Raw genomic sequence first — 72,089 nt, 5'->3', positions numbered from 1 at the left:
CTTTTCTCTTTTCCAGTCCATTCAATTAAATTCTGCCTGCTACCTGAGCAACATGTCTAAAACATCCTGGCATTACCACAGAAATAGGATGAGAAAGGACTTCTATGGCTACCTCAGCTCAGTGGCATAGCTCATGCCCTGTCACAGAATAAAAAGGAATGAATTCTTAACACATGCCACAACGTGGATGAATCTTTAAGACATAATTACAAGTATTGACATCAATCACCAAAACACATAACAATTATTTAAATGTGTTGAAATAAATCATAAAAACCAATATATTATATAACAACTAATTTAAATGTCCCCAGCATAATCCTATCTTTAGAGAGAGGAAATTGATTAGAGATTAACTAGGAACGAGGGCTGTGGAATGGTTACAGGTATAGAGAGAATTTGAATTGCTAAAATGCTTCAGCATGGAATATTAACTGAAGATTACAATTCTGAGATTCTCCTCTGAGATTATACAATTGAAAGGTATACTTAAAATGGTGAGTACTTTCCTATGTGAATTATATGAAAACAAAAATTTTACTGAAAAAAAAATCTGTTAAACCATGATACCTAAGAAATGTAGATTCAACAATAATTTTACTTTAGTTCCAGTCAAGGACTCTATAGGCACAAATCACCTCACTTGCCATTGTTCCACACTCTAAAACGCTTAACATGATTACACGTGCAGAACTATCAATTCCTAACTTCAGGAAAGCATTTATGATTATGAAAGAATCATTACACATAGGCAAAAATAAAGTCACCTAATCTTTGATTTTTCTACTTGTCATCCAGATATCTGAACTGTTGACTTATGTGTTTAATTTAATGTGTATAATTTACATTTTAGCTAAGTAATGATTTCTTCTTGGACATCAGCAGAAACAGAGAGAATTCAATGTGAAAGGAAGACTTGCATTTTGCTAGGATGTCCTCAAAAATGACTGTAGTTCTTCTGCTGCTACAGCTGAGTACTCACTTTGGTTCTTGAAGTTGTGCTGGTGTGGGAAATGGAATACAACCATTGAATCAACTTAAAGAGAATACTGGAGGAGTTCACACAGAGGAGGTATGTGATAACTGTTTTGAAATCTTCAAAGTTCGTTTTTGTGGATGGTATAACTCATTTACCATTAAATCTGAGAGCTATTCATTATTGTCAAGAAAAGATGTAGAGAATCTTTACACTCAATTGTTTGATGTAGTGGTTTATAAATTGCCCCCCACACAAACTTTGAAAATATTACTCAATACTACAAGAATCTGCAAGTCAACTTTCTGATTTTGTAGAGAATACATACAGAGATGTAGTTTTAACAAGAAACTTATGAGAAAACTAAAAGAATCAAGGTTTGGTATTGTTCTTACAGATGACATTTGTCCCTGTGGTGAGCTGCTGGCTGCAATTCTTCAGAAACTATTTGTGTACACTCTCCACTTCTCTCCTGGTTACACATTAAAAAGTATAGTTGGAGACTTCTCTTTTCTCTTTCCTATGTGCCTGTCTTATTTTCAGAATTAAGTGATCAAATGTAATTCATTGAGAGGGTAAAAAATATATTTTATGGGTTTTGTTTTGATTTTTGGCTTGAATTGTTTAATACAAAAAATAGAATCAGTTTTACAGTGAGATCCTGGGTGAGTTATTTGTAGTATATAATCCTAACTTTCCTGAGCCTTTTTGAAGGTGATCTTACAAGAATATAAAGTCAGAGGAATTTCTTTTAATTATGTCATGTAATAAAAAAAATCATCGCTCAAACTCAGAGTACTATAGAAAAATGTACATTGAATTGTCAGAAACCTATGGCCATCACTTGTATAAGACATACCAGGAACGCATATACTGTACACATAGAGCTCTAAGGACTTCTCTAGACAACTGCATACAGATTTTACCATTGCACTATTCATTTTATTTATATTTGAAAAATAAATTTAAACTTCACTAAATGTCTTGATGAACATAGAGAGACTGAGGACTTACATGTGTATTTCTAATACATGTATACATGTAACACTAAGAAAATTGTTTCCCTTTAGTTCAATTAGATTTCTCACTTAGAAATCATCATGTCATTTTGCCTAATGAATTCCTTCTCAGTTGTGTGACAGTGTTTCCTTTACATATCAGGAGGCTCTTAATTGTGATTTCTAGCACGTCCACAGTCCTTTTGTTACAGGTTTGCAATTCATTCCCTGGAATGCAAATTATTAGTCTCGTGTTTAAAACTATCCATCAATTTATAAAAATGATTGAAAAATAATTCAATTTCATATTTCAAACTACTTCCAGTTTTTCTTTGAAATTATTTATTTTTTTTACTTATTGATTTTTTAAAAAAATAAATGACAGTGGAATGCATTACAATTCTTATTACACTTATACAGCACAATTTTTCTTATCTCTAGTTGTATATAAAGTAAACACTAATTTGTGTCTTCATACATGTACTTTGGATAATGATCTCTATCAAATTCCACCATCCTTACTAATCCCCTGCCCCCTCCCTTTCTCTCCCACCCCTCTACCCTATTTAGAACTCATCTATTCCTTCCATGCTCCCCTTCCTTATCCCACTATGAGTCAGCCTCCTTATATCAGAGAAAACATTTGGCATTAGTCTTTTGGGGATTGACTAACTTCACTTAGGATTACTTTCTCCAACACCATGCATTTACCTGCAAATGCCATGATTTCATTCTCTTTTATTGCTGAGTAAATTTCCATTGTGTATATATGCCACACTATTTTTATCCATTCATCCATTGAAGGGCATCTAGGTTGGATCCACAATTTAGCTATTGTGAATTGTGCTGCTATAAAAATTGATGTGCCTGTGTCCCTGTAGTATGTAGTATAAAAAAATTTAATGTTTTTAAATTCTTTGGGTATAGTCCGAGGAGAGGGATAGTTGGGTCAAATAGTGGTTCCCTTCCCAGATTTCCAAGGAATCTCCATACTGCTTTCCATACTGGCTGTACCATTTTATAGTCCCACCAGCAATGTATGAGTGTACCATTTTCCCCACATCCATGCCAATACTTATTGTTGGTTGTCTTCATAATAGCTGCCATTCTGACTGGAGTGAGATGATATCTTAGAGTAGTTCTGATTTCTCTGATTGCTAGAGATGATGAGCATTTTTTCATATATTTGTTGATTGATTGTAAATCCTCTTCTGAGAAGTGACTTTTCATGTTCTTGGCCCATTTGTTGATTGAGTTGTTCATTTTTTAGGTGGTTAACGTTTTGAATTCTTTATATATCCTAGAGATTAGTGCTTTATCTGATATGTGAGGTGTAAAGATTTTCTCCCAAAATGTCTATTCACCTTACAGATTATTTCTTTTGATGAGAAGAAATTCTTAGTTTGATTCCATCCCATTTATTGATTCTTGGTTTTAATTCTTGTGCTATAGGGGTCTCATTAAGGAAGATGGGGCCTAATTCTACATGATAAACATTAGGGCCTGCTTTTTCTTCTATTAGATGCAGGGTCTGTGTTGTAATTTCTAGGTCCTTGATCCATTTTGAGTTGAGTTTGTTAATGGTGAGAGATAGGATTTTAATTTCAGTTTGTTTAATATGGATTTCTTTTTGTTGAAGAGGTTATCTTTTCTCCAATGCATGTTTTTGGCACTTTTTTTGAATATAAGATAATTGTAATTTTATGGGTTGGTCTTTGTGTCCTCTATTCTGTAACATTGGTCTACCAGTCTGTTTGGTGGAAATCCCATGCTCTTTTTGTTACCATTGCTCTGTAGGACAGTCTAAGATCTGGTATAGTGATGCCACCTGCTTCACTCTTCTTGCTAAGAATGGTTTTAGCTATTCCGAGTCTCTTATTTTTCCAGATAAACTTCATGATTGCTTTTTCTATTTCTATGAGGAATGCTATGGGTTTTTTGATCAGAATTGCATTGAATCTGTTTAATTATTTTGGCAGTATGGTCATTTTTATAATATTAGTTATGCCTATCCAAGAGCAAGGTAGATCTTTTTAACTTCTAAGGTCTTATTTGATTTTTCTCTTGAGGATTCTGTAGTTTTTCTTGTATAGAACTTTCACCTCTTTTGTTAAGTTGATTCCCCAGTATCTTTTTTTTTTAGGTTATTGTGAATGGGGTAGTTTTCCTCATTTCCTTCTCAGAGGTTTTGTCACTGATATATAGAAATGCCCTTGACTTATGGGTATTGATTTTATATCCTGTCACTTTTCTGAATTCATTTATTGTTCTAGAAAATTTCTGGTTGAGCTTTTTGGGTCTTCTATGTCTAGAATTATATCATCAGCAAATAGTTCTAATTTAAGTTCTTCTTTTCCTATACATATCCATCTAATTTCTTTTGTCTGTCCAATTACTCTGGCCAGTGTTTCAAAAACTTGAATAGAAGTGGTGAAAGAGGGCATCCCTGTCTTGTTCCAGTTTTTAGAGAGAATGCCTTTAATTTTTCTCCATTTAGAATGATGCTGGCCTGAGGCTTAGCATAGGTAGAGTTTATGATTTTGAGATATGTTCCTGTTATCATTAGTTTTTCTAGTGTTTTGAACATGAAAGGGTACTGTATATTTCAAATGCTTTTTTCTGCATCTATTGAGATGACCATATGATTCTTATCTTTGAGTCTATTGATGTGATTAATTATATATATATTGATTTCTGTATGTTGAATCAACCTTGCATCCCTGGGATGAATCCCACTTGATCCTGGTGCATAATCTTCTGATATGTTTTTGTATTTGATTTGTGAGATTTTTATTGATAATTTTTGCATCTATGTTTATTAGATATATTAGTCTGAAGGTTTCTCTCTTTGATGTGTCTTTGCCTGGTTTGGGGATTAGGGTGATATTGGCAATAATAGAATGAGTTTGGAAGGATTACAGGACCCTAAATGTATAAAATTATAACAGACCCACAACAAGGTGCATTACAATGAAAATGCCTAGCATACAGAATAAGGATTACACTTTAAAGGACACAAGAGAAAAGGATCAGATTACATAAAGGGGGAAACCAATTCAGATCTTAGATGATTTCTCAACCCACACTCTCAAAACTGGAAGGTACTCAGTCAACATATATCAAGCTCTGAAGGAAAATGGATGTCAACTAAGAATTTTATATCCAGCAAAACTAAACTTTAGATTTGAAGATAAAATAAAAACCTTCTACGATAAGCAATAATTAAAAGAATTCACAACTAGAAAGCCTGAACTACATTCTCAATAAAATGGGAAAGATATTTAAAAAGTGAAAACCAGCAAAAGTAGGAACTACACCAAAAGAAAGCCAATCAAAATTGAACCAAAGCTAGATTGAAACTAGAAATAATCCAAAATAAGTAAGAGTATACATCATATCTCAATTATAACACTGAATGTTAATGGATTAGTTGATTTTTATAAGTTTGACAAAACAAAGGGAAAGAATAGTCTTATTGTGGAATAAATGTGGGTGCAAAAACTGATTATCCACATGTAAATAAAATGCAAATGATTGGGATGTGGCTATAGCTAAGTGGTGTAGCACTTGCCTCCTACATGTGAGGTATGGGGTTCAATCCTCAGCACTATATAAAAATAAATACAAAAATATTGTTTCCAGGGCTGGGATTGAGGCTCAGTGGTAGCTTACTCATCTGGCATGTGTGAGGCACTGGGTTTGAGCCTCAGCACCAAATCAAGATAAATTTTACAAAAAGGTATTGTGTCCATCTACATTTAAAAAATGTTTTTTAAAAGATATTGTTTCCAATACAACTAAAAAATATTTTAAAATATATTTCCTTCTTCAACCTATGCCATGTAAAAATATTAAATAAGGTAGTTCAGAAATTTACATGAGAGGTTTTAGCATATAAGTGAGTAACAAAAATGTATAAATATTTATGACCTTGAGGATGGTAACAGATTCTTAGTTAGGGTACAAATGCATGGAAAAATCATAAAGGAATAATTGGACTTCATCAAACTTAAACATATCCTACATGAAAGAACACTATCAGTAAAATCAAGAGAAAAATTACTAATATTTGCAAATCACATATAAATGTTAATGGAATTATAGAAGGACTATATAAAAAAAGATAGGAACTAACTAATAAGAATAACACCAAATCAACAAAAGATTGTAAAAGACATAAAAGATCTTAATAGACATAATTCCAAGAAAAATATGCAAATGGCCAATGGACAACTGAAAAAATAATTTTACAAATACGGAAAGGAAATTCAGAACAAAACCATATTGAGGTATCTCACTATATCACCAATGATGTTGTTATAATAAAAGTAATAATACAGTGCTAGCAATGATTGAGATATTAAAATACTCAATCAATGCTTATTAGATTAGAAAATTGGTTCAGTAAATAGAGTTAAGAGTTATCCTGGTCCTCGATGTTAAATAGAGTTTTTGTAAGACCTAGAAATTTTATTTTAACTTATATGCCAAATAGAAATACAAATATCCAAATAAAACTAGTACATAAACATTAATAATTAAGATTATTCATAGTAGCCAAAGTTGGGAAAAACTAGTGTGCAAAAAACTTAGGAATGAATTAAAAAATGTGACCAATTTTATACCATGAATTGTGATCTGCCTTTGATAGGGAACACACTAATGTTAACAATGGGCACAAGAGGTTAAGGTAATAATCTTATAAAGTAGAACCACTTGTTATGGTACAGGCTATATGGACAATGACCAAGTAGACTGCATTTTACCCTGAGACTCCATATCAAGTAAGAAATGCTTCTCCCATGGTAAAGTCCTACTTCTGTACCTATTAATAGTTACCTAACATAATATACTTGGTAAAACAAAATAGCAATATATAGTAAATACACAATGTAAAATTCTTCTCTTTGGTTTTCATTTTTCTTGGCAATGTACCTTGTCAGAGGTTGATTGCCTACACATTAGTAACAATTCTCTAACTTGTACTGAACTAGGGTCATTTTGATCCACTTCCCTTCTGCTTTATTACTGCTATGTCAACCTGAAAAGTCTCATGGGAAATACTAATGTACCCATTGCACTGTCTCACTAACTGCTCAATTCAGCTTCTGTACATACTTGCTTGCAGGTATATCAACCCAGGTATGTTTTTTTGTGGTTTTTGTCTTTAAATATCCTAAAATTCTCAGGCTCGGCGCTGTTCCTTGCAGAGACAATTATGGGTCTTGTGGGAAGCAGTCACTAGCTAGATAGCTGAATAAAGACTCTTCAATTTGAACAAAACTGGGACTTGCTGTGTTTTTTGAATGACCTGTAACCTGCCAAACAACACACTGAGCTGACTTACACATGATTTATTTTTTATATAAAAAATATTACTGCAGCCCTGCCTGATTTAAATCAAAAGATTATGTTACATTTCTTAGCAAAGAAGCTGTTATCTGCCATAGAAATGCAGACCCCAAATGCCAATAAAAATACAAGTTACCCTGAGGAGAAGGAGAGGTGGAATTTTATGACCCTTACAAAGACCTCTTACAAAACAGGGAGATAAGGATAAATAACCTTTCACCTTAAAATCTGTTTACCAATTAGAACAGGTCAGCATGGTACAAAGTGACTAGAATTTCCCTGGAAGTTACAATGCACAGTGGGAATTTAAAGATTGGGTGGTAGCCTGCTGTTTTTCAAAATTCAAAGGAACACCTGTGAAGACTCTCTGGAAAACTCCCTGGGTCCCCCAAAAAAAAACTGGAGAGAAGGAAGGGCATGTCCTTCTCCTGAGAGAACCACTCATACTCTCCGGTCCCTTCAATAAACTTATGCCTGTTACTCTTAGCAATGTGTCTGAAATACCTAATCAGAGGAGAAACCAAGTCATGTTAAATACCAAAAGGGAATCCAAACCATATCTTAATAATAACCCTGAATGTTAATGACCTAAAATCACCAATCAAAAGACACGGACTAGCATATTACATCAAAAAAGAGACCTAACAATATGTTGCCTCCAAGAGACTCTCTTATAATAAAAGACATCCACAGGCTGAAGGTGAAGGGTTGGGAAAAGTCATACCACTCACATGGACTTTGGAAGCAAGCAGGGGTTTTCATCCTCTTATCAAATAAATAAGACTCCAAGGTCAAGTTAATATAACAATTATAAATATATATGCCCCAAACAGTGGAACATCTACGTTCATCAAACAAATTCCTCTCAAGTTCCAGAGTCAAATAGACCACAACACAATAATTTTGGGTAACTTTAACACACCTTTTTCACCACTGGATAGAGCTTCCCCCCCAAAAAAAAATGCTGACAAATAAACTCTATAATACAATAAATAACAGACTTAACTGACACATATAGAATATTTCATCCTTCAACAAGTGAGTACACTTTGTTTTCAGCAGCACATGGGGCCTTCTCTAAAATTGGCCATATATTATGCCACAAAGCAACTCTTAGAAAATATAAAAAAAATAGAGATACTACCCTGCATTCTATAAGATCAAAAAGCAGGATGAGAAAGGATTTCCATGGCTGCCTTAGATCACTGACATAACTAATGCCCTGTCATAGCATGAAAAGGAATGAAGGCCTGACACATACTACAACATTGATGAACCTTCAAGACATAATTGTAAGTATTGATATCAATCACAAAACCCGTAACAATTATTTAAAAGTGTTGAAATCAATCATTCAATTCCACATATTATATAACAATTACTTGAAGTGTCTCCATAATAAACATATCTATAGAGAGATGAAATTGATTAGATATTACCTAGCAATGAGGCATATAGGATGATTAGAGGTACTAGGAGGGTTTGGATTTAAAACCTTTCCACAATGAATATTAACTGAGGTTTCCAATTCTGAGATTCTTTTCTGAGATTGAACAACTGATATATACATTTAAAATGGTGGTTTGTATACTATATGAATTATATGCAAACAAGTGCTTTACTGCAAAAATATTTTAAATGATACCTAAGAAATGTTGTTTCAACTGTATATTTAGTTTACTTGCAGTCAAGAAATCTATAAGCAAAAGTCAATTCACTTGCCATTGTTCCTTCCATATTCTAAAAATCTGAACATAAGAGAGGTGATCACACATGCAGGATCATAAATTCCTAACTGTAGGAAAGCATCTATAATCATGAAAGAGTCATTAAAATACACAAGCATTAAAATACACCTAACCTTTGATTTTTCAACTTGGAATCCAGATAATTCTAAATGTTCACTTGTGTATTTACTTTGATGGGTACAAGTTACCTTTTAACCAAATAATGATTTTTTTCTCAGATAGCAACAAGAATAGAGGGAATTCAATGTGAAAAGAAGCCTGCATTTCACCAGGATGTCTATGAAAATGACTGCAGTTATGCTCCTGTTACTGCTGAGTAGTCACTTTGGTTCTGGAAGTTGTGGAAAGGTGCTGGTGTGGGCAATGGAATACAATCATTGGATCAATATAAAGACAATACTGGAGGAGCTTACACAGAGGGGGCATGAGGTGGCTGTTTTGAAACCTTCGGTTTCCATTTTTGTGGATGGTGACAAATCATCTGCAATTAAATTTGAGAGCTATCCTTCATCACTGTAAAGAGAAGATATGGAGACTTTTTTCTTCTCAATCACTAAGAGCATTGATTTATGAGATGCAATAAAAACATTTTGGAAATATTATTCAATATTTCATGAAATTTTGAATCAATTTTCTGGTTATGTGGAGAACATATGTAGAGATGCAGTTTTGAACAAGAAACTCTAGGCAAAATTACAAGAGTCAAGGTTTGATGTCATTCTTTCAAATGCCATTTGTCCCTGTGGTGAGCTGCTGGCTGAAATTCTTCAAAAACTATTTGTGTATACTCTCTGCTTCTCTCCTGGTTACATAGTGGAAAAGTGTATTGGGGGATTTCTCTTTTGTTCTTCCTATGTGCCCGTAATATTTTCAGGATTAAGTGATGAAATGACATTCAATGAAATGAAAAATACGCTATATTTTACCACACGGCCTGCGCAGTGGTTTCATTAATGAGGTTCTGGCATTAAGTTAGTTAGAAGAGATCAAAATAAAACACACAGACAGTACCTTATTTTACATTGCTAGGTCCGAGACGGCTCGCCTCCCTGGTTCCCCGCCTCAAGCCGCCCAGCAGGGCAGCGAGGATTACTCTGGGCTAGCAGGAGAGAGAGAGAGTGAACACGCCGGGGAGTAGCCTTTTATTTGGGGGGACAAGAGATTCAGGGGAGAATTCCATCCAATGAAGGTTGAGGGGGGGCTGTACTCCAAGGTCAGGGTCAGTGATTGGGTCTCCAGGGTCAGTGGTTATGCACACTCCCACACGGATGGGCTCTCTCATCAGGAAAGAGTCGGGATAACTCCGACACAGCCAAAGTGCCTCAGGCCCTTAACGGGAGTCACCCAATCACGTGTCAGAATGGCTCCCCACACTATATACATTATTTTGATTTTTGATTTGAATCATTTAATTTGAAGAGATGGAATCAGTTTTACAGTGAAATGCTAGGTAAGTGACTTGTAGTATAAGGTCCTAACTTTTCTGGACCTTTATAAAGGTGAATGTATAACAATAGAAAATCATAAAATTTTTTAGTTGTTACATGTAATAAAATAAAATCATCTATCAAACTCAGAGTTCTTCAGAAAAATATACATTGAAGTGTCAGAAACTTCTGGCCATCATTTGTATAAAACACACTAGAAAATCATATACCTACCATATAGAGCCCAGAGGACTTCTCTAGACAACTGCATACAGTATATCATTGCACTACTCATTTTATTTATCTTTGAATACTAATTTTAAACTTTACTGTCTTGATGAACCTAGACACAGAGATTGAGGACTTACACTCATATTTCTATTACAAGGATCCATGTAGCACTAAGAAAATTTTTCCCTTTAGTTCAATTAGATTCTTCATTTAGAAACTCTTTTGTCAGTTTGCCTAATAAATTCCTTCTCCATTGTGTGACATTGTTTCCATCCCATACCAGGAGGCTCTTAATTGTGTTTTTTAGCACTTCCAAGTTCCTTCACTAAGTGTTTGAAATTCATTCTCTTTAAGGCCTATAATGTTCAAGCACAAAAATGTAAATTATTAGTCTTGTGTTTTAAACTATCTGTCAAAGAAAAAAAAGATGAAAATTAAAGCTAAAGAAAAAAATTCTATTTTATACTGTTAGAATTTCCAGCACTTCTTTCAAAATAATTTTTGTATAATAAATATTTGCAAGCTCCTAACATGAACCCAAAGGAGGTAGTAGGCACAAAGAACAGAATCATATTTAAACTCCTTTCAGTTCACTTGCAGAACAAGGGTTAGAGTTTTCTCTAAATTATACAAACTAGATGAAAGAATGCTGAAATGTTCTTTTATTAGCATGGTACGAATAATGGGTTGTATAAGTCTAATGTTTGCTTTCACTTTAGTTAAAAAACTAAATATTTGCATCAATACTGGCTAGCTTATTTTGGTGCAATTAACCTTGTAAATATTAAGAGATTACAGATAATGCTGACTCCAAAAGCTCATATATATGTAATATATATGATTATATATATATATATATATATATATATATATATATATATATATATATATATTATAATTATAAGCATCATATATATAATAAATTTTCTCTTTTTTTAGGTCCTATTTTTTTCTTCTTTAGTCTTTTCATTTTTCTTATCCCCCTTTCCTTGAATTCTACCTGCCTACTCTCATTCTTTTTAGTGACTTCTTCCCTTCCCTTCTAATACCTTTCCTCCCAAGCATCAAATTAATTTATAGGAGTAAACAGTAACTCAGCAGTCAAACAGAACAAGAAGTAACATGAGCAGCTTCAAAAAACAAGGAAGAAAAGGAGTACAAACAATGCAGGACAGCCTAAATATTCAGGAGGACCTAGAGTCATCAGAAAAATGGTCATATAAAGAACTCAAGGAACACCTTAGACAGATGGAATGGAACCTTAAAGAGGATACAAGACAGCAAATTCAAGCAGTGAAAGAACACATTGAGAATAAATTTCATAAACAGATAAAAGAAGAAGTTAAGCATCTTTATCAGGAGATAGAGATTATAAAAAATAATCAAACAATAATTCTAGAAATGAAGGAAATGATAAACCAAATTAAAAACTCAATTGAGAGTATCACTAACAGGGTGGAACAAGTAGAAGCCAGAACATCAGATAATGAAGACAAAATATATCATCTTGAAAAAGTCTAGCCAACTCAGAAAGGCTGGTAAAAAATCATGAGAAAAACATCCAAGAGTTATGGGATAACATAAAAAAACCAAACTTACGAGTCATCGGGATAGAAGAAGGTACAGAGATTCAAACCAAGGGAATGAGTAACCTGCTGAATGAAATAATTACAGAAAACTTTCCAGAAATAAAAAAGGAAACAGATATACAAATTGAAGATGCATAAAGGACACCGAGCACACAAAATCACAGTAGAACAACGCCAAGACACATTGTTATGCAGATATCCAATATACAGAACAAAGAGAAAATATTAAAAGCTACAAGAGAAAGGAGACAGATTACATTCAGGGGTAAACCAATAAGGTTAACAACGGACTTTTCATCACAGACACTGAAAGCAAGAAGGTCATGGAACAATGTATTTCAAACATTGAAAGACAATGGATGCCAACCAAGAATTCTGTATCCAGCAAAATTAAGCTTCAGGTATGACAACAAAATAAAAATCTTTCATGATAGACAAAAGTTAAAAGAATTTGCAGCCAGAAAACCAGCATTGCAAAGCATTTTGAGCAAAACACTACACGAGGAAGAAATGAAAAACAATAACCAAAACCATCAGTGGGAAGTGCCTCGGTAAAGACAGAGGGCGAGGGGAAAGATAATCATGGAGAAACAAACTAAATTTTTTTAAAAAAGGATAAACAATCAAACATGGATGGATGTTCAAACCATATATCAATAGTAACTCTGAATGTTAATGGCTTAAACTCTCCAATAAAGGGACATAGGCTGGTATCATGGATTAAAAAAAACAAATCCAACAATATGCTGCCTCCAGGAGACACATCTGATTGGAAAAGACATACACAGGCTGAAGGTGAAAGGATGGGAAAAAATATACCACGCACACGGTCCACGTAAGCAAGCAGGGGTGGCCATCCTCATAGCGAATAAAATCGACTTCAAGACTAAGTTAATCAAAAGGGATAAAGAAGGTCATTATATACTGTTAAAAGGAACCATTCACCAACAAGACATAACAATTATCAATATTTACGCACCAAATAATGGTGCTGCAACATTCATAAAACAAATTCTCCTCAAGTTCAAGAATCAAATAGACCACAACACAATAATTATGGGTGACTTCAACACACCTCTCTCACCATTGGACATATCCTCCAAACAAAAGTTGAATAAAGAAACTATAGAATTCAATACCACAATCAATAACCTAGACTTAACTGACTTATATAGAATATATCAACCATCATCAAATGGATATACTTTTTTCTCAGCAGCACATGGATCCTTCTCAAAAATAGACCATATATTATGCCATAGGGCAACCCTCAGTAAATATAAAGGGGTGGAGATAATACCATGCATTTTATCTGATCATAATGGAATGAAACTGGAAATCAATGATAAAAGAAGGAAGGAAAAATCCTACATCACAAGGAAAATGAACAATATGTTACTGAATGATCAATGGGTTACAGAAGACATAAAGAAGGAAATCAAAAAAATGAAATAAATGAAAATACAGACACAACATATCGGAATCTATGGGACACAATGAAAGCAGTTTTAAGAGGAAAATTCATCACCTGGTGGTCATTCCTCAAAAAAAGGAAAAACCAACAAATAAATGAGCTCACACTTCATCTCAAAGCCCTAGAAAAGGAATAGCAAAACAACAGCAAATGTAGCAGAAGGCAAGAAATAATTAAAATCAGAGCGGAAATCAATGAAATTGAAACAAAAGAAACTATTGAAAAAAATTAACAAAACTAAAAGTTGGTTCTTCGAAAAAATAAATAAGATCGACAGACCTTTAGCCATGCTAAGGAAGAGAAGAAGAGAGAGAACTCAAATTACTAATATACGGGATGAAAAAGGCAATATCACAACAGATGCTACAGAAATACCGAAGACAATTAGAAATATTTTTGAAAACCTATATTCCAATAAAATAGAAGATTGTGAAGACATCGATAAATTTCTTAAGTCATATGATTTGCCCAGACTGAGTCAGGAGGATACACACAATCTGAACAGACCAATATCAATGGATGAAATTGAAGAAGCCATCAAAAGACTACCAACCAAGAAAATCCCAGGACCAGATGGGTATACAGCAGAGTTTTACAAAACCTTTAAAGAAGAATTAATACCAATACTTTTCAAGTTATTTCAGGAAATAGAAAAAGAGGGAGCTCTTCCAAATTCATTCTATGAGGCCAACATCACCCTGATTCCGAAACCAAAGACACCTCAAATAAAGAAAACTACAGACCAATATCTCTAATGAACCTAGACGCAAAAATCCTCAATAAAATTCTGGCGAATCGAATACAAAAACACATCAAAAAAATCGTGCACCATGATCAAGTAGGATTCATCCCTGGGATGCAAGGATGGTTCAACATACGGAAATCAATAAATGTTATTCACCACATCAATAGACTTAAAGATAAGAACCATATGATCATCTCCATAGATGCAGAGAACGCATTCGACAAAGTACAGCATCCCTTTATGTTCAAAACATTAGAAAAAGTAGGGATAACAGGAACTTACCTTGACATTGTAAAAGCTATCTATGCTAAGCCTCAGGCTAGCATCATTCTGAATGGAAAAGTTGAAGGCATTCCCTCTAAAATCCGGAACAAGACAGGGATGCCCTCTATCTCCACTTCTATTCAATATAGTTCTTGAAACACTGGCCAGAGCAATTAGACAGACAAAAGAAATTAAAGGCATAAAAATTGGAAAAGAAGAACTTAAATTATCACTATTTGCAGATGACATGATTCTATACCTAGAAGACCCAAAAGGGTCTACAAAGAAATTACTAGAACTAATAAATGAATTCAGCAAAGTGGCAGGATATAAAATCAACACGCATAAATCAAAGGCATTTCTGTATATCAGCAACAAAACTTCTGAAATGGAAATGAGGAAAAACACTCCATTCACAATATCCTCAAAAAAATAAAATACTTGGGAATCAACCTAACAAAAGAGGTGAAAGATTTATACAATGAAAACTACATAACCCTAAAGAGAGAAGTAGAAGAAGATCTTAGAAGATGGAAAAATATACCCTGTTCATGGATAGGCAGAACTAACATTATCAAAATGGAGATATTACCAAAAGTTCTCTATAGATTTAATGCAATGCCAATCAAAATCCCAATGGCATTTCTTGTAGAAATAGATAAAACAATCATGAAATTCATATGGAAAAATAAAAGACCCAGAATAGCAAAAGCAATTCTAAGCACGAAGTGTGAATCAGGCGGTATAGCGATACCAGATTTCAAACTATATTACAGAGCAATAGTGACAAAAACAGCATGGTACTGGTACCAAAACAGGCGGGTGGACCAATGCTATAGAATAGAGGACACAGAGACTAATCCACAAAGTTACAACTATCTTATATTTGATAAAGGGGCTAAAAGCATGCAATGGAGGAAGGATAGCATCTTCAACAAATGGTGTTGGGAAAACTGGAGATCCATATGCAACAAAATGAAACTGAATCCCTTTCTCTCGCCATGCACAAAAGTTAACTCAAAATGAATCAAGGATCTTGATATCAAATCAGAAACTCTGCGTCTGATAGAAGAAAAAGTTGGCTCCTATCTACAGATTGTGGGGTCGGCTCCAAATTCCTTAATAGGACACCCATAGCACAAGAGTTAATAACAAGAATCAACAAATGGGACTTAATTAAACTTAAAAGTTTTTTCTCAGCAAAAGAAACAATAAGAGAGGTAAATAGGGAGCCTACATCCTGGGAACAAATTTTTATTCCTCACACTTCAGATAGAACCCTAATATCCAGAGTATACAAAGAATTCAAAAAATTAGACAATAAGATAACAAATAACCCAATCAACAAATGGGCCAAGGACCTGAACAGACACTTCTCAGAGGAGGACATACAATCAATCAACAAGTACATGAAAAAATGCTCTCCATCTCTAACAGTCAAAGAAATGCAAATCAAAACCACCCTATGATACCATCTCACTCCAGTAAGATTGGCAGCCACTATGAAGTCAAACAACAACAAGTGCTGGCGAGGATGTGGAGAAAAGGGTACACTTGTACATTGCTGTTGGGACTGCAAATTGGTGTGGCCAATTTGGAAAGCAGTTTGGAGATTCCTGGGAAAGCTGGGAATGGAACCACCATTTAACCCTGCTATTGCCTTTCTCGGACTATTCCCTGAAGACCTTAAAAGTGCATGCTACAGGGATACTGCCACATCGATGTTCATAGCAGCACAATTCACAATAGCTAGACTGTGGAACCAACCCAGATACCCTTCAATAGATGAATGGATAAAAAAATGTGGCATCTATACACAATGGAGTACTATGCAGCAATAAAAAATGACAAATCATAGAATTTGCAGGGAAATGGATGGCACTAGAGCAGATTATGCTTAGTGAAGCTAGCCAATCCCTAAAAAACAAATACAAAATGTCTTCTTTGATATAATGAGAGCAACTATGAACAGAGCAGGGAGGAAGACCAGGAAGAAAAGATTAACATTAAACAGAGACATGAGATGGGAGGGAAAGGGAGAGAAAAGGGAAATTGCATGGAAATGAAGGGAGACCCTCATTGCTATACAAAATTACATATAAGAGGTTGTGAGGGGAATGGGAAAATAAACAAGGAGAGAAATGAATTACAGTAGATGGGGTAGAGAGAGAAGTTGGTAGGGGAGGGGAGGGGGGATAGTAGGGGATAGGAAAGGTAGCAGAATACAACAATTACTAATAGGACATTATGTAAAATTGTGGATGTGTAACTGACGTGATTCTGCAATCTGCATTTGGGGTAAAATTGGGGGTTCATAACCCACTTCAATCTAATGTACGAAATATGATATGTCAAGAGCTTTGTAATGTTTTGAACAACCAATTAAAAAAAAAAAAAGATTGGCAGCTTTGTAATGTTGTGAACAACCAATAAAAAAAATAAAAGATTGGCAGCCATGATGAAGTCAAACAACAATATGGCAGTATGTAAAAATGTGGATGAGTAACCAATGTGATTCTGCAATCTGTATTTGGAGTAAAAATGGGAGTTCATAAAAAAAAAAAAAAAAGAAAGTTCTTTCCAACAGGAGGCATGTTCCTGTCTGCACAACAACTTCCCAATGTTCTATAGGTTTAAACTTCTATTTCCTGTTCAGGACGACCCACTATATTGGCAGAGACAATGGCCAAAGCAGATATCTGGCTTATTCACACCTCCTGGGATTTGGAATTTTCTCACCCAACCCTACCAAATGTAGATATTTTTGCAGGACTCCATTGCAGACCTGCCAAACCTCTGCCTAAGGTAAACTTGTTTCCATTTAGTTGGTTCTGTCATCCTTTCATTTTCACCAGGAATTATTCTCTCTTCCTCATTCAGAATGCTTAATCACATTTACAGAATTACAGAAAATGGAGCAAAGAGACCTATATATTGAAATCTTTCACATCTATATCATCACAAATATGTGAATTTTATCTTTGTTTCACAAGATGATCTTTCAAGGATAGGGTGAGTTAAATGTAAAAATTCATTATTCAACACATAAAAAAAAAAATACCAGTCATTCTCTGAAAGAATATTGAGAAGGGACTAGCATGTACCACAGGAAAGTGCTGAATATGCTAAGAAACAAAGTAGCACAGTCTCTGTCACAAACACCTTCCATTCCGCATTGAAGTGTAGACTGTGCACAAGAAAGAGAAATTGTGTGGGGAATGTTATGATAAGGAAAGACCAGAAGCGTTTCTTGTCTACCCCAAGTCTATAGGGGGCCTCAAGAATACTCCCTGAGAGATCATGGGTCTCCATAGCATAACTGCTAAACAACAAGAATAGAAAATATATATATTGCCCATGTAACATGGAGTGCAAATTGTGGATTTTTAATGAATACTTATTAGTTTGTAAGACTTGAATTTGTAGGCTGCCCTGAGTTTATAATTATGAACAGATCTATAAGTTTATAGAATTATATATCTTAAAATGAAGCAAAAAATTAATGTATTTTAATGAATATCACACCTTAATAACACAGTTGGAAATTGAGCATTTTTTACTGCTTCATTATGTGATCATTTAAGAGACTTTTGGCTAGATCTTTAGTAGCAGTATAAAATCTGATCTTATTCAAAGTTTAAAATCCAATATGATCACCCCTCATTCCACAAGCAGTGAAACAAACAGTCTGAGCTGCCAAACACTTGGTTAAAATATTTCTCCATTTAGATAGAGGGATAATGACAGCATCAATAGAAAAGTTAAGATAACAGATAAAAGAGGACGAGAAAGAGGACGATTAGCAGACTAATCATAATATTTAAGAAAGGCTGTTGTGGTAATGAAGTTTCATAAATAAGATTCAAATCCACATCAGTGATTGTCAGACCTATATGAATTTTTATAGCTCCAATGTGCGTTCTGACCATACACCATTAGATTCTCAGAAATTTCTATATATTTGGAAGAATAATATATTTGGAAAATATAGCAAAAATCAGAAAAAAAATGCACATTTTCTAAAGTTTTGTATGGTTTAAATAGAAAGGGTTTGAAATGTTCCCTGCAGAAAAAAATGATAAATGTTTAGTGGCACAGGTGCTAATTACTTTGATTTGATCATTTAGCTTTATATACATGTGTTGAATTATCACACAAATCTCCAAAACCTGTATGACTATTATGGGAAAGTAAAAATTTTACAAAGTATCACACAAAAATAAAAATACCTAGCTCTATTTGCTTCACCACTTTGGAAATTATACAGACAAAAATGTAATGCTGTAATCATATTTATAGCATTTATTTATAAAAACATTGGAAATCATTTAGATATACAACATGGAGGAATGATGTAAAATATATACTTTTTTCATGTTATACAATTACAATCATTTTATCCAAGAATACTCACCTTCATTTTCAGCCATTATGCAAATATATTTGGAAAATGAGGGATATATATTAAATAAGATTGATATTTTCTCGGAGGATGAATAGGCATATATAATATGTGCCTAAATATCTATAAATATGTGCCATATGTATGCACTTAGTTGTAAGAATAGAAAACAAAACACAACAAAAACATGAAAATTTATATGTATTTGTTATCTAAGTATGGAACCCAGGTCCTCTTAATTACTAAGCCAATGCTGGAACACTGAATTCTATCTCTAGCCCTTAAAACACATAAAAGTTAAATAAATTTCAATTTGAAACAACAAGTAGTTTATTGGTAAGAAAATTTCTGTTCATTATATTATTCCAATTTTTATGATAAAATTTTAAAATTGAATTTTAAAGGCTGCTGTAGAATGAGAAGAACCAGTCTTCTCAGTGGTTAGTCTGTAATCTGAGGATATTTCAGTAAATCATATAAGTATGCACAGAAACATTAAGTGTGGAAATTGACAAGATTTCAAAAAACTTTTGGATCTCTATTTCATTTTTGAATGAGGGACTTTATAGAACAGGGTACAATTATTCTTGTATAGAATATATAAGGCAAAGGATCAGAAACCACCTGTTAGGATAATTCCAGGACAATTTCAGGAAGCATGTTTTTTTTTTTTCAGAAATTTCAAAACACTGAAATGAGTTATTCAATAGTGTGATCAAATCTCTACTGGAGAGAGGCCTGGTGGAATTCTCCCACTTGTGTGAATTTCCTGCCAAACCCAGGAGATGATATCAAAAATCATTCACAGTCAGGTATACACAGGCTATTCTATAGGGACCTCAAGTTTACAATATGATTTCATGTCATAATATGTACAGAAATATGTTCATCAAACATGTAGCTAAATATATAAACTATTAGGGAATAAACATGACTCTTAACAATAAAGAATGATTTAGAGGTACAATTTGCAATATTCTGATGCAATTGATCTAATAAGTGATTTGAGAGCAAAGAAAAAGATATGTAAGGATTTTCTTCAATTTATCCTAATTTTTCTTTATATGTGTAGAGAAATAAAGGAGCAATGAACACACCATACTTCACCATACAATCATCACCACTGCATTGTGGTATATCAAAAGTATTCTGTGAATCAGAATCTTGTACCAGTTTGGTAATAAATGATTTTAAGTAGCATCAGGAAAGTTTAACTAAAAAGTTTTACATAAAGTTTACACTTCACTTTTAACAAAAAATTCTCTCCCTTGGCCTGGGAAGGAATTTCTGACCCTCAGAGGTGTGGGCTGGCTGGACATAAAAAGCTAGAAAAGTAATATCAAGAAATAAATACAAAAGGTGCAGGAAAAATATTTTTCAAAGTTGAGGCATTGACAACTGAAAGAGACTTCATGGGTCTGATCCTAACAAAGGGAAAAGCCCGCAAATGTTTTATTTTTAGTGAAACATACCAAACCAGTTTATTTCTTCAGAGGCTTCTTCAAGGTAAAACAAGAAGCAAGAAGTTGTTCAAGCTGGCTAAGACATGCCCACGGTTCATTTGCAGAATATTAGGCACATGATCTGCAATGATTATGCAGTGAAATTTGTCATTCACAATTTTGAGTCCTTGGTGATGGCATAGACATCAACATCACAACCACAGAAATAGAAGCATTCAGCTTCAGAAGGTGGGGATACTTTAGAGAGCCAAGGGCCAGATAAGTATCTGGGAAGTCAGGATATTGTTCTCTATGGACCAATTCAGGAGGACGGACGGGGGCAAATATGGTAGTTTTTTCTGGTGAGTTGTAGCCACATAATGAAGGAAACCAGAATTAAAAATTCATCGAGGATGGACACATGAACCAATCCAATTTACAGGTTAGAGTAATACAAAAAGATGTACTATAACATTCTATTATAACAAAATCTACCTACAATCTCTTAATCTTATTAAGAAATTAAGTGAGTAAGGTTATTCTTGACAAAATGTGTCTCAACTGCTTTGAATTTATAGAATTGTTTTCATCAGTACAAATGGAATGGGAATTGACTGCATAGTGCTTTGTGAATTTGCCTTCTGAATCTTTTTGCTAGGAGTATCAAAGAAGAATTCTAATCTCCACTTAAGGCTGGGAAGTCACATCAGGCATCAGACTTTACCTTTAATACTCTTAGATTTTGATAAATTCCTCTTTACCTGTAGTCCCTAGGATAATTTAAGGTTCCTGGACCTGATAAGAAATACCTTGTTTTACAATGCAGATAGGAGGGAATCCTAGAATTCATGACTATTTTGTCACCAAAGTATATCTTGTGTTTATTAACAAAACCAAATACATATGTTAGAAACCCATGTCAAAATTACAAAAATGCATGGTTCCATTCTTTAATTAGTGTTTCAGTGGTTAATTTTAGTTTGAAATGGGCTAGTATGTAATTAATATATACCACATAACAGTATATATCAAATTATCAAGACAAATATTTTCAAACACTCTTTTTGGGAAGATACAATGACACCAGCAAAATCAGGTATCATCTCAAGGTATTTCCTTGTTAACCCTATGTGACTGTTTAATACATACAGAAAGAAAATATAAGCTAATAAAATACTTAATGCTGGTTGTTCAGAAACACAGTTTTTTCATTAAACCAATGTCAATGCAATCTTTTTACCAAAGATTTATTCAAGTCATGTGCACATGAAGCCTGTTTGGGTTTCTTTATTTCTCTGTATTCTAAATGTTTGGTTAGATCTAGTTTCTACACATGTTGATTTAACTCTAAGTCAATGTGAATAGAAATCTGTACAGGGATTTTATAAATTTAATAATGAATACCATCTTGTACTTAAGAAATATCATACAAACATATCACATACTTACATAAATAAACAAACTGAATAACAATTCTTTACAGACCCTATGAACTGCATTATAAAATTGTGGCCATAAATCAGGTAACATTCTAATACAAAACTCAATGATTCAACTGTTTTTGATAAAAATACAACAATTTGAAATGACCTGCACAATACAAAGTTTTTTTAACTAATGCTTATGAAGAAGGATTTTTAACATTTTCTTTTCTTCTCACATACAGAGTCTCTCTTATGGAGGCTGAATAGGCTGAGGAGACAGATATCTTGTGGTGCTCAGAATGTCTTCTAAGCATATCTGAGTGTACAATATAGTAATTTTAATTCTTTCTTCTATTTTAAGTTTTTCTCATTAGTTAAATAAAAATAAAATTATTAAATGCATTTTGACACATCATACATAAAAGGATTGTAGCTGCTTATTATCACCTATCACGTAATTATACATGTACACAGGGTAATAATATTTGATTCATTCTATTATTCTTCCTACCCACCTACTGCCTCCTTTCCCTTTAATTCTCTATTCCTAATCCAAAGAAACTCTATTTTTCTCTACAATCCACCCTGTAATGTGAATTAGCATCCACATATCAGAGAAAACTGCTAAGACCCACAGCCAAGTAATATGATGCATGGCATTTTTGGTTGAAAGGTGATGCCAGCTAGCCATTGAGATGATATGATTATGTTAAGATTTACATTCATATGGATTTTGGACTCCTGCTGTTCACCTCATCCTGCTGCGGGACTCCTGGAGAGTTCCCATTGGTTGGGGAAGTGCAGTAGGAGGGAATTCCCCGGGGGAGGAACTTGCTCCCGGGTTCCTGGAGGAGGTGGGGAGAACACCTTGTGGGTGGATCGGCAATCTTCCTGGGCGCGGACGGAGCATTGGCAGCAGTTTCAAAAAATAAAGTTGTTCCTGCTTGAGTGGCTTGTGATTTTGTGCCCAGCCAGACTGCGGCAGAAAACATCCACCTTTGGTTTCTTAGATTGGTTTATTTCACTTATCATGATATTCTCTAGCTCCATACGTATATGTGCAAATTCCATAATTTCATTTTTATTTAGTGTTGAGTAACATTCCAGTGTGTATATATACTATATTTTCTTTGTCTATTCATCTATTGTACGGCATCTAGGTTAGTTCCATAGTTTGGCTATTGTGAATTGAGCTGTACTGATATGGCTTTATCACAGTAGTATGCTGATTTTAAGTTCTTTGGGTATATGCCAAGGAAAAGCATAGCTGGGTTAAATTGCAATTGCATTCTAATTATTGTGAGGAATCTCCATATTGCTTTCCATAATAGTTGCACCAATTTGCAGTCCCACCAGCAATGTACCTGTTACCCCACGTCTTTGCCAATATTTATTGTTGTTATTCTTGATAGTTTTCATTTTTATTAAACCAAGATTAAATTATTTTATTTCCAATAATATTTATTTTCTGTTAAATCTCCAGTAATTGCCTTAGGGGATCCTGAGTTTCTTGAGAGCTCTCAGTTGGGTCAGAAGAACAAGTGACTAGAGGAACAGTGAGGCTGAAGCAGGAACTGAAAAGTGTGGCTTAGGGCACAGAGTGAGAGAACTACTAGGATCTTGAAAGGAAGCACATCAAAGGGAGTGAAGACACTAGGGGAACTATGAAGGTGTTAAAAACAATAAGAGGAGGGAGGGAGTGGTGATGAAAAGAAAGAGAAAGGTCTTATGGAAGCCAATTTGAGTGATTATAAGTTTTGAAGAGGAACTTGCACACACATAACCACAGCAGCACTATTGCCAAAAGTAAAGTCTTGGAAGCAAATTAAGTGTCTAAGAAGGATACACAGATAGGCTATTTGTAATATATGTATATCTCATATAACTTACATTCCTGGGACATTACTTACCCTATAATACATAGGAAATAGTGGAACTGTGCCACAACCCAGATGAAACTTACTTACACTACACTGTAAAAAAAATCCAGTAAAGGGGAGCTGAGGCTATAGCTCAGCAGTAGAGTGAAGCCCTGGGGTTTGATCATCAGCACCACATACAAATGAAACAGTAGAATAAAGATATATTTTTTTTAAATCCAATAAAGGGGCTAGGGTTGTGGCTCAGTGGTGGAGCTCTTTCCTTGCACATGTGATTCACTGGGTTCAATCCTCAGCACCATATGTAAATAAATAAAGGTATTGTGTTCATCTACAACTAAAAACAACAACAACAATATATTTAAGAAACAACAACAGGAAAAACCTTCCATATATATTAAGTACCTAGACTACACAAATTCAGAGAAACAGAAAGGAGAAGTATTGGTAGTAAAAGATCAGAGTGAGAAAAAATAATTGTGTCCAATTTATATAATTTCTTGGTTTAGCAAAGTAATAGTGTTCTACAAATGTTAGCATTAGGACATGTGTATGTGTAGCATTATTGAGCTATGTACCTCAAAAAAGGTTAAAATTATATATTTATGTTATGTATATATGAACTTAATTTTTTTAAAAACCACTAATTTAGTATCTCCTGAAAATATTTTTTCTCTCCTTATTTGAATAAATCTTTGCTTTGTTGTTAGATTTGGGATAGAGCAAATTCTTTCCTTCACAGGAAATGGAAGACTTTGTGCAGAGCTCAGGAGAGAATGGTGTTGTGATTTTTTTCAATTGGGTCAATGATTGGAAACTTGATGAAAGAAAGGGCCAAAATGATTGCCTTAACTCTTGCCCAGATTCCTGAAAAGGTTAGATAATGGTATAGAACCGTGGAAAGAGTCTGTTTAACTCTGTAAAGAGTCTTATAAATGATTTTCCTTGCAAAAGTTGCACACTTGTGGTATGTATAATTTGTCTCAGTATTCATTTTTAAAACCAAATATATATAGCAACTGTTAAAATAGTGCAGAGATTATTTCTGATTTTAAAAAGTCAGCATTAACATTATGCCAAAGCACAAATATATTCATAGGTTCAGTGTATAATACAATATTATATTAGTATGACAGATATACCAAAATACCAAATTCTGCCCTTCCTTGTCCTCTTTTTCCGTGCAGGACCCCTGAGAACAATGTAGATACCAAAGAAGTTAAGTTTGAATGAGCACCAACACAATGACAATAAGTAGGTCTTAAAAAGTCAAAATGCATCACAGATTGCCATCTTCCTACATAATCTTGGCCTCCATTCTTCTCCTAAATGATAAAAGGGCCTATTCCTGGAGCTGTCCTTCGTTCTGTTCAGAGAAGGAAAGCCAGGATAACTACCAAACCAACCAGACTTAGAGAGAAAGGAAAATCAACCTGCCCTAGTGACTTGCTCTGCTCCTTTCTCAAGATTGAAGATGTCTCCGACAGGAGACAGGAAGGAAACAGGAAGCTGCCCTCACCATGGACTCTCTGCCTTAGAGAAATATGATCACACAAGAGCAAACACTACCACAAAAATTTATTCTCGGGAAATATGTTTGAGTAAATTTTCTCACACACCACTCAAAAGGAAAAAAAAGTGGAGCTACACACACCAGCCTCTGTGGGGCCCAGGTCCACAACGGGCTAGGTCCACCCCTTTTGATACAGGGAAGACACTCACCAAAGCCTAGCCTTTGGTGCAAGGCTGACCCCTCTGACCAGCAGACTACCACAGGAGCCAGATGCAGCCCAGACCACACACATCAGCCCAGGGGGATCCAGGATCTCAGTAGGCACAGTTCACCACTTCCCCAGGGGGCAGACACTGCCAGAGCCTAGGCTTTGGGGCAAGAACGCCCCTTCCAACCAGCAGATTAGTAGGAGGTCAAGCACAAAGGCTCAGATCCACCCACAGCTGCCTTTGCAGGGCCCAGGCTTACAGCAAGCCTGGTCCAGCCCCTTCCCAGCAGGGCAGACCTTGCCAGAGCCTAGACTGTGGTTCAGGACTGCCCCTTCTGACCAGCAGACTACCATGAGAGGTCAACCTCAGTGGCCCAGATCTACACACTTCAACTTATACAGTGCCCAGATCCAGGATGCAGTAGCACCCATTGAGGGACACCAGCAGGGTCTGGAAGCCCAACATCAAGGTGAGATACAGACAATCTGCATGGGTACTACAAGAATTATTTCTCAATTAAATTCTGGCAAATTGAATACAAAAATATATCTCAATTAAATTATGGCAAATTTAATACAAAAATAATCAAGTAGGTTTCATCCCAGGGATGCAAGGTTGGTTCACCATATGGAAATCAAAAATGTAATTCATCACATCAATAGACTTAAAGATAAGAATCATATGATCATCTCAATAGATGCAGAAAAAGCATTTTAAAAAATACAACACTCCTTTATGTTCAAAACACTAGAAAAATTAGGGATAACAGGAACATGTCTCAACATCATAAAGGCTTTCTATGCTAAGTCTCAGGCCAACATCATTCTAAATGGAGAAAAATTAAAGGCATTCCCTCTAAAAACTGGAACAAGACAGGAGTGCCCTCTTTCACCACTTCTATTTAATGTTGTTCTTGAAACATTGGTGAGAGAAACTAGACAAATGAGAGAAATTAAATGGATACATATAGGAAAAGAAGAATGCAAATTGGCACTATTTGCTGATGTTATGATTCTGTACCTGGAAGACCCTAAAAGTTCCACAAGAAAACTTCTAGAAATAGTAAATGAATTTGGAAAAGTGGCAGGATATAAAATCAATACCAATAAATCAAAGGCATTTTTGTATATCAGTGACAAATCCTCAGAAAGGGAAATGAGAAAAACTATCCCATTCTCAATAGCCTCAAAAAAATGAAATACTCGGGAATCAACTTAATGAAAGAGGTGGAAGATCTATATAATGAAGATTACAGAAAAAAATCAAAAAAGACCTTAGAAGATGGTAAGATCTACCTTGCTATTGGATAGGCAGAATTAATATTATCAAAATGACCATACTTCCAAAAGCACCATACAGATTTAATGCAATTGCAATTAAAATTCCAAAGATGTTCCTCATAGAAATAAAAACAGCAATCTGAAATTCATCTGGAAAAATAAGAGACCCAGAATAGCTAAAGCAGTCCTTAGCAGAAAGAGTGAAGCTAGTGGCATCACTATAGCAGAGCTTAAACTATACTACAGAGAAATAGTAACAAAAACAGCATGGAATTGGCACCAAAACAGACTGATAGACCAATGGTACAGAATAGAGGACACAGAGACTAACCCACAAAACTACAATTATCTTATATTAGACAAAGTTGCCAAGAACATGCATTGGAGAAAAGATAGCCTCTTCAACAAATGTGCTGGGAAAACTGAAAATTCATATGCAACAAAATGAAATTAAACCCATATCTCTCACCATGCACAAAACTCAACTCAAAATAGATCAAGGACTTAGGAATACAACCAGAGACCCTGTGTCTAATAGAAGAAAAAGGAGGCCCCAATCTTCATCATGTGGGATTAGGCCCCAACTTCCTTAATAAGATTCCCTGGGCATAAGAATTAAAATCAAGAATCAATAAATGGGATGGACTCAAACTAAACGGTTTCTTCTCAGCAAAATAAACAATCTGTGAGGTGAATAGAGAGCCTACATCTTGGTGGCAAATCTTTACCCCTCACACATCAGATAGAGCACTAGTCATTAGGGTATATAAAGAACTCAAAAAGCTAGACACCAAAAAAACAAACAAACAAACAAACAACAACAAAAGAACCCCAAATAACCCAATCAATAAATGGGCCAAGGACTTGAAGACACACTTCTCAGAAGATGATGTACTATCAATAGACATACATAGGAAAAAAATGTTCAGCATCACTAGCAATTAGAAAAATGCAAATCAAAACCACTCTAAGATTTCATCTCACTCCAGTCAGAATAGCAGCTATTATGAAGACAAACAACAATAAGTGTTGGCAAGGATGTGGGGAAAAAGGTACACTCATACACTGCTGGTGGGACTGCAAATTGGTGCAGCCAATATGAAAAGCAGTATGGAGATTTCTTGGAAAATTGGAAATGGAACCACCATTTGATTCAGCTATCCCTCTCCTCTGTCTATACCCAAAGGACTTAAAAACAGCATACTACAGGGACACAGCCACATCAATGTTTATAGCAACAGAATTCACAATAGCTAAATTGTGGAACCAAGCTAGATGCCCTTCAATAGATAAATGGTTAAAAAAATGTGGGATATATGCACAATGGAGTATTACTCAGCAATAAAAGAGAATAAAATCATGGCATTTGCAGGTAAATGGATGGAGTTAGAGAAGATAAGGCTAAGTGAAGTTAGCCAATCCCCAAAATCCAAATGCCAAATGTTTTCTTTTAGATAAGAAATCTGATTCATAGTAGAATATGGAGAGGGAACATGGGAGGAATAGATGAACTCTATTTAGGGCAGAGGGGTGGGAGGGAAAGGAAGTAACTAATGATGGTTCAATGTGATGATCATTATTATCCAAAGTACATGTATGAAGAAACCAGTTGGTGTCAGTATACTATGTATACAACAAGAGATATGAAAAATTGAACTTTATATATGTAATAAGAATTGTAATGCATTCCACTGTTATATATAAATATAAATGTAAATTAAAAAATAAGTTTTAAAAATAATAATAAAAATAAGAAAAAAAAACAAAAGAAAAAAGTGTAACATTAAATTTAAAAGTTGATGAGCACTATAAATATAGATTAATAAATGGGGGAGCCCATTAGAAATTTTTAATGATTTTTGTCCTACAATAGAATTATTATAACTATCAATATTTAAATACATGTATATCACATTGATAGAACCATTTAGCTTGTCAAATATTTATGAACCCTGGAGGTTGTATAGCAGCAAACATTGTTAAATATAAAAATATGTACATAAAAATATACTTCATTTAAATCACCATTTAAGTTGTTAACATTATCATATCTTTTTTCTATTTTTCATTTCATTATCTTTTGTATCAGAAATATTAGGCTATGAAATTTCATAATCTCTTCCATATTTTAACCTGCTATATTTTGAAATTGTCTCAATGAATAAAAGGTCTGCTCTACCTTAACAGATTTTATGGAGATTTGATGGTAAGAAACCAGATACATTAAGACTCAACATTGGACTGTATAAGTAGATTCCCGAAGGTGACCTCCTTGGTAAGATTTTGGAAATGAATCATGAAAATATATTTTAAAAAAACTTAATCATAAAGATAATAGTTGAGTCATTCATAATTGTATTAGAAATATTAATGAAAAAGTCATTAATGACCTAAGTTCTTTATATTTACACTCTTTTCAGGGAAAATGGAGATTGATCAACTCTTCACATTTTATTATACATGGCATAATAAATTATCTATATTTCAGTTGTAATTACCTCTCTCAGTGAATTTTTTAATCAATTTCTGCATTGTATCTTTTTCTTCTATTTCTGCAATTTTACACCTATACTTTGACATACAACAGAGCTATTTGAAATGCCATAAAAAAAAGATCCCTCTCCTTTCTCACAATGTTCTCTGCATTTTCCATTATAAAATAAAATCTTTGATTATAATTGTGAACTGTACTTCAATTCATGATGAAGTGTATTCAGTCCTACTTCTGATTCCAGCACCACAACTACCCTACTGTCTGCTGCCTTAGACAACGCATAGCTGTCTCAAAGGTGTCACAGTTTCTTTAATTGTACGCATTCTCATACTTCCACTTTTAAACTACACATGATATTGCTACTACCCAGAGTGTTCTCTTTCTTTTTATTTACATGGCAACCTTGCTTCCACTTTCAAGTCTCAATTCACATACTTCCATGTAGCTTTCATAATTTCAGTGCAGTTTCATGGTTATAATAATCTGCTATCTAGAAAATAATTCATCTCCAATGGCTCATGTTGTGCATTTCTTATCGTATTTATGACTCAAAATTGGTAGAGTGTCTTAATTTCTTCGAATCATAGGTCATCCAAAAACCAGGGCTTTTAAAACTCCTGGTGGAACCAATGGCATCTATGAGGCCGTCTATCATGGGATCCCTATGGTTGGCATTCCCTTGTTTGCGGATCAACCTGTTAATATTTCTCACATGAAGATCAAGGGAGCAGCTATTAGATTGGATTTTAACACAACGACAAGTACTGATTTGCTCAAAGCATTGAATATAGCCATCAAAGTCCCTTTGTGCGTATAACTTTTTTTTTTCACTTAGATATATGTATAGACAGATTCCCTTGACAGTGAAAACAGATTTTCTCCTATTTTTAGTCTAATTTTCAAACATGAATTGATTTATACAACGTGATGTGTGCTTTTTCTAAATCAGGACTTTTAAAAGTGAAAATCAAACTGATGCAGTGACTATATGACTTCTTATTATTCAATCAATGTGATGCTAAAAATATATATTCTGTGTATGTAGCTAAATGTAAACAGAACACATGGAAAATTAAACGAATTTGAAGAAATATTAGATAATATTCCAAAACTTCAAATTTCTGAAATTATTAATCTTTTTATATATTGTAACCATTATTATGCAGAGTAGAAAACTTGATACATGGATAATATACGTAATGGCAAATCCAGTTCATTTTCATTTACTTCATTTACATACTTATTTATAACTTCTATAATAACCAACTTTTAAACTCCTCTCTTCTATATCTTTATTAGATATACATGAAGAGTTGTCCCCTACAGTCACCTGGCTTGGCACAGAACAATTGGACTTCTTCCTGCTAACTAACTTCGGTTCAGTACTTATTGTCCAATATCTCTATTCCCACACCCTCCTAACCTACCTAGCTTCTGCTTAGCATAATGCTAAACCTATTTCCATGAAATCAACTTTTGTTAATTTTACACATGAAGAAGACACACAGTACTCTCTCTTATGGTCTAGTTTATATTATTTTACATGATGTTCACCAGTTCCTTTCTAACTCCTGCAAACATAGGATTTCATTCCATTTTTATGGCTGAATAATAATTCACTGCATATATATTTCACTTTTGTTATCTAAAAATGAATATATTACTTGATTTCATATCCTGGCTAATGTTGGGAGAGCTGCAATAACATGGGGGTACAGGTATCATTTTGATATAGTACTGATGTCTTTTTCTTTAATTCTTTTTATTCCTTAGTGGAAAAGTTGAGCTCCAGGGGAGATGTATTTTTAGTTTCTCAAGAAACTTCTTTTCCAGGGTAGTTGTTCTAATTTACATTCTGGTAGTGGTCTGCAAGAGTGCCTCTTACTCTGCACCCTTGACAACATCTTTCTTTTTCTTTTATTTTTGACTATAGCCCTTGTAATGTATATTTGATTATTTCTTGTGGTTGTTTCATTTGCATTTTCTTCAGGATTAGTGATGGGCAGGATCTTTGCATATACTTGTTGCCCATTACTCTTTTGTGAAAAATGGAAATTCAGATTATTTATTCATTTTAAGCATTTTTCCTCTAGAGATTATAGAAATCCTCATAATATCAATATGATTTCTCAATATCTCAGACTTCTTTAACTTTAGTTTGGAGAATTGTGTACATTTAACTTTCTTGGAGAAAGCACTCAATAATTACAATTGTGTAAAAAGTCTAACAGTTCCCCTTGGTTCTGAGAGGCCATATTGCTGCTGTCTTTTAGTAGAAATCCAACCTCAGCATCACTTCTCTCCTGAGCATCTGGAAAGATGTTTGCCTTCTTCCAGCTAAGTCACTTTGCAGTAGAATGTCTGCTTTCTACAGTTAAGCTATGGAAGAAAATATGTGGTGTCATTATTCATTATTATTTCCTCTTAATCCTTCAAATGAATTCACCAGGTGGCCCACTCTCATAATCATACTTTAGAAGTAAATACTAGGTCTCAATTTTATGTTGTGGTAATATAGAACAGGAACAGGAAAGAAATGCTGAATTTTGCTCTCTCCTCAAACAGAACACAATGTTATCTATATTTGTTACAGTTATGTTATGAAATGTAATGAGTTTTTGTAGACAGTTTGCAATTATGTTACTGATCTATAACCTGTAATTATGAAGAGTTTGTCTAATTTTTCTCTTTGTTCAGTAGCTGATTGTCTCCTCATACCCATAACACTAGTATGGGATCTAAATCATTTGGAATGACTGAAAAAAAATTATCACACCTTTCCTGCAGAACTCAGCACATTGTCTATTATAATAACCTTTAACACTGAAAGCAATACAAAAATTATATAAATTGTTGAAAAATGGGTAAATCAACCCTCAAGTAATTCAACATCACAGAAAAATTTCATGATTGAAATCATTCAAATTGAGGAATAGTTAGTATTTAGTAAGCTTTTTCACCATTGTGAATAAAAGATCAAACAGAATATTGTAGAACTTGAGAACCTCCTGGCATGGGCCAATGAGAACTGCTTCTAGTTCTATAGTTCTATTGTTGGAGGATTTTGCTGTTCACTTTAAGAGAAAGTGGCAGTGGCTGTTTGTGTGTATGGAGGGGGCAGGAGTGTGGTTAGAGAGTAGGAAGAAAATGAAGATAAGGAATAAGATCAAGAATAATGCAATATCAATAATTAGTATTACCAGCTATTGTTATTAATTCATAGAAACATTTAAATTGGCATCAATAGTTGTGAGCTTTTCTTCTAAATTTTGTAAAAAGAAATTATTCCCCCAAATATCTTGTTTTTCTGTTAGATTCTTAGATAACTTCAGAATATATTAAAGCAGAGACATTTGTCAAAATTCATCAAGAATCTTAAAAATAAATATAGTCATTGGTTTAATAAGATATTCATAATAATATAGTAAAAATGATCAAGGTGTACAGAATACTATCTTTGGCAGTTGTCTATAAAATGAACACTGGATATAATGTGATCATCTTACTTTGCTGAATTACTTAAAACCTTATCTGCTTAAAGAATTATTACAAAATATTTTATTCAAGAAGTTATAATTTGCCTAAGTCAGCCTCACTATGAGTCTAGCTGGAAACTGAGGAAAAAGAAGAAATATAATAGATTAGATGAAATAGTAGAAAGTCAATCTTATTTCATTTTTTATACTTTTCCACAATTTTCTGAATTTTCTCAAATTGAGCTTGTACTATTTTCATAAGAGTATCATAGAATGAGAATAAATCCATGTTTGCAATTAGTTCACCAACTGAGGTTGTATTACTCTACCTTTTTTGTGTAATATCATCTACTGCATGGATAGCTTTGGACCACAAACCTGTGAGACAAAGATTGAACATAAGTTAATGCTGCTATATTTTACTGGAATCACACAGAGTACCTTGATGCCCCATTCAAGTCAAAAAAATAACACACAATGGTCTCCCTACAGAAAATAATTATACTTTTGAAAAATGCTCTGGACAATGTACAGTCTGCATGGTCAATATTTAGAAAAATTTTAGCTTGTTTATCTCTTCTCTAAAAATTGTTTTAAATATAAGCTTTCTATATTAGAAAATATACATTTTATGTTCAAAAGTTGCTCATTATTATACAGTGAGAAAAGAACAAATCATGCATATAAAATGCAATGAAGAAAAGAAAAGCAAGTATATGGTTTTAAAAATACAAGTAGTGAAATATTGTCTCCTCCACCTCTTCTTCCTTTTGTGGGGAGAAGAGTTTATAGTTTGAATATTAAATGTGTCCCAAAGGATTGTTCCCTGGCTCAAGGCACCACTGGGAGGTGATAGAATTTTTAGATTGTCAGGCCCAGTGGAAGAAAGTTAGGTCATTTGGCATATGCCCTTGAAAGGAATACTGGGATCTAAGACCCTTCTCTTCCTTTCTCTATGTCTCTTTTTTAATTCCTAGCCAGATTCTATGCCATACTCTCCTACCCTGATGTACCCCTTCAAAATCAGCCCAAAGCAATGGTGCCAACAGACTGTGAAATGTCCCAAACTGTGAGACAAAATAATATTTACTTCCTTATCAGTTCATTATCTCAGGAATTTTATTAGAGTAACAATGCAAAGTTGACTAATACACAACAGAGATTAAATTAAATGATATGGGACTGCTGTTATTTTAGATACTAATTTAGCAGTTGGTATGTATTGATGATCTGAAATAAGAATAATTTTCAAAGAATCCCAAGAAAACATGTCTTTACCAGGAGCTTTCTAAAAGGTGAGGTGATTTGATCAAAAGGTTGACCAGATCTACACAGGAGAATTGCTGACTGAACCTCTTTGATTGTGGTATAAGTGTTCCCTGTGGGACACAGAAAGGTGAGAAGAAAGACTACTCTCACCCAGTTACACATGGCACATTCTACCAAAGTATCAACTGGATATCAGGGCAAAAGTTGCCACATAGAAATAATAACCTAAGAAATATGATAATTTAAATGTGTAGTTATACATGTATACTCCTAGATTCTAAACAGGACTCTTAGAACAGTTTCATTGAAATTCTAAAGCATATCACCATGATCATAAAAATCTTAACCTTATTGAAGGAGTGCTTTAAGGGGTGATGATTGGAAAAGTTCAACAAATTTTAAGATAAGCTATATAGGAATACAGAGATGGGAGAAATTCAATAAAGTTTCATCTGTAACTTCCTTTTAGTACTCCTAAATTCAAAAACATAATAACTAAAATAAAATGATTCTTCAGATAACTTGAATGCAACACAAAGCTTAGTAAAACAATAATGATAAATATCTAAAGATGAGTTAAGTTCCTAGGTATTTTATTTTTTTAATTTTTTAGTTGTATATGGACAGGATGACTTCATTTTATTTATTTTTATGTGGTGCTGAAGATTGAACCCAGTGCTTCACACATGTCAGGGAAGTGCTCTATAACTAAGCCACAAATCCTGCCCCAGTTCCTATGTATTGTCTGCTTCCAAGAACAAAAAATAAACACAGTAACATTAGATTAGACTAGAATGTTTTACACTACTGTTAAAAAAATATTAACAATAACTCTTAAAAACAGTAAGGTAGACTCATTCAAGTGTCTGCATCACTGAAATCATATTTTCAGTAGGGGAGTCCTGTGATTTGAACATAGCTTGTCACCACCCATGTTTGTGTTGAGGTTTGTACAATATTGAGAGGTGTGATTATTTCAGTCAACTTTTTCATCACTGTGACCAAAATTCCTAAGAACAACTTAGAGGAGAAAAAGTTTATTTGGGGCTTAATGTTTCAGAGGTCTGAGTCCATTGATGGCTAACTCCATTGCTCTGGGCCTAAGGTGAAGTAGCACATCCTGAGGGAAGTCCCAGCAAAGAAAAACCACTCAGCTCATGTCAGCATCTGGAAGGAGAGAGGGAGAGAGAGAAACAAAGAGAGAGAGGCACCACAGGACAGATGAACCCTTCTAGGGCATACAAACTTTTATAACCTTGAGGTACTCTACCTTGTGTTTGTTCTCCTAAGTTCAACATGATCAGCCGGTACAATTGTACTTTGAAGTGCAGGAGTTATACTTTAACTTTGGATTGATTTGTCCTGAGATATAAGCCTGAGAAATTGAAGAAAAGAAGAGCTGCTAATGTAAAGAAGCATTACATTGCACCAATATGTCTGTTAAATGGAACTCGGTTCTTCTGCTGATACAACTGATGTGTTACTTTAGCTCTGGAAGCTGTGGAAAAGTGCTGGTGTGGCCCACAGAATACAGCCATTGGATCAACATAAAGACAATCCTGGATGAACTTCTCCAGAGAGGTCATGAGGTGACTGTTCTCACATCAACAGCTTCCATTCTTATTAATCCCAACACAACATCTGCTATTAATTTTGAAGTTTACCCTGCACCATCAAGTGAACAACATTTGGAAGAACGTTTCTCCAAATGGATCCATGAATGGATTTATGATACTCCAAAAGATGATTTCTGGCAATATTTTTCATTAGTGCAAAAATTTTTCAAGGAATATTCTGATACAATTGAAGAACTCTGCAGAAATGTAGTTTTAAACAAGAAACTTATGATGAAACTACATGAATCAAAATTTGATGTGGTTCTTGCAGATGCTATTGGTCCCTGTGGTGAGCTGCTGGCTGAGCTACTTAAAGTACCATTTGTATACACTCTCCGCTTTACTCCTGGCTATACATATGAAAAGTACAGTGGGGGACTTACATTCCCTCCTTCCTATGTGCCCATTATTATGTCTGAATTAAGTGCTCAAATGACATTCATGGATCGGATTAAAAACATAATGTATATGCTTTATTTTGATTTTTGGTTCCAAACATTTGATGTGAAGAAATGGAATCAGTTTTACAGTGAAGTTCTAGGTAAGCTGTTTCTTTGATTAGTACTGTGAAACCTGAATTTCCTGTGACATTGAACCTGAGCTTGCATGAATATATAATCAGAAGAACTTACTTTTCTGTAATTAAAAGAATGGAATGAGAATATAAGATGAACAAATATTTTCACCAATAAAAAAGGGCAGTTATATTATAGGGCCTGTTAGAAACCAGTAGCAATTACTTATTCAAAATGTTTCAGGAAATAATAACCTGCAAATTGAATCATGGAAGATTTCTCTGAGCAATTACATATGCATTTTACTATTCTTTTCATCTTTAAGGACACTCATTATTAATCTCACTAAATGTTTTAATGATGATAGGCATGTAAATCAATAACATACACATGTATTACTAGCACAACCATATATATGTACCATGGAGGAAATTGTTTACTTTTGAATAGCTTTGTTTCCTCAGTTAGAAATTTTTAAAAAATATATTTATTTGCATTGCTGTGAAGATTATTTCACAGTTAACAGTGTCTCTATCTCTGGCACAGAAAGTTATACATTGTGATACCTTATATTTCATATTCCTTGATAAAAACAAACTAATCATGTGTTAAGCCCTAAAACCTTGGTGTAGAGTAAAACCACACCTTATTAGTCTATATTTTTTAAACTGCATTTACCATTTAAGACAATATGAACTAAATTAAGCATGAGAACCAATCTCTATTTTAATATTTGTGTAAACTTTCTGGCTGTTACTTTCAAAAATGTATATTTTTTACAAAGTTAATACTATTAATCTCTTAATATGAGGCAAATCTCTTAATATGAGGAATTCAGGCATACTCAATAAATCATTTTACAGTTCACTTGAAGAATCAAAGACCAACGGAATGGTTTGCTCAATTGTAAAAACTGACTGACTACTCCTAGAAAAGATATGTCTACAGTTATGGGAGCCCTGATTGTTAATGGATCTCACAAAAATTCTAAAAAATTAAGTTTTTTTGTAGTTTTAGAGAAAAAATAAAATGCATTTTTACTTCTAATGAGGCTTAGGTTAAAAATCTAATTGTGATTGTAAATTTACTAATGAAATACTAGAAAGTACCCACACAACTAGTTTATGTACATATTAACATATATAAAGTGCTTCAAATATAGTATGCAAAAATGTGCTCTAAAAAAGATACGCATTGTAGTATGCAAACACAGGAACACACACATACACAAGTGCATTTGAACATCTTGCCTACACAAATCCAACTCATTTCAAGGCAATATATCAAGCATTCAAGGTACATGTCTCTCATTTTCTTTTCTTCTCTTTCTTCATTCAGGGAGACCTACTACAATATATGAGACAATGGGGAAAGCTGATTTTTGGCTCATTCGAACCTATTGGGATTTAGAATTTCCTCGTCCATTCTTACCAAATTTTGACTTTGTTGGAGGACTCCACTGTAAACCTGCCAAACCCCTCCCTAAGGTAAATCTTCTCCTGTTTGCTTTGTTCTGTTGATTAACATTTTTGGTAGAAATGACTCTGCATTTTTAATTCAGAGTGTTTAACTCAGAGATATGAAAAGCAAGATAAAGAGTTCTGCCAATTATAGACACAGGCATTTCTATGCCATCACATGTAATGCCGTTTCATTATTGTCACAGAAGAAAGTAGGATATTGGGTATCCTTTGAGAATAATCAGTAAAAAATGTCATTCATTATGTAATAAATAATAAAGAATCAATAATTTATTCTAATAAATACAAAGAATATTTATTAAGTGGCTGTCATGTACCAGAGATAAGTGCTGGATATAGAGAGTTATAAAGTTGACACAGTTTCTGCATCAACCAGATCTTATATTCCGTCTGGGTACAAAGACTGTAACAAATAATAAATTTGTGTGTGTTATCATAAGGAAATTATACAATACTAATGAAACCTCCAGCAAAGATCATTAAAAACATCCTAAAAGCCTCGATAACGAAGGTGAATACTAAAGAATCCACAGGATAGGAAAAGGGGTTGAGGGAGAGAGGGAGACACAAAAGGAAAAGCACATACAATAGTAAGGGAAACTCCCAAGAACTTCAAGAGTGGTTTAGCAGGAGAAGGGTCTGCAAAGTGCAGATTTGCTAGAGAGGTAAGTGAAAGCCAGATAATTAGTAGGAGTTTAAAATATCTGTGAAGTACCTTGGGTAGCCAATGAAAAGAGTTAAGCATAAGAGAAATGTGAATAAAGTTTCCTTTTTGAAAAATTTCAAAATGCAGTCACCAAGCAGGATTTTAGAGGGAAAGACAATGCAGAGGAACCACTCAGAAAGTTGTTGCAAGATGCAGATAACAAATGATGTAAACATGGATGAGGTTGTTCTTACATGTGACTGTGCTTATTTATCTATTAATAGTCAAACTTCATATTGTGTTACCTGGAAAAAGTAGATAATATTGATACACAATGTCCTTGGTACAAACATAGGATCCATAGCAATATTCGCTGTAGTAATTATTCCTTTTTTGTTTCTATAAAACTATTTTTCCTTCTGAAAAACTGAACATTGTTATCTACTTTTGAAGACCCTAACTATACCAAAAAGTTTGGATTAACCCTTAGAAATATTAATATTTCGGTAATTTTACATTTAATTCATTTTAGCCTCCCCTAAACACTATTGTGTACATGATTTGGATTATATTCAAATTGAGAGATAGAAACTCACAATATGGCTGAAACAAACTACCATAGATTTTCTCTTGTAACTGTAGACCGCCCAGGTATAGTATGATAGCTCTATTACCAATAATATTAATTAGGTAATATGTGCCAGGCACAGTGGATAAAATTTCATATATAACAGAAACTAGAAACTAGATAAATCAACACTGTATTTTCAGCCAAAGACCTAGAGAATAGATATTCCATCAATTTGCTTAAAGGTAAATGCGTGAGCTTTGGCAATCAAATGAGTAAGTGGAATTGCTGAAATTATACTGTAAGTGTTCAAGCTCTTCACAACTTTTTAGCTTTAAAGTAATTGCTTTTCTCAGTGATATGAATGTTTGGCCTCTACTTGTCTTCACTCCAGCATTTGAACAAACTCACCTGAGAACTCAGACTACTACAGCGTAGACCATGATAGGGATGTGACCTTGAGAGAGCTTTCTGCCATGTGCCAACCTTAGAGAACACCTCAGGAAAACTCCCTTGGAAAAGTTAAGTCTCAGCCTCACAGCACAGCTCCCCGACAGAATGAACATGGGAAATATATACTGCAAACATAATGATGACCTAAGCTTTCTTGTCATTTGTTTTTGACCACAGCCCTTTAGTTTACAATTACAAAATCATTCTGTCAGCAAATAGGATAATATTTCATAGGAGGAAACAGAAGAGTCTAAAACATTTTAAATAAATAGCATGCTTAGAAGAAAACATTACTTGCCATACTGTTATGTGATCTCTTAAGCATTTCTTTTTCCCTACCTTCTTAAAGGCACCAGCATATTGAGATCTTAACTCAAGCCTCGTATTCAATAGAAATATTTTGTTATTTGTGATAAGTTCCAAACAATACAAACAGAAAACCAAAGTTAGTGAAAGTTCTGACTAAAAACTGAGACAGAGTTATTGTAAGTTTTAAGCCATTAACCTCTGATCTTGAGAGATTTCCCCATTCACAGGAGGAGAAAGAGACCTTGTCAATAAAAGGGGAAAGACAGCAGAAGAGGAGGAGGAGGATGAGAAGGTAGATAGCAGTGTGATCATGATAAGGAATAATAGTAGCTGGTGTTATTTAATAGAATAAACAAGATTAGAATACAGGCCAGTATTAGAAACACTGTCTTCTTGATCTTTATTATATAAAGTAATGCTCCCCCAAATTACTTACTTTTCCATTAATAATTATATTCTCAGACAATTTCAGTATTGTTTAAACACAGAAATTTGTCAAAATGACAAAGATCCAAATGTATCAATACTCTTAGCAATGCAAATAGCCTTGGGTTTCACAGTATACCAATTGTAATTATACAAAAAAAATCAAATGAATGTAATCTGTGTTCATGGAAGTTACTTATAGAATACATATTGGAAAAAATGTCTTACATTAATTAATTAACACATTAAGTGATGTCATTCTTTAAGTAATGATTTTAAAACTTATCCTGGTACATACCACACCATCAGAATCACTTTATTTACTTACATGTTTATTTTTAATCTCTCTTTTTGTACTATGGATTGAACTCATGTGCACTCAACTACTGAGACATATCCCCAGCCCTATTTTACATTTTATTGAGAGACAGGATCTCATTGAGTTGATTAGTGCTTCTCTGTTGCTGAGGCTGGCTTTGAACTGGAGATCCTCCTGTCTTAACCTCCTGACCTGCTGGGATTACCAGTGTGTACCAACTTGCCCAGTACAATTACTTTAAAAATAAATGCTTAACTACATTAAGTCATAACACAAGTTTAGTTGGAGACTAAAAGGCAAAATACTGATTATAATAATATCATTATTTTTGTGAAAAGAAAAGATTCCGAAAAGAATTTTAATCTTCCATTTACATTACATATGTGCATGTATCTACTCATGTACTTACATGAACAGAAAAAAAAGACCACAATAAAAAATTCAAATTTTGTACCAACAGTATCTAAATGAACCAAAAATAATTTTGGCAAATTTTCTTAAACCATTACATACTTTTTTCATGCTCTTCCAAATTTTTGCATGATTAATGGTTTTTTCCTTTAAAAATAATGTTGCAGTAAGACTGGGACCTGTCTATGTCAGGGATTAATTGGTTTTAAAAAAGGGTATATTTATAAAACAGTAATAGTGAGAAAATGTTTGTACAATACGAGATGAAGAACATTTTGAGCAGGGAGAAAATATATTAGATATATTCCTACACGTTGCTCTAGGTTACTGGAATCACAAAATAACTGGATGTGTCACAAGTTCCTAGGAGTAGTGCAATGTTCACTATATGTGAATGAGCTACTCAACAAGTTGGCCTGTTCTATTAAATGGCCAGAGGAAGTCCCACTGTGGTGCAAGAGCTCCATGGTTCATAATAGGTGAAAAATAAGGGTTCTTTACAGCCACTGATACACACTTCATTCTCATACAACTTCAATATCATTACAAATTTCAGGGAAAAAGAGGAGACATATAAATAACCCAAAGATATGATTACTCAAGTATATGTATCAGTCCAATGCAGGGAAAATGCTGATTTGGGATTAGTATAGTTCTGGACATGTATAGGATTATTAGGATTCTTAGAATTATGTAAAAGAAATTCCAAACCATAATATTAATCTTCTGAATGCTAGTGTTTGTTAATCTCCAGTTTTTATGAGCTATTATAGAGGAAAACTTGGGAAACTCTCACAAATTATAAAGTAAGGAATGAAATACTATAGAGATAGGAAACATAAAATTGTACAAAAATCCTATGCACAGGTAACTTTACTTCTGGGCTCACAAGGACGGAAATAAGTACTATTAATTCCAAACTAAAAAATCATCCAGATTAAAATCCTGGAATAAAATCAAGTGAAGTACTATAACAATAAGAATTATAACCAAGTACTAGCTATAGCGTTTAACAAAAAAATTAACATTAGTAATGAATAAAATTATATATTGAGTCAACATATAATAATTTCTAACATCATCTCTTGAATTACTATTTAATAGCTCTATGTCATTTCTTACATACACACACACACACACACACACACACACACACTCACACACACTTATTTCTACAAGTAAGCTTAATTGTGCCTTCTATGTCATAACACACATCTCTTTCCAAAAAAAGTGAGTGACTGGATCAATTTAAAAATATCCATAACTCCCAAATTCTAATAATACATGCTTTTCTCTTCTTAGTTTACAAACCAATAATTTCTCTGCTTTTCCTACATTTTTATTGGTTCATTTCATTGTACATAATGATGAGATCTGATGTTACATATTTATACATGTACACAATATAACAGTATAATTTGACCAATAAAACTTCCCAGGAATGTCCCTTCCCTTCCCACCTCTCTCCCATTGGTCCCTTTCTCCACTGATTTCCCTTTGATTTCCATGAGATCAACCCTCATTTTTTCCATTTTTCCTCTCTAGCTTACAAAAATGAGAGAAAGTATACAACCCATGACTTTCTGAGTTTGATTTATTCAATGTAATAGACTCTGATTCCATTCATTTTTTTGTAAAATGACATAATTTTATTTGTTATTTTGGCTGAATAAAACTTCATTGTGTATATATATTACATTTTCTTTATTCAGTCATATATTGGCAGATACCTAGGCTTATTCCATGTGTATTATGAGTTGTTTTGCTATAAAATGAGTATGCATGTATCACTGTTATGACTTTATTTCTTTAGGATAAATACTGAGAAATGGTATACCTGGGTGATATGATATTTACATGCTTACTCTTTTGAAAACTATCCATACTGATTTCCATAGTGGTTGTACTCATTTACAATTCCTCCAATGGTGTAAAAAATTTTTTTCTCCATATCCTCTCCATCATTTATTATTCTTTTTATTCTCGATGACTACTATTCTGACTGGTGAAAGATAAAATCTCAGTGTAGTTTTCATTTCCCTTGTCTCTAATGATGTTGAACATTTTTTGTGCTTATATTTTTGTTGCCTATTTATATTTATTCTTCTGAGAAGCATCTTTTTAATTCATTTTCTCTTTGATTATTTGGGTTGTTTGATTTTTTTGGTGTAAAGTTTTTGGAAATCTTTATGTATTCTAAATATTAATATTTTGCCAGAAGGTGTTTTGCAAAGATTTTCTTCCATTTCATAAGTTCTCTTCTTCACAATTCTAAATCTTTTCTTTGCTGTTCAGAAGCTTTTTAATTTGATGCCTTCCAATTTATCTACTCTTGGAATTATTTCTTGACCTTCAGGGGTTCTATTTGAGAAAATCATTGCCTGTACCTATATGCTGGAGTGTTAACCCTACATTTTCTCCTAGGAGTTGTATAGTATTGGTTCTAATTTCTAGGTTTTTGACCCATTTTGAGTTGATTTTTGTGCAGGGTAAGAGACAAGAGTATAGTTTCATTTTTCTGCAGTTTTCCCAGCATGATTTATTTAAAAGCCAATCTTTTCTCCAATGTGTTTTTGGCATGTGTGTGGTTTTCTCTGTGTTTTCCATTCTATACTACTGGTCAATATGTCTGTTTTCATGTCAGTACCATGCAGTTTTTGTTACTATAGCTCTGTAGTATAATTTGACATCAGATATTTTGATGCCTCCAGCATTAATTTTTGGGTTTAGAATTGCTTTGACTATTAAGGGTCTTTTTTTCTTCCAGATGAATTTTAGGATTATCTTTTCTAGTTCTGTGAAGAATGTCATTGATATTTTCATTAGGATTACATTGAACCTGTATATTGCTTTGGATAGTTGATGATTTTAATAACATTAATTCTACCTATCCATGAACATGGAGGGTCTTTTCATCTTATTTTATGTCTTCTATAATTTCAATCTTCAATTTTAGAGGTCTTTTAACTCTTTTGTTAGATTTATTCCTAGGTATTTGTTGTTGTTGTTGTTGTTGTTGTTGTTCTTGTTTGTTGTTTGTTTTGAGGCTATTGTGAATGAAATAATTCTCGTGATTTTTTTTCTACAGATTCATTGTTGGTATATAGAAACCTATTGATTTTTGTATGTTGATTTTGTACTCAGCTACTTTGTCAAATTTTTTTTTTTAGCAATATCAGTCTTTTGGTGGAGTCATTTGGCTCTTCTCTATATAGGATCATATCATCTACAAACTAATAATTTGAATTATTTGTTTCCTGTTTTCTCACTTATATTTATTTATCTTTCCTTGTTGCTATTCTACTGGTTTTGGAATTGGTGTGTTCTTCTTTTTCAAGAGCCTTGAAATGAAAAATTAGGTTTTTATGTGGGTTCTTTATGATTTTATTATACAGGAACTCATAGCTATAAACTTTTCTCTTAGAAATTCCTTCATTCTGCCCCAGAGGTTGTATTACTATTCTCATTTGAGTTTAAGAATTTTTAAATTTCTCCCTTAATTTTTTCTATAATCCATTTTTATACGATAGAGATTGTCCAATCTCCATATGTTCATATAGATTTTGTATGGTTCTGTCATGTTGATTTCTAATTTCATCCAATTATGTTCTGGTAGAATATAATAAGTAATACCACTTGTTTTTTATTTGATGAGAGTTGTTTTGTGGCCTTAAATATTGTCTATTTTGGAGAAGGTTTTCTTGAGATGCTGAGAAGAAAGTGTATTCAGATGCTGTTGAATGAAATGTTCTATAGATATCCATAAGTTCATTTGACTTATAATATTTTTCAGGTCCAAAGATGTCTTATTGATTCTATATCTGGATGACCTAACAAAAGATGAGAGAATTGTGTTGAAATTACCAAGAATTATTTTATTCGGGTCTATCTGACATTTCAATTTGACTAGTGTCTCTTATGTAATTATTTGGATCCATGTTTATGACTTAAATATTTATAATTGTTATATCTTCTTGTAGGATTATTTATTTTACCAGTATGAAGGGACCACCTTTGTCTCTTCTGATTAATTTTGGTTCGAAGTCTGTTTTTCAGATATAAAAGTAGATAATCTTGCTTATTTTCTGATTCCATTTGTATTATGTATCAATTTTTATCTTGTTGCATTCAGCTATGGCTGTCTTTACTTGTAAGGTGTGTCTTTTATGAGCAACATATCATGGGGTCTTGTTTTATGATCCATTCTCCCAGATTATATATGTATATATTAATTAAAGAATTGAGATGATTTATATTCAATGGCATTACAAAGAGATGTTTATTAATTCCTGTCATTTTGATTCATTTATGTTTAATGTGGTCCTATTTCTCATTTGCTTAGCTACTCTTCCAATAAGATTTGTTCATTTTTGAACTTCAGGGGGTTTTTTATTTCTTCTATATGGACTCTTTCGTTAAATAATTATTACCATTATGGTTGCTTATTTTATTTACGTTAGTACTGTCTAAATATTCAAAGCTGGCCACTTTTTCTTTTATATTTGATGTTCTGTTTTCAGTATTGTCTACTGTACTATAAAGATTTTAAAATGACCTTTTATTTGATTTATTTTATCTTTGACTTTCAAGATTTATGTTTGGTTCTTTTTAAATATTTATATCTTGTTTAATTTTTCATTTATATTCTGTAATGATTTTTTTAATTCATTCAATTGTTTTTCTATGTTCTCTTGGAATTCATTGATCATTTTTATAATTCATTGATCATTTTAAAATATGATAATTTCATTGATTATATTTTATAATAATTTACTTTTTGAATTGTTTACCTGATTTTTAAAAAAAAATCAATATCTTTGGCATCAGTTTTGGAAAATTAGGAACTATTAAGTGATTCCATGGTACCTTATTTTTATATAATTCTTATACTCTTTGTTGGATTTTATGCATATGTTAGGAGGGATTTCTCTTCCATGCTTTTAAAAAAATTAGTTTCAGATGGACACAATAACTTTATTTTATTTAGTTTTTTTTATTGGTAGTATGAATTAAACCCAGTGCCTCATGTGTGCTAGGCAAGCATTCTATCACTGAGTCACAAAACCAGCCCTCTTCTACTTTTTAAAGGCATAGTATTTACTTTCCAAAGTGTCCTGGAGTGATCTGGATTAAGACTCCTTATAAGTATGGTATTCACAGCCTTTGAATTAATTCCATAATTCCAGTGCAGTGGATTTCCATAGGTGGAAACCATGAACTCATCCTCAGCTGTTTCTATTTGAGGCCTAATCATTAGTTTGAGGTTCATCTCTACTATTCTCTATTAAAGTATAGTTAGTGATTGAATGCCATTAATTTTCATGTGGAGCAAGATAAACTATATTTTGGTTGAATTTATTTCAGCAGTGGACTTCTCTACCATGTGAACCTGTAGTGTCACTGTAGATTTCCAGATACTCACAGAATAAGGGGAAATAAAGAACAACAACATCGGATATAAATAATATACAGCATTAAAATAAATATCTGGATTCTATTATGACTGCTAAAATGTAAATTGCTACAAAAAACAGAAAAAGTTGGTCAGCAAATGCCAACAATGAAGCAGTGCATAAATATAAACTAAATCTGACATTAAAACAAGAAACAGGTGTCAACTATGTCATCCACAGAAGTAATAATTGCAACAACATTAATGGTGGGATCAAGAGTTATATAAACCAATTAGTTTAAAGATGGCAAAAATACAGTGAGTAAGAGAAAATAATGTGAGATAAGAAGATAGGGAAAAAAGTTTGAAATTTTAAACAGTGAAGAGAGAGAATGCAGAAGAGAGAGCAGGTGATAGTTGTAAGGATGGAGGAGAAAATAGGAGAAACAAATAAATGGAGAGAAAAATAGAGAATAGACTTTTGCTATAACCAGGAGAATAAAAGAGAGATACAGAAGCAAACAATTAAAACAATACAAAACAAAACAAATATATACAGACCAAAAAACTCTAACTTTCAAAAGACAATGCAAGGAAAAATAGCTTCATTTAAAAAAATGCTAAAGCTGAAAAAAAGAAAGAAATGTATATGAATATATGTCCAAAAACTGATCAGTAATGGAAGAATACACAAACACACAGAAAGAATAAGAAAAACTAAAAATATTTTTAATGATAAATGAAGGAATCATTTCTACTTAGGTGGCCAAAATTGTCAGAATGGATGGTTACTGACTATACTCAACTGTTTTTCATTCCATTTCTTTTTTACCTATATACTGAGAATAAAAGCAAAGGTTGGATTTTGTTATCCCCTTCCTCTTTTTGTGTTTCTCCCTGAGCTACTACTTGGAATGGCCTAAGTCTGAAGGTGTTTGAAATAATTCTCAGCTTCCCTTCTTACTGGTATGATGTAGGTTCAAATGGGAAGAAGTGTCAGTTGGAGCTTTGTGTGCACAAACCAGATCTATGCACTCCTGGGGTGGGGTTGCTGCAGTGTTCTATGAGATGAGTTCTGATGGAGGAAACCTAGGTCTAATCAGACCTCAGGGGTTTTATTTGGTATATACTCTGAAGAAATTGGATGAACACACCCCTAGGGCCTGGCAGTTGCTTATCTCTGTAGGGAGTCTGAATCTCAGAAGCCTCCTAAGAATTCTACTCATTTCACAGAGGAACTGATTTCCACAAGCTCTGCTGTTCACCTTCACATCTTTCCTAGGCTCAGTCCCTTAGTATTTTGCTAAGTACCTGTTCAGATTCTCACCCACTGCAGCTGGTCACAAGAGCCACCAGCTCAAAAGAAAAACAAGTTGTGCTGCCCCTTTGCTTTTCTGACTTGAATCCTATGGAGTAAAATCTTATCTATGCCTGTTTCACTCCCATTTAGCTAGGTACACTCTAGGCCACACAGTAGGCATTCCAGCAGTGTTTGCTCAGATCTCCCAGTTCTGGTAACAGACACTGGAGCAAGGCCACCTCAAGATGAATCCACCTTGTCTCTCCCCAGGCAGTAAATAAAGAGCACTTTTCAATCACAAGTGCTCAGTGGAGCCTCTGGATCAGCTAAGTTCATGTTGCTTCTCTGATCTCAGGTTTTTTCATACCAAATATGTCTGCAGTGATTCTCTCTTCATTTTTCCTTTCTCTGTGGTAGACAGCACCATTACTACTGCTGTAGCTGCTCGAACAAATAGTTTGGTATCGATGTAGTCTTCTTTGTTTAATGAACCCAAACTTCTGAGTTTCTGAGACACTCTCACTGTCCAGTATTGAATTTTAGTGAAATCCTTCTTTCACCCACCTCACTAAGAAGCAGTATTCTCACTGCTTGTATTTGGATCCTTGGAGCAACTAGGAAGGCAGCCTTCCTCTAATCTGACATCTTGTATCCTCTCCCTCTTCATCTTTTTTGATGGAGCAAATGTTTTATTCACAGGAAATGGAAGAATTTGTACAGAGTTCTGGAGAAAATGGTATTGTGGTGTTTTCTCTGGGGTCGATGGTTTCTAACATGCCAGAAGAGAAAGCCAATATAATTGCATTTGCCCTTGCACAGATTCCACAAAAGGTAAGCAAAAGTGCCCTCTTAGTGGCCAAATATGTAAAAAGTCTGTTAATCTTTATAAAGGGTTTGCTTAATGAAGCATCCTTTGTGAAACATAACCTATTGTGATCTCTCTAGTTCATCTCAGAAATCATGTTTTAAACAGAAATATGTGTGATTATTCTAAACAGTAGAGAGTTTTTAATATTAATATGTTAATATTAACATTGTGATAATAAAAAAATATATTTTACAGGTCCATTGTGATATTTTAATTGTAAGGGTATCACAGACATTTACACAGGTACCGCATTCTTCTCTGTTACTTCTTCCTTTTCCTTGAAGGATCCCTGAGGGCACTGTATACACAGCAAATGTTATCAGAAAGCTATAAAAAGTTAACTCATAACTGGACCACCACAATAATGCTAAGCAGGTATTGAAGAAGGCTGAATTTTATCATGATTTTAGTTATCCCATGCAATCCCTTATTCCTTGGTTACCCTCACTTAAGAATAGCATTCTTGCCATAATATTCTACTTCATCTTTGGCCAAGAAAAATGGACTCTGCTAAATATGGACTGAATTTCTGAAACTGTAAGCCCAAAATACGTCCCCTCCCCATTAAAAAAAGTATAAATTTACTTAAGAAACTGTTCCTGGAGTTTTTAGGAGAAAGGTTACCCAAACTATTGGGCCAAATTCCCACTCAGTCACATGTATTTATAGATAAAGAAAAAAACAGCTTGCACTAGTGGACAAGATCCTGACAATGTCTGACAATTAGAGAAAGTGTAGAGATTAGTTCTGCCTTTGAAGTGGACCCAGTGCATTATAAAATGTACCCCAAAGGACTTTGCTTCTAAAAAATCAGACTAATACCTTTTAAGAAGAAAGAAGAGAGTATAAGGAAGAGTCAAGCAGAAGCAAGCCTGGCATGGGCTGAAATTCAAAAGTTCCCACCTCCATAAAATGCTTTAATATTACAATTTCTAACATAACCACTCTTGTGGTCTTTGAGTGTTTTGCATCTGCTCTGTAATTTCCTATCTGATATAGGCTTCTCCTAATCACCCAATTATTTTTTCTTCTGTAGACCTAAATTTACTTTGCTGCTCCCATTGCATTTAGAAGATATGAAATTATACTTAGAATTTATACTCCAGTTCATGAAGATTGCTTTTAATTTCCAGAGTCAGCTCCTTATTTTGTTCCTAGACATAAAAATATCTTGGATATATATAAGACTACTACCAAGATTTGCACTGCATCATTGAATGATAACACACAGTTTAAAAACATTTAGCAACCTCAATATTTTGAACTTTATTTCAGTATCCATGTAATTATTTGTAAGTTGCAAATGGTTTCTTCCTTTTAATACTTAAAGAATTTCCAAATTCACCAATATTGATAGAAGTGTGGGTTAAGGTCCATAAGTACCAATAAAAGGTTTCTTATAGGTAGTGTTTAATAAATTGAAGTCTAAAACAAGGTACATGTAATTCTTAGTTAGTATTCATTTATTTCTAATAGTAGCTGACTGCATTGGTTTGCTTTTGTGTATAAAAAACAATGCAAACTGAAATAAGCATCTTAAACTATATATGTCCTCTCTAACCTATGTCACTCACAAGAAATAAACATAATGATAGTAAGTTGGAAAATGAAATCTAGGATAAAATGCGTAAAACAAATAATTATGGATTTTTAGTTTGTATTTTCGTAATTCTCATTACTTAAAATTGTACTTATTTCCTTATGTGTTAAATGGTGAACTAGATGATCTCTTAAATTTTTAGAATGCAAACATGCTATAACATTAAACTTTAAATCATAGAATAAGGTACACTTTTTTTACCAAACAGGTCATCTGGAGATATCAAGGCAAGAAGCCAGATAAATTAGGACCCAACACTCGAATATATAACTGGATCCCCCAGAATGACCTTCTTGGTAAGACTCTGAGATAAGTCCTAAAAGCATGAGTACCATCAATCTGGATGCTAAAAATTCAACAGGAAACATTTTATTCAATACTTGTTACTTAAAAAAAAATCAAACACCATGTTCAACTTCTTTTTAATTATTTTCCAGGCCCAGGGATGGTTTGAAAAAAAAAAAAACAAAGCAAAAATCTGCAATTTTAATATACACCATCATTATATACAGAATCCAAGTTATCTTTATTTCTTGTGCATTTACCTCTGTAAGAATTTATCACTCAGTTCCTGATTGTCTCTCTGTGCTGTTGTATGTCTTTCACTTACCGTTTCTTCTCCTGCAGGTGTGTTTCAAATACCTTTCAAGATGGCAGCCAGGATTTTTTTTTTTATGAACAGTGACTCTTTATTTTCCCTGGAAATTAATGCACAATCTTCATTATGAAGTGCAAACACATTTTGTAATGAAGCGTAGTCTCTCTTTTCTCTGAATTCAGTACCATCACCATCCTATTCCCTGCTGCTTTTGACATGCTACAAAGCAAACTTAGTGACTCAGTTTTTTAATGAGATAATATGCTAACATGTCCTTCATGACCTTATTTTTCATAAGTGCATATTGATTCTTTCACTAAAAAATATTCTATTTTTCTACCTATTAATGTTGTATTCAATATTCAAGTCTCAAGTTATGTACCCTCTCTTTCATGTAGTTTTCGGTTAGCACTCTAGTGGACTTAGGTGCTTGTTCCTCTGTGATATGAAAAAAATAATTAATGCAGGGTCATTTTTACAATAATTTGTCACCTAAAATACACTCTGATCCCTTTAATGCCTTATAATACACATTTCTCCTTTTCTTTCTAATATTTAAATTAATAATTTTTCTGACATTAAATCTATCCTAGGTCATCCAAAAACAAAAGCTTTTATAACTCATGGTGGAGCCAATGGTGTTTATGAGGGGATTTACCATGGGATCCCTATGGTGGGCATTCCTTTGTTTGCGGATCAACCTGATAACATTGCTTATGTGAAGTCCAAGGGAGCAGCTATTCAATTGGAATACAGAACACTGACAAGTGCAGATCTTCTCAAGGCCTTGAGGATGGTCATTAATGACCCTATGTGAGTACAACAACTTTGACATTGGGTACTATTCATAGAAGAATTGTCTTCTCATCAATGAGTATAAATTGCAGCCCATTTTCAGGAGGGTAATTTTTTAATTAATTAATTTACTTATATATGACAGCGGAATTCATTACAATTCTTATTACACATATAGATCACAACTTTTTATATCTCTGGTTGTATACATAGTGTATTCACACCAATTCATGTCTTCATACCTGTACTTTGGATAATAATTATCATCACATTCCACCATCATGAATAACCCCATGCCCCCTCCCTTCCCCTCCAACCATTGCCCTATCTAGAGTTCATCTATTCTGCCCATGCTCTTGCTCCCTATCCCACAATAAATCAGCCCTCTTATATCAAAGAAAACATTCAGCATTTGGTTTTTTGATTGTCAAACTTCCCTTAGCATTATCTTCTCTAACTCCATCCATTTAACTGCAAATGTCATGATGTTATTCTCTTTTATTGCTGAGTAATATTCCATTGTGTATATATGACACACTTTTTATCCTTTCATATATAGAAGGGCATCTAGGTTGGTTCCACAGTAGCTATTGGGAAATGTGCTGATATAAACATTGATGTGGCTGTGGAGGAGGGTAATTTTGAAAGAATCTAAAGATTCAACCCATATTAAATCTATTTTCAATCACTTTAACCTTACTGTTTCATAGTTGTATACAACTTCAAATATCATAAGAATTTCAAAATTGCATTGATATTGTAGATTACATAGGAAAATGATTACTGCACCATTTCTATACATACATAAAATATTTGCCATATATAGCCATTTGCAATTAGTATTTAATTTTTAAATATGACAGGAACTACACAAGAAAAGAATGATAAACTTATAGAGATATGACAGTATCTTAAATCCATATCTAAAATTTCTGCAACCATAAATTATATTACTCAAAAATTATTTCATCAGTACTAATATTTTCACAGATTTTAATGGTGTATAACACACAATATACCATTTATATCTGAATTAAAAAGTGTGAATTCAAATTCAAATACATTTGATGTTTCAATAGATATAAAACTCTTACATATTATAATTTTTGGAAATTTTATCCATCAAAAGAAATGTTACAATGCATTTAAGTCATTTCTTATTACCTCCTAGACTAGGAAAAATCCATTTTTTTATAGATTATCCTATTCTAAATATTTCACATAAAAAGATAATAAAAATTATTGTCTTTTTCAATGGTTGCTTTCACTAGTGCTGTTAGTTTCATCATGCTTTGCCAAGGGTCAGCCTTTATTGTTTTTTATTGTTGAATAACATTGTGTGGTTGGAAATATTCAAAGTAATTTATCAATTCATCAGTTCATAAAGGTTTCTGTTTCCAATTTTAATTATTATGAACAACGTGCACAATTTGTATGAACATAAGTATTCATGTCTTCTGGTAGTTTCTAGTTATAGAACTGTTAGGTCATATAACCATTTTATATGTATTCAGATCGGCCAAACTATTTTCCAAAGTCGTTGCAAAAATTTTTATAGCATACAAGCAATATAAGAGAGTTCCAATTTCTCTATATCATTGTTAGCATTTATTATCACCTTTTCTTTTATTGTAGTCATCCTAATGAATAGGATTGTAGCTCACTGTGGTCTTGACTTGCATTCCATGATAGCTAAAGAGCATCATTTTATGTGCTTTTTGGTCATTCACTTACCTTCATGAGAGAAATGTCAGTTCCAATCCTTTGCTCATTTTTAACCAGGTTATTTATGTTTTAATTATTGATTTTAATATTTCTCCATGTTTTATGGACATGTCTCATCAGATATTTGATTTGCAAATATCTTTCTAACATTTCATAAGGTTGATTTTGTTTTACCTTTGTGATAATCTTAGAAGCACAATAAAATTTTCTTCATGATATTTGATAAAACAAAACTTCAATAATTAACCTTTTCCATACTGCACAAGGAAATTATATGGAGTATATAGTTTCTAGGTAGAATGACTATCTTCAATTCAACTCTCATTTCTCTTAATGATAGTATTATTGCTTAAGGAAGGTATCACTTAAAGGAAAAGTTCAAAACTACATTTCCAAGAAAAAATAGTAGCACAATAAATAATAAAAATACTCTGAGAGAATAAAGAATGGAAAAAAGAGACATAAAATAATATATAAATGGAAAAAAATACAGATTAAAACATCAGACTTAAATATGAATATATCAGTTTTACATTATGTCCTAAAAGACTTTTCATTACCCTAACAATCTCTCTTCCTTCTCCCCTGATCCCTTTCTTCTTGTATAGTAGTCTTCCCATTATTTTTATATCACCTATCCTGCCATATTACACATGTGAGGGGAAACATGCAATATGTTGTATTTCTGATTTTTTACTTATTTAACTTAGTACTGAAATGTGTAATTCCATTTTGTGTTCATTCTTGTACAGGGTCAGACTTAGGGATCAAGCTGCAATCTTCTACATATGGCTATCCAGTTTTACCAGCACCATATTTAGAAAAGGCTCTCTTTTCTCCAATGTGCATTTTTGGCAACTTTCTCAAAAATCAGATGGCTACAACTATACAGGTTTATTTCTTGGGCCTTTATTATATTTCATTGGTGTGTGTCTCTTATTATCCCACACTATGTTATTTGTGTTACTATGGCCCTGTAGTCTATTTTAAAATCGGAATTGTGTTAATTCCAGCATTTCTCCTTTTGTTCAGTGTTGCTTTGGATATTTGAGATCTTTTGGGCTTCCATATGAACTTTATAATTTTTATTTTATTTTTGTGAAGAATTTCATTGGTATTTTGATACAGATTTTATTAAATCTGTAGATTGGTTTCAGCCAGATGGCTATTTCAACAGTGTTCTTTCTGCTGGTTCATGACTTTCCATCTTCCAGTATCTTCTTTCTTCAATATTCTATAAATTTTATTGTAGAAAACTTACACTTCCCTTATTACCTTGATTTCTAGTGATTTGTCTTTCAAGGTATTGTTAAAAAATATTCTTCTGGTTTCTTTCTCATTGAGTTTGCTATTGATATATTTAAAAAGCTATTTTGTTTTGTGTGGCGATTTGTATATTGTTACTTTTCTGAGTTTGTATTTCATTATCAGATTTAAGTCTTCTAATGGATTCTTAAGGATCTTCTAAGTGGCAGAACATATGACCTGCAAATCCTGTATCATGATCCAATTAGTGGGCACATTGGTGTCCTTACTTCACCATCCCTGCAAGTTAATTGTGATATTTCCTGGTGATCACTTAGGATATGGTGTGTTTTTCTTGTACTTTGGGGCTTATTATAAAAATGTAATGTATTTTATATTAATAGGAAATACATTTAAAACACCATAAAATAATAGAAGAAATCCCTAGGGCTACTATGCTAATAAGACCAAGAAAAGTAACTCTGAGGAGTGACTTGATGGCCAAGACCTTAGCCATGAGATATAAGCAAGACTTATGTGTTGCATGAAAGGATACTCAAGAAAAAGCCAGACGAGATTAAAAGTATGAAGGTGCCAAGGGGAGAACACATTTGGTAACACTGGAGAACAGGGAGAGCACACATGTGCTCAAAACCACTAAAAACTAGGAATGGACCCACAATATGATTTACTTATCCCACTTCTCAGTATATATTCAAAAGATCTAAAATCAGTATACTACAGGAATTCAACTACATTGATGTTTATAGAAGCACAGTTCACTGTAGCCAAGCTATGAAAACAGTGTAGGTGCCCTTCAACAGAGGAATGAATAAAGAAATTGTAGTGTATACACATAATGGATTATTGGTCCTAAAAGATGAAATTATGTCACTTTCCAGTAGATACATAGAACTGGAGATTATCATGCCAAGTGAAATACGACAGGCTCAAAAAGTAAAACGTCAAAAGTTTTCTCTTATATGTGCAAAATAATCAAAAATAATGGGGTGCAAGAAAGGATAAAAAGAGAGAATTTTATAAAAATGGAGGAAAGATCAATAGAGTGAACAAAGAAGATTGAGGAAAAATAAGCAGGAACAAGAAAAGGGAAGAAGAGTAAAAAAAAATCTGGCTAAAGTTCATGTGTACATTTTTGGATATATCACAGTGAATCCCAATATTATTTATACGCAAAAAACACTAATTAAAAAAAGTATATATAAACTGCAGAAAGATCAGTAGAGTAGAGAGAGTGAAGCAAGGGGAGGGAGGGTATGGGAAGAGAGGAGTGCTAGAGGCTAAGTTAGAGCAAATTATATTCCTTGCTTTTGTGATTACGTTAAAATGTGTCCTAATGTTACATATAACTAAAAAAAAGTCAATAAAAATAAAATTAAAAAAACACATATGTCTAGACAGAATGAGTGAGGAAAAATAATATCAGGAATCATGGCCAGTGTCTAACCCATCAGAATCTACGAGTACAAGAAGAGATTTGGATTTTATTCTACTTATGATGAGAAGTGACATGAAGATTTTGAGCAGGATAACTTCAAATTAAATGTGTATGTTTTAATAATACCAACTTGGCTACTGAGTGGAAAATACAGTACAGGGTAGAAAAGAAGAGGAAAAACAGAGAGAATAGTTAGGAAGCACTGCACACCATGATATGATTCCTCTTTAAAAGCTTCAAGGTGATCTCTTGCAAATTATATGCCTTCTCTCTCACTTATTGGATTCAGAATAGTTCATATCTATTTCCTTTGATGAAAAGAATTTGACTCACCTTCTTGAAATTCCATGGGCACTTTTGAAATATTTTACATCAGAACATAAGTTAAAATCAGACATTATATAGTGACAAAAGAAAGAACAAATCATATGCAGGGCAAGTCTCTGATAATTATTTGAAATCATCCATATAGCACTTGTGAAAAACTTTCATTGACTTCATGTGCTTAGACAGATTAACTTATTTCAATGTTGATCCTTTTCTGTTTCACCTTTAGATATAAAGAGAATGCTATGAAGTTATCAAGCATTCAGCATGATCAGCCAATGAAGCCTCTGGACCGAGCTGTCTTCTGGATTGAGTTTGTCATGCGCCACAAAGGAGCTAAACACCTCCGGGTGGCTGCCCATGACCTCTCCTGGTTCCAGTACTACTCTTTGGATGCGATTGGGTTCCTGCTGGCCTGTGGGGCAACTGGGATGTTCATCATCACTAAATGCTGTCTGTTTTGTTGCCAGATGTTTTCTAAAACTGGAAAGAAGAAAAAAAGGGAGTAAATTTATCTAGGCGTGGCTCCTCCCGTTGCTCCCATCAGAGGAGGCTATATGGCCAGGTTCCTACCTATCCTAACAACTTTTCACAAATCACTTTGTCAAGTCAAATTTTGTCTTCATGAAATTTACTCCCTATGTAAGAGACAGAAATATTTCAGTTCAAGGAAATGTTATTTGAGAAAATAAAATTAAACCATATGTGTTTATATTGCCATTTAATTCTGTTTTATAGCTTTCACCTCTTTGAAGACAGAATTCACCAATTAGAGTGTTGTGATTTTCCTTTCCATTGGTTTCCAGGAAACTGGAAGTGAAATATTCAGTTTCATGAGCTCATTCCCTTTTGCTCTTTGCCCTTTAAAAATGTTCACCTAGATGTCCTCATTTTTATTCCTTCTTTGGGTGGATATATAAAATATCAGGTTTTTTTTGATTTTTGATTGAACAGAGCAGAAGGGTCTGACTCTAACAAAGAAATAGCCTGCGTTTGCTTTAGTTATAGCAGTACAGACCAAAGGGGTTCAGTAGGTGTAAGATTTCAGTGTAGCAGAGGATCCTCTGGTAAACAGGTTGTTTTATGCTTAGCAGGTCAAGGCCATCTCTGCCCACCTCTGGGGAGCTGTTGTTTGATTAAGACTCTGAGTTAAGGCAGAGAACCAGCATGATCAGGGGTTTGGGAATTTCACACAGGAGTTCCCAGAAAAGCAGCTTCCCAGCCTTATGTTGGCTCAAACAAACCCAATTCATATACGGCTTCCAAAATCTTACAAAATTATGAAGTCATAGTGTTAACAGAGCTGGGAACTTCTGAGACACTGAGGCAATGCGAAGATCCCCTTCAAACCCTGAGTCTTGTGATCAGTTCAAAATAATTCCAGACATGTCACTCAGAGTAACAGGAATGAGTTTACTGAAGGGATATAGCAAAAGGGAAAGGGGACACTCTCAAAGGAGAGAATTGTTCCTCTCAGAGAGGAGAAGGGAAATGAGCCTTTCATGCACTTGGGTTTCATTGGGGATCCCAGAGAAGTTTCCAGTAAGTTTCGCCCAGGTCCACCTTTGGATGTTGACTGAGAGAAGGGTGACATCAGACTTTGAAGTACTGACTGTCATGGCAACTCTAGGTCACCTTGGCCCACGCTGACTAGTTCCAATTGGATTTTGTTGTTGTTTTAGAACCTGGGACTGAACTCAGTGCACTTGACCACTGAGCCCATATCCCTAGGCCTCTTTTGTATTTTATTTACAGGCAGAGTCTCACTGAGTTACCTAGGGCCTTGCTAAGCTTCGGAGCCTGGGTGTGAAGTCGTGATCCTCCTGCCTCTGCCTCCTGAGTCCCTGGGATTATAGGTGTACACCATTGTGCTCAGCTTCTAATTGGATTCTTAACCACACATACTTACAGATTTTACATTTAGGAAGAACTATTGTTATCTTCCAGAGTTTCAGGATCTTAAGACAAGTGTCTCTTGGGTTCCTCCCATTAACATTATCTCGAGTCTGCATTTTCCTGCAGTTAACAGGTAATTTGCTGAGAAATGTGACATATCCTGTCCACTTAGACTAGGCAGGGCTGCAGGTCAATTGCTTCTTGTAAAATAAAACCTGTTGGGGGGCAGCACAGTGATCCCATTTTAGAGAATTATTCTCTCAACTTTGTGTTCCCATTATTCTCATTTGTCTGTTTTCTAATGAGAAGAATTATATTTAAAACTATCACTTAATAAACTCAAGTACCGAAGAAAAATGTACATTGAAGTGTCAGAAAGCTTTGGCCAACCTTGTATAAGACACACCAGGAACACATATACCCAACACATGGAACTTTGAGGACTTCTCTAGGCAACTTCATAGAGTTTACTATTGCAATGTTCATTTTCTTTATTTTTGAAAACTAATTTTAAACTTCAGGAAATGTCTTGATGAATATAAGCACAAAGATTGAGGACTTATGCACATATTTCTAGTACAACTATCCACATAGCACTGAGAAAATTTTTTCCCTTTAGTTCAATTAGATTCTTAATTTAGAAACAATTTTGTCCTTTTGCCTAATGAATTCCTTCTCAACTGGGTGACAATGTTTTCATCCCAGATTAGGAGGCCTATAATTGTGGTTCCTAGCACTTCCATATTTCTTCACTAATGGTGTGCAATTCATTCTCTTTAAGGCATATAATGTTGAAGCATAGAAATACACATTATTAGTCTTGTGTCTTAAATTGTAAAGTAAAAAAATGAGTGAAAGAATTTCTATTATATATTCTTTTTTTTAAAGAGAGAGTGAGGGGAAAGAGAGAATTTTTTTAATATTTATTTTTTAGTTATCGGTGGACACAACATCTCTGTTTGTATGTGGTGCTGAGGATCGAACCCGGGCCGCGCTGCATGCCAGACGGGCGCACTACCACTTGAGCCACATCCCCAGCCCTCTATTATATATTGTTAACTACTTCCATCTCTTCTTTGAAATTATTTTTATATAATAAATATTTGCAAGCTCCTAACATGAACCCAAAGCAATAGGAGATATAAAGAGCAAAAATCACATCCAAATTCCTTTCAGTTCACTTGCAGAAACAAGGATCAGTTTTTCCTCTGAATTGTACAAAAGAGATGGAAGAATGCTGGAAAATTCTTTTCATTAGTCTCATACATTGAATAAATATATAACTCAAAATATTTGTTTACATTTGTGTGTATTATCATTCCAGATTTAGAGGATAAGCAAATACATGGTTACCTCTATACCAGCTGGATTACTATGATGATATTTAAGATATGGCAAAAAGAAATGATTACACATAGTGTGTTCCCCACATTTTCTCACACTGTGTCATATATAAATATGACATATATATTATATATCTTTCTATATAGACACAATTTACAGATATGTAAATATAAGCAACATATATGTAATAAACAGACTTATATACATATTTTCCATTTACACATAGTAGGTTTATTAAACTACATGAACTTTTAAACATTTTTGCCTTCATTATTGAAAGTCCTTTCAGACACCAGGCATATGTGTATTTACATGACAACTTCCCAATAGCTGTAGGATTACAGCTTTAGTCTTCCTTTTCCTGTTCAGTATGACCCACTACATTATCAGAGACAGTGGCCAAAGCAGATATCTGGCTCATTCACACCTACTGGGATTCAGCATTTTCTTTCCCAACCCTACCAAATGATCATTTTTTTGGAGGACTCCACTGCAGACCAGCCAAACCTCTGCCCAAAATAAACCTGTTCCCATTTAGTTGTTTCTATCTTTCTTACATATTCATCACATATGATTCTCTCTTTCTTGCTCAAAATGACTCACTCACAGTGACAGAATTACCAGAAATGGAGCAAAACTACCTGTAAGTTGGAATTCTTGCATGTCTATACCACTACAAGTAAGTGAATTTCATTTTTGTTACAGAAGAATAGGGGCTTTTGATGGGACTTTTGAGGATAGGGTTAATTAAATGAAGATCTTCTTTACTCAACATGTAAGAAAATATGAAAGAATATTGAGAAGGGACTAACATGTACCACAGGAAAATGCTGAATATGCAGAAAAACAATGTAGCACAGTCTCTGCCCCAAACACCCTTTCATTCTGCATTGAAAGTTAGACTGTGAGCAAGAAAGAGAAATTGTATGAAAATTGTTATAACAAGGAAAGACCAGAAGTGTTTCTTGTCAACCCCAATGGTATAGGTGTTCTCAGGAAAATTCCCTGAGAGGACAGACTCTCCATACCACAGCTGCCTGAAAGAAAGAACAGAAAAAAAAATGTATGTTGCACACATAGCAAGGAATACAAATTGCACATTTTTAATGAGTACCTATTAATTTGTACCACTTGTGTTAGTAGGCTGTCCTGAGTTTATAATTATAAACGCATCTATAAGCATATTCTTTAAAAGAATGAAAGAATTGATGTATATTTATATTTAATGAATATCACATCTTCATGACATAATTTGAAAGCAAGCATTTTCTACTACATCATTACTTGATCTTCCAAAGGATACTTTTGCCCAAAGTAAACCTGTCTTAGTAAACAGAAAATCTGATTTTATTCAAAGTTTAGAACCAAATATGATCATTCTCCATTCCACAAGCAGAGAAATGAATATTCTGCAAAGTCCAATCCTTGGCTAAATGATTTCTCCATTCACAATAAGGGATAATGACAGTGACAATAGAAAAGTTGAGAGAATAGGTAAAAGAAGAAAAGAAAAAGGATGATTAGCAGACTAATCATGACTAACAAGAAAGGCTATTATGGTAGTGAGGTTTTGGAAACAACATTCACATGCACATTGGTGATTGTTGGATCTATGTGAATTCTAATTGCTCTGAAGAGCTTCCTTGCCATTTGCCATTAGATTCCCAGAAATTTCTGTAATTTACAAGAATCAGATTTTTGGAAAATATAGCAAAAATCTGAAAAATACACATTATCTTATTTATGGTATATTTTAAAATAGCTAGATGTAAGGTTTTGGAAAGTTCCCAACATGAAGAATTCATAAATGCCTGAGGTGATACAGGCATTTACATTACACATTATACACATGTATTGTACTATCACATAAATCTCCCCAAATTATATAACTGTTATGAGAAAATCAAAATTTTACAAATTGAAGTAAAGGAGAAAAATAACAGTGCATTTTTGCCATTTACCTTACAAATAAATTGATAAATTATGTAGAGGAAAATAATTAAGGTGTATATAATATTTATAGTCTTTATTGATAAGTGTAGTTATAGTAGTTATTGATAAGACAAACACTGAAAATAATTACATACATAATATGGAAGAGTGATGTTAAAGCTTATACTTCTTTCATGTTATTATAATCATTTTATCAAAGAATACTGAGCTCTACTGTCGGCCATTATGCAAATATATTTGGAAAATGAGGGAAAATGGTAAGTAATATTATTATTGTCTAGGAGGATGAAAAAGTCTATATAATAGAATTAGAGTTCTCTAAATATGTGCCTTATATATGCACCTAGTTGTAAGAATAGAAAACAAAACAGAACAAAAACACTCATATTTATGTGTATTTGTTATCTAGGATGGAACCCAGGTCCTCCTGCATATTAAGCAAATGTTGAGACACTGAGCTGTATCTCCAGCCCTTAAAAATTAATTAAATAAATTTAAATTTTGAAAAATAAGGAGATTATTAGTAACTAATTTCCTTTTTCATAATATTTCAATATTTATAATAAACTTTTAAATTTTACAACAGTGTTACAGAATGAGGATGTCTTGTCATTATCAGTGGTTAATAAATAATAGAAATATTTGTTACTTAATCATGTAAGTAATACACAAATTAAATAAATTAATTAATTAAATAACAAGAAAATATTTTCCACAACCTGGATATAGGAGGACTTAAGCACAGCATCAGTGAGATTAAATGGTGAATAAAATTGCCTACAGTATTAAAGGTCTTCTGAATCACATAGAATATCTGATGTACTGTATGAGTCACAGGAATACTGCATTCATCAAGAGCAGATGCCGTCAAGCTAAAATTATAATTTTGGGCAATGCTCTACAGATAATATAGGGCCTATAAGTCAAATAGTAAATTATTTCAAACTTTTCCTTTAAATCTTTTTTTTCAAACAAAGTTTAACCAATACTTAGTAAGCAAAATATATTACTTGGTTTGAGAGTATGTAGACATTATTTCACAGATGAAAACAGAAAACAATAAATTGAAATCAAAAACAATAAGAAGCATAAGAAAATAATTTTGACAATTTTCCAATAATTTTTGGATCCCCATTTTATTTTGGAGGGAGACTCTATTGAACAATCAGAATTATTCTTATATATATAAATATATATATATATATATATATATATATATATATATATATATATATATTATAGAATATAAATATAACAAGAATCAGAACCAACTGTTAGGATAATTCTAAGACAATTCCAGGAAGCATGTTCTTTTTCTTCAGGACTTTTCTAAAGATTAAAGTGAGTTAATGAACTGTGTGCCTAGATCTCTACTGGAGAAAACACTTGTGGAGCTCCCACCAGTGTGCAAGTTTTTCCTGGCAGACACAGTAAGGTGATAACAAGCATCTGTCATGGACAGTTCTATGCAGCACAATCTACTGAAATCTCAGTTTTACAATGTGAATTCAAGGCAAACATGCCATAACTAAACAAGTAAAGAAATATGTTCATCAAACATGTAGCCACAAATTTGTATGGAGAATCAATAGACCTATAACTATTTCTTAGAAATTCTAAATTGTAATGCCAGAATCCTAAACTCCAGTGATTCTTAAACTCCCAAGTATAGCAAGGATTTAAGATGGAATTTATTATATTATTATTAAATTTAAATTATAGGGAATTTTAGAGAACAGAGAAAGGTAAGTAAAAATTCATTTGAATTGTACCTAACTTTACTTATACAGAAAGAAAGAACCAAGAAATAACCATATTGCATCATATAATCCTCACCATCATATTATTGTGTACAACAGAACCTTGCACAAAAACAGGTTAGTAATAAATGGTTTTTTTAGTAAAACCAGCACAATTTTTAAAAATTCTTCACATAATGGCCCTTTTTTGAAAAAAAAAAATCCAAAAACCAAAAACACAAAAATACAAAAAACAAACCATAAGATATGCAAAGAGTATTCAGTGAAATTTGGCTTTTTAAAAATTTCCAGATAATTTCCTTGAAATAAACACAAGTGATTTAGCAAAAGTATAAGCAAGTACAAATAAAGATGGAATAAGATCCTATAGCATACGATAATACAAGAATATATATTAATAATTTATGACAGATGAGTAGAAACTATCATATCATTTCTTGGCAATATCACCTACATACAAGGTATCCTAAATATCCACCTCACTACACTTACATAAAAAGTTTTCATGACAATCTTATCAAGTTTAAAGGCAGTAAGGAAGAAAAATTTCAGGATCATTTCAGTAGTTCTAAGAATCACTGTGATGGGGTTTTGCAAGAGAGGAGAGGCATTGTGCTTGTCTCTGAAAACAACAACAGAAAGGATTTATAATCAATATGCATGGTGGAGACCCATTGAAAAAATATTAGTAAGAACATACATTGGAGGTCAAGGAGATTCTTGGGAAAACAAAGTAACTATGTTCTGCTTTTTAAATGTTTTTATTTATTCTTTTTAGTTATACATGACAGTAGAATCTATTTTGACATATCATGAATACATGGAGTATAATTTTCCATTCTTGTGGTTGAACATGGAGCACATAGGAAAGATATGTCTGATTCATTGTACTATTTTCCCATTTCCCTCCCCACTCTTTTTCCCCAAGATCACCCTGTCCAATCCAATAAACCCCACCTCTTCACCCCCCATCTGTAACCCCACCAACTGTGAGTTGCAACTGCATATCACAGAGAATATTATGCCTTTGCTTTTGAGGGATTGGGTTATTTCACTTAGCATAATAGTCTCCAGTTGCATCCATTTACAGAAAATGACATAATTCCATTCTTCTTTATGACTGTGTAATATTCCATTGTGTATATGTACCACATTTTCTTTATCCATTCATCTGTTGAAGGGCACATAGGTTTGGTTTCATAATTAGCTATTATGAATTGAGGTATTATAAACATTGATGTGGCTTCATAAATATAGCATGCTGATTTTAGGTCCTTTGAGTATATGCTGAAAAGTGGAAAAACTAGGTCAAGTGGTGATTCCATTCCAAGTTTTCTGAGCTCCATACTGCTTTCCATATTGGTTGTACCAATTTGCAATTCCACCAGCAATGTATGAGTGCACTTTTCTCCCCACATCCTTGCCAACATTTCTTATAACTTGCATTCTTGATAATTGCCATTCTGACAGGAGTGAGATGAAATCTCACTCTAGTTTTAATTTGCAATTATCTAATTGCTAGTGATGTTGAATATTTTTTCATATATTTGTTGACTGATCATCTCTTTTTTGAATGTACTTTCTGTTCAGTTCCTTTGCCAATTTATTGATTGGGTTAGTTGTGTTTTTAGTGTTCCATTTTTTGAGTTCTTTCTATGTCCTGGAGATTAATACTCTATCTCAGGTACAAGTGGCAAAGATTTTTCCTCTTTCCATAGGCTCTCTGTTCATGTTTTTGTTTCCTTTGCAGTGAAGACACTTTTTAGTTTTATATTGTCCCATTTGCTGATTCTTGATTTTATTTCTTATGTTTTAAAGTCTCATACCAAGTTTCCACTGAACACAGTACACTGCTCAGACGAATGGTAGAAGGTAAGGAAAATGATTCCATATCCACAGTAACCAGAGAGAAAAGGTTTAGAATTCTTGTTAGACTGATTTTGCAGGATTCTAGCTAAAAGTGGACATTCCAAAAAATACCCAAGATTTAAATAGTCAGGATCTAGAAGAGAAAAGTGATCTAAAGATTCTGACCAGACTTTTTCAAGGACAGAATCTACATCAATCCTCCTTGTAGTCAATGAGTGAAAAATCATTTCTTTCTCTGAACAATCTAAATTGATTTACTCATCTCATCACTCTCTGTTGATTTCTCAACCAGCTCTGTCCTAGGTTGAGACTGGTAGCATAGAATATTTGCTGAATGATGTTAACAGTGAGATATTTAATGAAAAAAATTCCATTAAAACAAAACAAAAAGTTTAATCATTGGTTGTTTGGTGTCTCATTTGTGAGGGAAATCAATTGAGATCTCTAGTCTTCAGTCTGAATCACCATTAATTGATGGAGTGAGGATGGGAATGGCCATCTGACAAATTTTCTGGTGTACAATTTGAGTTTTGGGTGATGGTTTAGATATCAATGTCACAGTCACAGTCACAGTTATTTCTAAGAGCAAAACATGAAACCATTCAACTTAAGTAGTTGTGATATCTTTAGAGAGCCCAATAAGTATCTGCAAAGTCAGGATATAGTTCTCTATGGACAAAGTCAATAGGCCTGGAGCAAATATGAACAGTTTTATTTGGCAGTTATAGTCACATATGGAAAGGAACTAGAATTTAAAATTCATTGAGGGTGGACACAGGAAACTGTTAAATTTACATGTAAAAGCATCACAAAGTGATGTGCTATAACATTCCATTTTAATGAAATGTACCTACAATCCTTAAGCTCATTTAAAATCAGTGATAATCTAAATAATGTTATTCTTGACAAAATGTGTCTCACTTCTTTGGATTTATAGGATTATTTGCATCAGTACATAAAGAATGGGAATTGACTACATAGGACTTTGTAAGTTTGCCTTGTTGATTCTTTTTGCTAGGAGTATAAGATGAAAATTCTAATCTCCTCTTAAGGGTGGGAAATCAAGTCAGTTGTCAGTATTCACCTTTAATCATTTTAGATTTGGGTAAATTTCTCTTTTTTTGCTATCCCCAAGATATTTTTAGGTTCATGGACCTTGTGAGAAATACCTTGTGTATAAATGCAGATAGCAGAGAATCCTCATGGCTCTCTTGTCATAAAATAATATCTTGGTTTATTAACAAAACCAAATACATTAAGTTAAACTCATGTCAAAATTGCATAAATGCATAGTTACCTTCTTTAGTGTTTCAGTGGTTAATTTTAGTTTAAATGGCTAGATATGTAATTATCATATAGAAGGTAATGGTACATATCATGTTATCAAGTTGAGATGAAGATTTTTAAAAACTGTTTTGAGGAAGAAATACTATGAATCAGCAAAACTAATTATCATCTCAAGATTCATCTTGTTAACCCTATGTAGCCAGTTAATACATACAGAACAAAAATTTAACCTTGTAACATACTTAATACTGATTGTTAAGAAACACAACTTTGCTTATTAAACCACTGTCAAACTGATCTTTTTTACCAAATATTTTATTCAAATCATGTGAATATGAAGTATGTTTGGATTTCTTTTTTTCCTCTTTATTTTTAGATGTTTGGTTAAATCTAATATCTACATGTGCTGATTTAACTCTAAGTTAATGTGAATAGAAATCTCATGAATTTCATAAATTTCATAAGAAGGGCACTTTAGGTTAGGAAATATCACTATAGGTAATACATGCTATTATGTATTATGTATAAATAAATACACTGCATAAATAAATACACTACATAAACATGAACAGACACCTTCACAGATCCTATGGCCTTCATTCTAAAATTTCAGCCAGGGATTAGAAAACAGTATAGTACAAAACTTCATGCTTTACTCCTGTAATGGTTAGTTTGAATTGTCAACTTGATTGGATTAAGAGACACTGAGGATTAAGAGGCTAATTAAGTGTCTAGGAATGATTGGCATGTGGGATAGCCAATGGAAATGGAGACCCTTCCTAAGTATGGGCAGCACCATCTAATAGGATGATGGGTTGGATAGAATCAAAGTTAGAAGAACCAGGAAGCAGCAGCAGATGCAAGCTTGATTCTTCTTGAATGGGTTCTTGATTGCTCCTGCAATCATCTGAGGATATCAGACTCTCACTTCTTCACTCTTCCAAAGCAGTATCTGCCAGTGGTTCTCCAGAAGCCTTCAGTCCTGGACTAGGGTAACACCACTGATCTCTTTTGTTCTGGGGCTTCAGGTTTTTGGCCTGCACAGCTTCTCCAGCCTGCAAATTGTAATTCTGTACTATTCACCTTCTGGTCATGTAAGCTAACCTAATATGTCCCCTTCATATAATTATACTTCCTGTTGATTTTGCTTCTCTAAAGAACCTGGACTAATACAATCATCATATAATATTTCATCAAAACTGTGTTTTTGATAAAAATGTAAGAAGATGAAATGACCTATTCAATATGCAGTAAGATTTTGAACTAATATTTGTGAAGAAGGCTTTTAATGTTTTATTTTCTGTTTACATAAAGCGCCTATCTTATGGAGGCTGAATGTTAGGCTGAGGAGACAGATCTTTGGCCCTCTAGTGGATAACATATTTGTTTTATTTCTAATTAGCCTTTTTTTCCATTCAAACTCAAGTAGTTGCCTCTAGGGGATCCTCAGTCTCTTAAATGCTCTCAGTTGAGTCAAAGGAATAGTGACTGGAAGAACCTGGAAGCTGAAGAGGGAAGTATAATGGGTGGCCAGGGGCACAGAGTGAAAGAACTAGGCAACATATCAAAGGGTGTGAAGGAGCTGAAGGGAACTAGGAAGGTAGAGAAAGAGCAAGGAGAGGAAGTAGTGATGGAAAGGAAGAGGTTTTAGGGAAGCCAGTGTGGGTAATCATAGGTTTTGAAGAGAAACTTGCACACATATGACCTTAGTCTCAGTACGAAAGTGTTAGATAAAAACTAAGTATCTAATATGGATATATAGATAGGCTGTTTGTCATATACGTATATCTTCTATAACTTTTGTTCCTGGGACTTTGCTTACCTATGAATCTTAGGAAATAGTAGCATGGTGCCTAAACGGAGATGAAATTTAAATATATTACACTGTTAAAAAATCCATTAAAAAGACAAAACATTCCATGTATATTCAGTATCTAGATGACCAAAACTTAGAAAAACAGAAAGTAGAAATATGATAGTCAAGAAAGAGCCTGGAGAAAAGAGAATTGTGTCCAATTTATATAATTTCTTGGTTTTGCAAAGTAGTAGTATTCTGGAATTTTTGGCGTTAGGATGTAAATATGTGTAACATTACTGAACTATGTACCTCACAAAATTTAAAATTATATATTTATATTATGTGATTTTACTTTAATTTACAAAAGAATCACTATTCTAGTATGTTCTGAAAATATTTATTTTTTCTTTCCTTAAGTGTTTAAACCAGTCATTAGTCTTTGCTCTGCTCTTGGATTTGTGATGGTGCAAATTCTCTCCTTCATAGGAAATAGAAGACTCTGTCTAGGGCTAGGAGAAATTGAGCTGTGGTGTTTTCACTGGGTCCAATGGTTGGAAACATGACCAAAGAAAAAGCCAACGTGATTGCATGAGACTTTGCCTAGATTCCACAAAGGTTAGATAAGATGACCTAATGGTACAGAACTATGGAAAGAGTCTATTAAACTGTCTATAGGGTCTGATAACAGAAATTTCCTGGCAAAAGGAAAATTCTTGTGATATCTTTAATTTGTCTCAGAATTCACTTTCACTACCAGATAAACATGAATGCTGCTAAAATAATGCAGAATTTATTTGTGATTTAAAAAATTGGCATTAACACTGTGCTAAGAAAGAAATATATTTAACAGGTTCAGTGTGAAATTGATATTGTATTGGTATGCCATATACACAGGAAATTCCCAAATTATGCCCTGCTATGTCCTCTTGTACCATGCAGGACACCTAAGGACAGTGTACATATGAATGAAGTTACATTTTAATAAGCACTAGCATAGTGATGACAAGTAAGTATTAAACAGAGAAATCTCATCCCACATATTGTTATGGCTGTTTACCAATGAGGAGTCCTTGATTCCAGGAATGCTGAAGTATAACACCATAGAAGCAGACACCAGGCAAGGTTAGAGTCCATAGTAGAAGCTTTATTAAAGGACAATAGAAAAGACTTCTCCCTGGAGGAAGAAGGGGACCCTAGAGTTGGAATAAGTGGAAGGGGGAAGTCAACCTTATTTTATAGCTAAGGTCTTCTTTCAGCTTTCCCACATTCCTGTCACATTCCTGTCCTTTGTTCTCAGTTATCTTGCAGTGATGGAATGTAGGTGGGAAGGAGCAAAGGGGGTGACAAGTGGGCTGAAGGAGTAATCTGGGCAGGAAGGGCTTTTGGATTAGCATCACCATGGCTCTGGGCCTTGGGGACATTTTCAATTCCCCCAACTGCTACCCTGGTTTCCTGGATTCCATTCTCAATAATGGCCTCCATTTTATTCATATATTTACCTAACTACACTAACTACCTATTCCATCCATTTCCTAAATGATGAAAGAGAGCTATTCCTGGTGTTGTCTATTTGCCATTCAAAGATGGAAAGGCTGGGTAACTACCAAACCAACTAGACTTGGAGAAAAAGAAGAATTAACCTGCCTTGATGACTGGCCATGCTAGTTTCTCAAGATTGAAGATGATTGAGTTAGGTTGGAGATAGAAAGCTGCCATTACCATGGACTCTGTGGCTTAGAAAAAATGTGATTCCACAGAGAAAAACAATATAATGATTTATTTTAAGAAAGGAAGTCTGAGTAAACTTTCTCAAATATCACTCAAAAGGAAGAAAGTGAAATATTCAGTTAAAAATTATACTACTGTAAAATATAATAACAAATGTAGGAGGTCATTAGAAATGTTTATGCAGCTTATTGTCCTAAAATTATAGTAACTATCAATATTTAAATATATATATTTAAATATTGATAAAACAATTAAACATAGCATACCAAACATTGATAAATATAAATATTCTTACATAAAACATTCTTCTCTATTTAATTACTATTTCAGTTGTTCACATTATTATTCTTTATTATTTATTGGTTTTATATCTCATTTCATTATCTGTCATATGAGTAGCATTCAGCTATAGAATTTCTTAATCTCTTCCAAACATTAATATGCTATATTTGAAATTGTCTCAAGGAATGAGAGGTCTGCTTTACTCTAACAGGTTTTATAGGGATTTAATGGCAAGAAAATAGATATATTTGGACCCAATACTCAACTGTATAAGTGGATTCCTCAAGGTGACCTTCTTGGTAAGAGTGAGAAAATGAATCATGAAAATATGAAGAAAAGTCAATCTGAAACATAATAGTTAAGTGTATTTTTTTAATCCCTAAGTTTTATGTATTTACTCTCTTGTCAAAGAAAAACAGATACTGAACAACTATTTGCATTTTATTATATGTAGCATAATAAATTATCTCTATTTCAGTTGTAATTCCCTTTCATAGTTTTTTAGTAAATTCTTGCATTTTAGTAAATTCTCTGTCTCCAATTTCTCCAATTTTAGACTTATCCTTTGAACTACCACAGGACTATTTGAAATGCCATAAAAATAAGCTACTGTTTCTTTACTAAATGTTCTCTGCATTTGTACATTCTTAATCATGAACTGTATTTTATTTAATGATGAAGTGTACTCAGACCTATCTCTGATTCCAGCACCACAACCACTTTGCTCCCTGCTGCTTGGACAATGCATAACAGACTCAAATTGTCATTATTCCTTTAATAGGACACATTCACATCCCTCAGTGTCAATGACTACACTTGGAATTATTACGATCAGAATGTGCTCTTTCTTTTTCTCCACATGGCAGCCTTTCTTCATCTTTTAAGTCTCAAGTCACACACTTCCATATAGACTTCACTTATCTCATCAATGGACTTAGATACTGCCGCAGTCTGGTTGGGCACAATTCAGGAGCCACTTGTCAAAAGAAATGAACTTTATTTTTAGAACCACACAGGCTAAACAAAACAGCTCCTCAGGAAAAACCCTCAGAGCCCAACTGCCACCACTGGCTTCCCACAAGCCTTTCACACAAACACACAAGACTCTCACACTCCCACAATCCTCCTGCTTTTGAGGCCGATTGGCGGGGTCATGTGGGCGGAGCCAAAGAAGTCCCCCAATGAGCAGCTCTGTGGTCTGAAATGGCAGGGAAACAGCCCAATGAGCATCACCGCAGAGGAGCCAATCAGCTAGATGTTGCTGGGGCCGCTGTGAGCCAATCATCAGCTGGCAGTCTGAAAGGGCGGGGAAACAGCTCAATGAGCATCTCCAATGAGCATCACCACAGAGGAGCCAATCAGCTAGATGTTGCTGGGGCAGCTGTGAGCCAATCATCAGCCGGCAGCTGGAAGTTTGCTGGCAGCTGGAAGTTTGCTGGGGCCCCTTCGGCTGTGGCTCTCAACATCTCCCCCTGTCTGTTTAAACAACAAGCATGTGGCTTAGGGACCATGCCTGCCTTAGGTTGTCCAATAGTACATATGGTCCTTACCCGTTATCGGATGAGCTGACCTCAAGGCGTCAGCTTCCTGTCTTAGGTTGGTACCATTATAATTGGATCTTACCCGTCACTGACTACTGGTCCAGTATACAGCCACACCTGTGGAGAGGTACCAGCGGGGGGGTGAGGTTCTTTGTCTCACCTCTGTTGGCCCCCAAATTTTAGCTGAACGATCATGACGAGCAGAAGGGAGGAAGATACACCAAGCCAATTGATGGCTCCTTTTGGAAAATTTGTACCACTGATGACATCACCAGCAAAAATACCCCAACACTACCACAAGTCGCTACACCAACAGATAGTTCACAATGCATACAAGTGAGTTCACAATGCATACAAGTGACACATAGTCTAGGCAAGTTCTGCA

General features: G+C 33.8%; 1 protein-coding gene and 1 pseudogene across 2 annotated transcripts; both read left to right on the top strand.

The window, feature by feature from the left end:
• The first annotated feature begins 9,347 nt into the window (after positions 1–9,347).
• Positions 9,348–24,836, top strand: LOC308654671 (UDP-glucuronosyltransferase 2B17-like; annotated as a pseudogene). The gene is made up of 3 exons: positions 9,348–9,879; positions 17,461–17,609; positions 24,695–24,836. The product of its transcript is annotated as a UDP-glucuronosyltransferase 2B17-like (transcript).
• Positions 24,837–35,611: 10,775 nt separating this feature from the next.
• Positions 35,612–56,755, top strand: LOC308654102 (UDP-glucuronosyltransferase 2B31-like; the record flags this gene model as incomplete). Its single annotated transcript, XM_081303075.1, has 6 exons — positions 35,612–36,350; positions 37,663–37,811; positions 48,329–48,460; positions 50,306–50,393; positions 51,289–51,508; positions 56,476–56,755. The coding sequence occupies exons 1-6, from the start codon at positions 35,627–35,629 to the stop codon at positions 56,753–56,755; spliced, it is 1,593 nt and encodes a 530-aa protein (XP_081159201.1). The 5' UTR covers positions 35,612–35,626.
• Positions 56,756–72,089: the final 15,334 nt, after the last annotated feature.

Source organism: Spermophilus citellus (genome assembly GCF_964194105.1).
Source record: "Spermophilus citellus genome assembly, chromosome: 8".
NCBI lineage: Eukaryota > Metazoa > Chordata > Mammalia > Rodentia > Sciuridae > Spermophilus > Spermophilus citellus.
The sequence above is the reverse complement of the archived record's forward strand: the minus strand, read 5'-3'. Positions and strand labels throughout refer to the sequence as shown.